The sequence below is a fragment of the Meles meles genome, chromosome 1 (assembly GCF_922984935.1).
Source record: "Meles meles chromosome 1, mMelMel3.1 paternal haplotype, whole genome shotgun sequence".
Classification (NCBI taxonomy): domain Eukaryota; kingdom Metazoa; phylum Chordata; class Mammalia; order Carnivora; family Mustelidae; genus Meles; species Meles meles.
The window spans coordinates 61,981,956-62,054,044 of NC_060066.1; the positions used below are offsets into that span (position 1 = coordinate 61,981,956).

Consider the following 72,089-nt stretch of genomic DNA (forward strand, 5'->3'; position numbering starts at 1 on the left):
TTGTTCTTGGCTCCTCCATACCGTAAAATGAAGGGACTGGGCAAGTAGCTTTTAATGTAACTTATTTAAACAATATCCTCAGACTTTTCAATAAGACAAACTCTATAATAGCAAACCCTAATCCATCTGCATATCTCACTGCCCTCTTTGGATGAGAGGAGGGGACTCTCTTTCTCCCTCATAAATCTATAGAATGGCAAACTTCCAGTCTCTTCCTCACTTTGGAGAGAGATGGTAACACTCCCAAACTCCTTCTCTCTTTTCTTGTCCCTCCCCTCAGGTGGGAGAGGTGCTAATCTGTTTGGTGGGAGCCTGTTTCCAAGCTTAATGAGATCACAGATCACTGCTCATCTGTGGCATGACATCTAGTTCTCCTTGACAGATCTGTACTCATGCAGTGAGAGCCCTCTCCTACTCTGATGCAAGGCATAGCACTTCCTGCCTCTGTACTAACCCACTTCCAGAGAGCCTGATCCATTCAGGAGGGATGCTTGCCATGCTCTCTGCATCCCAGTCCCTCCAGCCCTCCAGAAGCAGTCTTTGACCTTTCAGTAAGTGGACTGGAATACTCTGCAGCGGACTCAGCTCTCTTTGCAAATACAGGGTTTTTTTAATTTGGGTTAGGTAGGAGGGGACCTGACCTTGGCCTCAGGTCTGAGCCACATCCTGCAATCTAGATTTCCCAGAGCCATGACTTTTATTCACTACTTCTGTGCCTGAAATGATAATACTTTGGACTCTCATTTTGCTAGCGATTCTTCTCTCCACAGGTGATAACCTGACAGGGAGAAGTAATTTTTAGCTCTTGTCTCATGCATTCTTATCATTTCGTTCTCAAACTGCCTTGGGGTGCTACCAGGCAGGGGCTGTTCATTTCATTTTACAGCCAAGAAAACAGAGATTTAGAAAGTTAAGTGACTCATTCACGGTCTAGTGAGTTAGTGGCAGAATGGGACTAAATCGAAAAGAATCTCAGAGTCAGAGGCACTAACATTCTCCCAGAAGAATAACTCAATCAGCAGTTTCCACCTACCCCTTGTACCACTCTGGCAAGAAACTGTTATGAAAACTTAAGAATTCCAATCCGTATGTATTATACTAGGTATAGGCAAAAAGAAAATCATGGAGATCACTAAGTATCATAATGTCAGGTGCATGATTTAATTGTTAAGCTACTGTGACACTGTGACCATGCAGATCACAAAAATAACACATTGCAGATGTTTTATCCATGTAGATCTGAGCAAACATTATGGAACTCTATGCCATGGTGAATATGTGTAAGTGTATTGGTTCTGTTGTTTTTAAGGACCTTATTGGATAGGATATTGGATATCACTAGAGATTATGCAGGCCTGAAAGCCTGTCAAATTGAGGCAGTATATGCACCTGCATCCAGCCGTCCAGCACCACAGCCGTTCTGGCAGCTGTCTGTGTTCCCACCCTCCCCCACATAACTGGGAATATCAAGCCACATACAACTCTGTCTGCCGATGCACAAAGAAGAAACAAGGTGACAGAGAGTAAATGGGAAAACATTAGCGACCTCACCACTTCTCATACTTAACCAGGATATTCTGAATTCTACAAAGCGAAGTAATGAAATATTTTTGGAAATGATACTCTGAACATATTTCGTATAGGAGTGGACTCTTTCGAGAGGAAAGTTTTCCCACAATCTCATTATCTCAAATTAGTATCTAAATATATCTCTGAATGTTAAGCAAAAGAGGTGGAGAAAGAACTAACTGAAGACCATTCTCTAGTATTCCCTGTCCTGTACTAAGAAGTGGTATGAGGTTAAAAAACAAACAAACAAACAAACCTATTTCTACTATTTCTTGGTTTCATAGGTAGTTTTTCTATTTTACTTTATGTGGGGGGAGCAGAGAAAGAAAAATCTTGGATATTTTGTATGACCTCTGGGTCACTTTGTTCTGGGTTTACAATAAAGCAAGGGGCAATAAAAATAAAGTCAATTCCACAGTCCGTGGTTTGCAACCAGGTTATAGAAGGAATAAGATAATTCTGGAATTCTGGGAGAATGATGACCAAATGCAATCTCATGCCTAGTCCATGGTAGGTGCTCACCATGCTTTTGCTGAAAGAATGAACTTAAATTAACTGGGTTCATTACAGAATTTATAGACTGAATATATGCTGAATGACTAATGTTACTTGGTAGTAGTTGTAGACTTGTGCTTGTATGTGAAAGTATTTGGGAGACAAAATTCAAGAATTAAATATTTTCTGTTTGCTTTAATACACCTATGGATCGTTTTATAAAAGTATTAGAGAATATCAAGTTGTCATCATCGTAGATACAAATAGTTAAGCCCACCTCTTCCTCTAAGTAGCTTTCCCTCTTGGATTAGGAGGGAAAATCTTTCTTTTTTTTTTTTTTTTAAAGATTTTATTTATTTGTCAGAGAGAGACAAGCAGGCAGAGAGGCAGGCAGAGAGAGAGGAGGAAGCAGGCTCCCTGCCAAGCAAGGAGCCTGATGCGGGACTCGATCCCAGGACCCCAGGATCATGACCTGAGCCGAAGGCAGTGGCTTAACCCACTGAGCCACCCAGGCCTCCCCAGGAGGGAAATCTTTCAATCACAGTTGTTCCTACACCAGATCCTCTCAAGAGAATGATTCAGTTCTTGTCCCGGAAAGTCTCACCACAGAAAAGCGACTGAGGAAGATGGAGAGGCAAAAACGCAAATGCCCAGGAGTGTATTTACATATGAGGCTATGTTAAACAAGCAATGTGAAGAAAATATTTTGAATCCCAAAAGCTAGCTGTTCTTTGGGTTCCACTGCTCTGTCTGATTCTTGCACCAAGGGGAGCTGAAACCTTCAGAAAATACTGAATGTGAATTTTTCAACATATGTGGGACCTATTAACATTCTCCTCCTTACATATGAACAGGAGAACTGGTGCTTAATTCATTGAACTTGTAATTGGATCTAATGATATACATAATATATATCAAAATTCAGTGGGAAAGGGGATGATGTCAGCAAAAATGGCAGATTAAGGACCTTCAAAAATTCTCCCCTCCATAAAAGCAATGAGAAAACTTACCAAAATTGTCAGAGTCAATATTTTCAGAACACTAAAAATTAATCAAAGACTCCCAGCAAGCTTGGTAGTAGTTTTTAAAGAAAAACAGCTGAATCTTGGTAAGAATAGTGTGATTTGTGCCATGTTAATTTGTCCTATTCCCATACCTCCTAATTCCACAGTAGCCTTGAAAACGGACAGATCAATACCACAGTGAAATCCAGTAGCCTTATAAAAGCCACTGTGGGAAGAAAAATGGGGTGGGGCTTCTTTAAAGCTTCATTCCGAGAGAACTGTCATTATTTGACCTGTTAGCTCCTGGAAGACCCTAACTGAAAAGAAATCTTTATTTAACCTGACTCAGAGGTCACTTGGTGCAAAAAGTCTCTTCCCCAGGCACATTGTCAAAAATAATTATAGGTAATTGTTTAACTCTGAACCTAAGGTAGTAAATAAGAGTAGGGGGGAAATAATAGGCTAATCAAAAATTTAAAAGGGAAAATCTGGGGAATGAGAGTTTCACAGGGGCTTTGAAAAGCTCTGAGCTGTTTCTGGGAATTAAAAAACTCTCAAACACAGATAGGTCTGTGCACATTCCCAAACTGTGCACATGATTAGGGAAGATCTGAAAGGCCTAAACTCTCACCTCTAGCTGACCTAGAGCAAGCAGGTCTGTGCAAGCAGGAAGTGAAGACCAAGCAAAATTGTAAATTATCTGGCTAAACATTGAAATAGTTTCCCAACACACAGAGAAAGCCCCCCAGCAAAGACTGGGAGAGTTAATGGTACAGGCATTTAAGGAAATCTCTGTCCAACTATTAGTGGACCACTCTGCTAACCAAGTGGAAATTTAGGTGGTCACACATGAATTCACAGAACTGGTGCAGGAAAGTCATTAAATAAACAAAAAACGACATAACAACAGTGAACACTGGCAAGGAGGAAGAATTTGATTTCCAGAATTGCCACATTGTATTATTTTAAACTTTCACTTGCTTGCAAAAAATTATGAGGCAGCACCAGTTTGCATTCCCACCAACAGTATAAGAGGGTTCCCTTTTCTCCACATCCTTGTCAACATCTGTTGTTTCCTGAGTTGTTAATTTTAGCCATTCTAACTGGTGTGAGGTGGTATCTCATTGTGGTTTTAATTTGTATTTCCCTGATGATGAGTGATGAGCATTTTTTCATGTGTCTGTTAGCCAGTTGTATGTCCTCTCTGGAGAAATGTTTGTTCATGTCTTCTGCCCATTTCTTGACTGGACTTTCTGTTTTTCCGGTATTGAGTTTGATAAGTTCTTTACAGATTTTGAGTACTAGCTCTTTAACTGATATGTCCTTTACAATTATTTTCTCCCGTTCTGTAGGTTGCCTTTTAGTTTTATTGATCATTTCCTTTTCTGCACAGAAGCTTTTTATCTTGATGAAGTCCCAATAGTTAATTTTTGCTTTTGTTTCCCTTGCCTCTGGAGATGTGTCTAGTAAGAAGTTGCTCCAGCCGAGGCTGAAGAGGTTGCTGCTTATGTTCTCCTCTAGAATTTTGATGAATTCCTTTCTCAAATTTACATCTTGTACCCATTTTGAATTTATTTTTGTGGATGATGTAATAAAGTGGTCCAGTTTCATTCTTTGCATGTTGTTGTACAGTTTTCCCAACACCATTTGTTGAGGAGACTGTTTTTTTTACACTGGATATTCCTGATTTGTCAAAGATAAGTTGACCATAGAATTAAGAGTCCATTTCTGAGTTTTCTATTCTGTTCCATTGATCTATGTATCTGTTTTTGTGCCAGTAGCATACTGTCTTGACGATTACAGCTTTGTAATACAGCTTGAAGTCTGGAATTGTGATGCCTTCAGCTTTGGTTTTCTTTTTCAAGACTGCTTTTGCTGTTTGGGGTCTTTTCTGTTTTCATACAAATAAGGCTAAAACAGAACTACCCTATGACCAAGCAATGATACTAGTAGGCATTTATCCAAAAGATACAAAAACAGTGATTTGAGGGGTACATGAACACCAATGTTTATAGCAGCAATGTCCACAATAACCAAAACATAGAAAGAGCCCAAATGTCCATCAAGTGATGAATGGATAAAGAAGATGTGGTGTGTGTGTGTATATATATATATATATATATATATATATATATATACACACACACACACACACACACACACACACACACACAATGGAATATTACTCAGCCACCAAAAATAATGAAGTCTTGCCATTTGCAACAACATGGACAGAAGTAGAGTAAGTCAGTCAGAGAAAGAAAAATACTGTACGATTTCACTCATATGTGGAACTTAGAAATGAAACTGATGAACACAGGGGAAAGGAAGAAAAAAATAAGATAAAAACATGGAGTGAGACAAACCATAACAGACTCTTAACTAAAGGGAACAAACTGAGGGTTGCTGGAGGGGAATGGGGCAGGGATAGGGCAATGGGGTGATGAGCATTAAGGAGGGCACTTGATGTAATGAGCACTGAATGTTATATGCAACTGATGATCACTAAATACTACCCCTGAAACTAAAAATCATCATCACTGTCATCATGATTATGAGGCATGCAGAGAAACAATAAAGTATGGCCCATACAAGGAGAGGAAAAATCTACCAATAGGAAACTGTTTCTAAGGAAGCCCAGATATTGGATTTACTAGACATATTCCTTACATTAACTATTTTTTTAAAGATTTTATTTATTTATTTATTTGACACACAGAGGGAAAAATCACAAGTAGGCAGAGAGGCAGGCAGAGAGAGAGGGGAAAGCAGGCTCTCCACTGAGCAGAGAGCCCAATGTAGGACTCGATCTCAGGACCCTGAGATCATGACCTAAGCCGAAGGCAGAGGCTTAACCCATTGAGCCACCCAGGCATACACATTAATTATTTTAAATATGTGAAAAAAACTTTAGTCTAAAGGCCAAAGAAAATATGAGAATGATGTCTCACCAAATAAAGAATGTCAATAGGAACAGAAATTATAAAAAAAAGCAAAAGAAATTCTGGAATTGAAAAATACATGAATTAAAATGAAAAATTCACTACAGTAATTTCAACAGGAGATCTGAGCAACTGAAAGAAAAAATCTAAAACAGGGTCCCAAAATACATGAAGCAGAAACTCTAAGAATTAAAGCAGTAGTTAACATATTCAACAATAATAGTTGGAACTTCAATATCTCATTTCTAATAATAGGACTAGAAAGAAAATCAACCAAAAAAATAGAATACTTGAACAATACTATAAACCATGTAGACCTCACAGACATCTATAGAACTCTGAACACAACAATAGTAGAATACACAGTCTTCTCGAGTGCACACGGAACATTCTCCAGTATAGAAAATAGGTTACATCATAAAAGAAGTCTCAATAAACTTAAAAGGATTGAAATGATAGAAATTATCTCTCCAGGAATAGAAGGACATTTGAGAATTCAAAAATATTTAGAAATTAAGCAACACACACCTTTAAAAAGAGTAAAAGAAGGAGTGCCTGGGTGGCTCAGTGGGTTGAAGCCTCTGCCTTCAGCTCGGGTCATGATCTCAGGGTCCTGGGATCGAGCCCCACATTGGTCTCTCTGTTCAGTAGGGAGCCTGCTTCCTCCTCTCTCTCTCTCTCTCTCTGCCTACCTCTCTGCCTACTTGTAATGTCTGTCTGTCAAATAAATAGATAAAATCTTTAAAAAAAAAAAGTAAAAAAAGAATCACAAAGGAAATTAGAAAATGTTATACTTGCATATGATGTGATACACATAACACATAATAAATACCTATGGAAAAAAAAACTGAAGACACAACAAACCAAAACTTAAGGAATACAACTAACAACAGTGCTTGAAGGAAATTTATATCTGTTGTATTAATCAGGGTCCTCCAGAGGAACAAAGCCAATAGGATATATATAGGAGGATATTTATTACAGGAATTGGCTCACAGGATTACAGAGGTTAAAAAGTTCCTGGATCTGACATCTGCAAGATGGAGAATCAGAAAAGCTAGTATTGGGGCGCCTGGGTGGCTCAGTGGGTTAAAGCCTCTGCCTTCGGCTCGGGTCATGGTCCCAGGGTCCTGGGATTGAGCCCCACATCGGGCTCTCTGCCTGGCAGGGAGCCTGCTTCCTCCTCTCTCTCTGCCTGCCTCTCTGCCTACTTGTGATCTCTGTCAAATAAATAAATAAAATCTTTAAAAAAAAAAAAAAGAAAAGCTAGTATTATAATTCAGCCTGAGTCTGAAGGCCTAAGATAGAGGCCAGTTCATGTACAAAGGCAAGAGAAGACAGATACCTCAACTCAAGCAGAGAAAGTGAATTTGCCCCTACTCTACCTTTTCGTTCTCTGTTCACTCAAAGGATTGGGTAATGCCTGTCCATTTTGGTGAAGGCAATATTTTTTATGCAGTCTACTGATTCAAATATTAATCTGGAAATTCCTTCCCAGACATGACCAGAAAAAAATGTTTTCCCAGCTATTTGGGAATCCTTAAGTTCAAACTGATACATAAAATTATCTACCATGCCTGTAAATGCCTATATTAGAAAGAAAAAAAAAAACTTCAAACCAATAATATAATCTTCCACCTTAAGAAACTAGAAAAGAATAAACTATACTAAATACAAGCAGAAGGAAGAAAACAATGATTAATGTGGAAATAAATAAAACAATGAAAATAGTCAACAAAATCAAAACTTGGTGCTTTGTAAAGATCAACAAAATAAAACATTTACCTAGAATGACTGAAAAAAGGGACAACAATCAAGTTATTCAAATCAGGAATTAAAGAGGAAACAATACTACTAACTTTACAACATGATAAAAAAGGAATTAAAAGGGAATGCTATGGACAACTGTATGCCAACAAATTAGGTAATCTAGATAAACAAATTCAGATAAAGACACAGACTATCAAAACTGACTCAAGAAGAAATAAAATTTTAGGGGCGCCTGGGTGGCTCAGTCAGTTAAGCATCTGTTTTTCGCTTGGGTCATGATCTCAGAGTCCTGGGATCAAGCCCCATATCGGGCTCCCAGCTCAGCAGGGAATCTGCTTCTGCCTCTCCCCCTGCTTGTGCTCTCTCTGTCTCTCTCTCTCTGTCTCTCTTAAATGAATAAATTTAAAAAGTCTTTAAAATAAAAGAAGAAATAAAATTTCTGAATAGATCTTTAACAAGAGACTGAATTAGTAGTCAAAATATTTTCCAAAGAGAAAAGCCAATGAATTCACTGATGAATTCTATTAAGCTTCTAAAGAATAATTAACAATAATCCTAACAAACTCTCAAAACACAGAAGGGGAGAGAATACTTCCTAACTCATTCTGTGATGCCAGTATTATCGTGATACCCAAAACAGAAAGTATAATAAAGAAAAATATCTCTTATGAATACACAAATATCCTTAGTAAAATACAGCAAACCAAATCCAACAACATGTAAAAAGGATAATGCATCATGACCAATTGGGATTTATTCCAACAATGCAAGGTTGGCTTAATATCCCAAGGTCAGTTAATGTAATATATCAATTTTTATTGATGTAATATATCAATATGTATTGATATCAATGTAACATATCAATAATATAAAGTATAAAACCACCAATCATCTTGATAGCTGCAGAAAAAGCATTTTGCAAAATCCAACACCACTTCAGGATGAAACATTAAACAAACTAGGAATAGAAATGTACTTCTTTTTTTCCCCAAGTTTTTATTTAAACCTCAGTTAACATACAGTGTAATATTAGTTTCAGGTATAGAATTCAGTGATTCATCACTTACACACACCACCCAGTGCTCATCACAAGAGCTTACTCAATAACCATCACCCACTTAACCCATCCCTCTACCTACCTCCTTTCCAGCAACCCTCAGTTTGTTCTGTATAGTTGAGAGTCTGTTTTTGGGTTTTCCTCTCTCTCTTTTTATCCCCCCTATGTCCATCTGTTTCGCTTCTTAAATTTCACATATGAATTCAATAGGGGAAATAACTGTTTTTTCAACAAATGATGCTGGGATAAGTGGATATCCACAGAAGAAGAAGAAGTAGAAGAAAGAGGAGGAGGAGGAGGAAGGGGAGGGGGAGGGGGAGGAGAGGAGGGAAAGAAGGAGAAGTAGTTAAATCCTTACCTCACACCACACACAAAAATAACTGAAAATCAACCACATAAAAGCTAAAACTATAAAACTCTTAGAAGAAAATCCAGAGGTAAATCTTTGTAACCACAGATTAGACAAATATTTCTTGACATGATACTCAAAGCCTACACAAAGAAAAAAAGATAACTAGACTTTGTCAAAGTTAAAAACTCTTGTGCTTTAATGGACACTATCACATGAAAAAACAACCCACAGAATTGGAGAAAATATTTGCAAATCATATATTTATCCAAAATATATAAAGTAAACTTATAATTCAATAAGAAGACCAACAATCTTATTTAAAAATGGACAAAGAACTCAAATGGCTATTTCTCCAAAGAAGATACACAGATGGCCAACAAGTAAATAAGGAGATGTTCAACATCACTAGTCATTAGGGAAATGCAAATCAAAACCACAATGAGACATCAATTCACAACCACTAGGATGAATATAATCAAAACAAAAACCAGTAAAATGTATTGGTGAGGATGAGAAATTGGAAACTTTCTATATTGCTTCTGTAAATATAAAATGGTATAGTTGCTTTGGAATATAATATGATAGATTCTCAAAAAGATAAATATAGGCTTACTATATGACTCAGCATTTCCACTCTGCAATATATACCCAAGAAACTTGAAAACATGTTCATACAAAACCTTGTACACAAACATTCATAGATCATTATTCCTAATAACCAAAAATGTCCATCCATTGATGAATGGATAAGCAAAATTTGGTATATAAAAACAATGGAATACTATCTAGCCATATAAAAATGAAATACTATTATATGTTAAACATGGATAAACCTTGAAAAACATCATACTCAGTGAAATACACCAGGCCACAAATACGTGTGGTTCATAATTTGGATGACTTATAAATGCAATTAGATGATTCCATTTATGTAATAATGTCAGGAATAGGCAAATAAACAGAGACAGAAAGATTGGTGACTTCCAGGATGTAGGGAGTGACTTCTAATTGTTACAGGATTTCATTTTGGGATGATAAAAATGGCTGGTAAATACATAATGGTAATGTTTCCACAACTTTGTGAAGTACTAAATATCATGGAATTAGAGATTTGTAAAGACTGAATTTTGTGGTATGAGAATAATAATTCTATTAAAAGAAAATATTCAGTGGTTATAATCATCCATTTAATTGTAAATTTAATTTCCAATTAAAATTTATATTTTTCAACCAAGTTGCATAATATTAAAAGCAAATATCAAGTCAATGTGTTGATATTTTATAGTTACTTGGAACATTTTCCTCCCTGGCTAGACTAATTTTTCCATGACATCTAAAATAAGGACTAAATTTCAGGAACTATGAGATTCACTATCGCTTCATAATTTAAATATCCCAAATTTAAGCACAGAATGTCTAGCATATTATTCTGCTTACTAGATTTTCTAGGATTAGCATTCCTTATCCAAAAGCAGTATATGCAAAGTAGGCCAGCAGGCTAGAGATAGAGGGAAGAAGTGGAGTTCAAGTCTGAAGGCAGTCTCCTGGCAGAACTCACCATTCCTCTGGTGAGGTCAGTCTTCTTCTATTAAGGCAGTCATCTGATTGGATAAGTCCTACTCACATTACAGAGAATAATCTGTTTTAATCAAAATCTACTGATTTAAATGCTAAGCTCACCTAAAAAAAACCAAACCAACAAAACAAAACCTTCACAAAAACATCTAAAATAATGTTTGACCAAATATCTGCATATTGTGGCATAGTCAAGCTGACATATAAAATTTCACTGTCATGGGCATAATATGATAAGAGTGTTAGGCTCCTGTTCTGGAATTCTGAGTTCCCCTTCAACTATCTCTGTTATTCTCAGAAGGGACTTCACCTCTCTAAACCTCAATACCTTCATTGTAAAATGTGAGGAGATATTGAAATTATGTATACAGAATAAGAAAATAAGAGTTGTGGGGGGCCAATCTGCCCTACCCCATATTTTCCCCCTTAAACTATATATCACATGCCAGTGAGAGCCCTATGGCTAATATTGAGAAATCAGAGACTTGGTATTAATTTGAAATACCAAATATTTGCTGTGATCTGTGATTTGCTGTGGGATATATTGAAAGAAATCTACTAATACTTTCAGGTGGCCTAAATTTTGAAGAATAGTTTGTGTTTAGGTATGTATGTATATGTTCATTTATATATTTTTGCTTTTTACACAGACAAGGCACAATGGAAAAATATAAGAAATATATAGATTTTTTTCAGATTGTACTCTGTCAATGACACCCTCAAAACTTGTGCAACAGTGTTACTGCATTTTTGTAAATCCTTCCCTCTTCACTTAATCCCCAAGGAACAAAATTATAAGTATGCCTTCATTTTGTCTCTCTCTTGCATACCATGCATCTCCAACTATAGAACCTTTATCTAAATGTCTATAAGTATCTCCCGTAAACACCATGTTCCTAAATTGCCTCTCTACCTCATCAAAACCTAATGAACCTATTAATGGTTGATTCTTGCAAGTTCTTGTTACAAAGGATGTAAACAGGCAATCTTGTTATCAAGATTCAATTATTTCTACTGAAAACCACTATGTATCAACTACTATGTAGATTACTTCACAGTTGCTAATGGGTATAAATGCTTATCAGTCAACCTCATTAAGGCTCCTCACACTCCCTTGAAATAATTTTCTTTACACTTAGTCAGAGCTTTCTTATAGTCTCTAAAATGGTTACTTCTCACATTACTCACTTTCGTTCATCTGGATACCTCATGCCTACTCATCTGTTTGAAGTTAATAATATGAATTTATACTCTACTGAGAAGACGGAGACCATCAGGAAATAACCTCTTAAACTTTCCGTTACCAACTTCTACTGATCTACTGTCGCATCCCACATTAATTTTTTACAAAATTTTTATTTATTTATTAATGAGAGACAGAGAAAGAGAGAGAAGCAGAGGCAGAGGGAGAAGCAGGCTCCCCGCTGAGCAGGGAGACCAATGTAGGACTTGATCCCAAGACCCCGGGATCATGACCTGAGCTGAAAGCAGATGCTTAACCATCTGAGCCACCCAGGTACGCCCCATCAAATGATTTTTTAAAAGATTCATTTATCTGAGAGAGAGAGAGAGAGCATGTGCGTGGAGTAGTGGGGCAGAAGGAGAACGCGGGACAGTTCCAAGCTGACTCTGCATTGAGCATGGAGCCCCATGGAGTGTTTGATCCCATAACCCCAAGATCATGACCCAAGATGAAACCAAGAGTCTGAAGCCCAACTGACGGCACCACCCAGGTGCCCCATATCCCACATTATTCTCATCTCATTTTAGGCAGAGAGGCATATTTCTTGTTTTTCAAAGCCAACGCCTGCCCCCATTCTTTCCACCTCCTCTGGGAACTTGCCCCATCACCATTCCCTTCTGTTTCTCATATTTTTTTAGTATCTGTAATTTCTCCCTCAAAATACAACCATACTTAAGCAACTCTCATCCTTAAAAACAAAAGGAAAATAGTTTCCACCTAAGATGTAACTCCAAATGCTTCCACTTGTAGCCAAAATAGTTAAGACTCACCCTTCCACCTGAAACAACCACAAAACAAACAAAAGCACAAGAAATAGAGGTTCTCAAAACATTAGTACAAGGTGGTGAAGGTCAGTGGACCCCAAGAGATGGGAAACAAATAAACCAAGCTAAAATTGTGACGGTTGCCCCAGCTATCACCATGACAGAGGACTAGAGGCTGAGGAGCAGAAAGGGAGAACCCAGGTGGAGTCCCTGAATGAAGACAGAACTGGGACTGCAGAGAACAAGGCAGCTAGAATTTACAGAACAGAGTACCAGGAAGAAGGGGGCCACGTACCTGGGTGGCTCAGTAGGTTAAGCATCTGCCTTCGGCTAAGGTCATGATCCCTGGGTCCTGGGATCAGGTCCCACATCAGGCTCCCTGTTTATCAGGGAGTCTGCTTCTCCCTCTACCCTTGTCCCCTGCTTGTAATCTCTTTCTCCCTTACTCTCTCTCAAGTAAATAAATAAAATTTTGAAAGAAAGAAAAGAAAAGAAGGAAGGAAGGAAGGAAGGAAGGAAGGAAGGAAGGAAAGAAGGAAGGAAGGGGCCACCCAGGGAGAGAATTTCAAGACCTGCAGAGAGTCCCCCTGGAGGAGTCAGCTGAGCGGCAAGAGCATATGAAGAAACAACCAGAGGTTGAAGGAAGAACCACCAAAAAAGATTAAAGGGAGAAGTGCCAGGTACACACACAGGGCCAGGAACAATACCTGCTCCAGCTGGACTGGAAAATATCAAGGCTCACAGGGCATTGGGTTGAGTGCTCATAAAATTCCTGCCCCAGCAGGGGGAGTGATTAGCCCTAAGATGAGCACTGCTCTGCTTCCTTTTATCAGTCTCAAAAGGAAAACCAAAAAGAATTACACCATTTCCAAGTTAACTTAACTGAATTCCAGAACAAAGATGGACAGTCTTTATAGGAATACAAAGATATCCAGCACCCAACAGGGAAAATGGACAATGTCTGGCATCCAAACTAAAGTTACCAGGCATGTGAAGCAGAAAAGTGTGACCCATAATTAAGACACAAAAACAACTGAAAATTACCTAGTCAGAGAGCCAGTATGCTGGTTGGGCCTGCTTCCCTTTGCCTCCTTAGAGGTTGCACCCACCAAGATGGAACCCTGCTCCAGCAACCTAATTTAAGTAGAGACCCAGGATAGTCTCCCTCCTCACATGGGACAGTTATTTTCCTCTTATCTGCAGAGGTACTCAGCTCTGGGATGCTCCTGCCTGGAGGAGACTCCGAGAAAAACTGCTGGGAGCTTCAACTCTAATCAACATTCCAGTTTCTGTTCCAGTCCTGGCCCACACAGGTGTTGATTGGTCTTGCTTTTGAACATGGCTATGTCTTTCTAGTCTTCTACTTTTTGTATCTTTTTAAAAATATTTTATTTATAGCAGCAATGTCTACAATAGCCAAACTATGGAAAGAACCTAGATGTCCATCAACAGATGAATGGATAAAGAAGATGTGGTATATATACATAATGGAATACTATGCAGCCATCAAAAGAAATGAAATCTTGCCATTTGTGACAACGTGGATGGAACTACAGGGTATCATGCTTAGTGAAATAAGTCAATCGGAGAAAGACAACTATCATATGATCTCCCTGATATGAGGACATGGAGATGCAACATGGGGGGTTAGGGGGATAGGAGAAGAATAAATGAAACAAGATGGGATTGGAAGGGAGACAAACCATAAGTGACTCTTAATCTCACAAAACAAACTGGGGTTGCTGGGGGGAGGTGGAGTTGGGAGAGGGGGAGGGGGGTTATGGACACTGGGGAGGGTATGTGCTATGGGTGAGTGCTGTGAAGTGTGTAAATCTGGCGATTCACAGAGCTGTACCCCTGGGGATAAAAATACATTATATGTTTATAAAAAATAAGAAATTAAAAAAATATTTTATTTATTTATTTGTCAGATATAGGACAAGCAGGGGGAGCAGCAGACTCCTCATTGGGCAGAAAGTCCGATGTGGGACTCGATCCCAGGACTCTGGGATCATGACCTGAGCCGAGGGCAGACACCTAACTGACTGAACTACCCACACATCCCTATGTTTTATGTCTTAACTCTTATGACCACGAGTTTGGAGCACAAGGGAAACTTCAAAATGTGATCTTACTATACCATCTCAACTAGGAATCCCCACCCATTCTGTCCTGAAACTCCTCCCCTGCTTTTCAGCGATGTTATTTTCTTTTGCTTTTCTTCTCACTTCTCGGATTACCGTCTTTCTTTCTGTGAATCCTCCTTCTCTGATCACCCATTAAACTTTAAAGGGCTCCATTCTCTCCTTAGTCTATGACAAAAAGTTTAACCTTAGGTTTCAAAGGTCTGTGATCCCCTGAAAGTTTATAAAAATTCTGATTTTTTTTAAAATCGGGAATAAAAGTTACAAATGATATTTAAAGCTAGATGGCATTTTTATAAGAAGAAATCTTGTGGCTAGGATGTTTCTAACAAATGTAATTCTTCAGTCATTTATAATTAACCCTGGTGTTGTTCCAAGTATAATAAATGAAAAGTAGATAGATACATAAGGAAAACAGGAAATATTCCTTAGAAGTTCACTCAGTTAATGAGAAATGCAATTGGCTCTCTGTAAGTGTTGATAGTAGGGTAGAGTACATAGGAATAAACTGAGTTGGTTAGATGAAGGGCAAATTATGGGTTGAGTGTGCACCTCCCATTAATTATGGGTGAAAGGTAAACTGTGTTCATATGTTTCTGAAGGTTTTCAACCATCACATGTTTAGGTAGTGCCCTTCGGAAGCTGCTTGACATTGGGGATGTCCAGATGAACAAGACGGTCTCTTCCTCCACTGGGTTTACAGTTTAGCCTTTCATTCTCCTTTTAATTCTGTATTCCCTAAAGGAAGCTGTCTGAATGTAGCAATCTAGGAAGGAATGGGGGCAGGGTGATGAAACAAGGCAGGAGGGTAGCTTACTTGGTTCTCTTTTCAACTCCCTATCTTTAGGGAGTGCTGCTTGAGAATCAAACCTAAAGAAGAATGTAGCAGGGTGGGTTTTTCCCCTGCAAGCTAATTGGCTCATTATCCTTGCTAATTGGGCAGAGCAGCACAAATAAGTCAACGTTGGTGGGGGGGGGGAGAGATTAAGAAAAAGTGGGCACATTTCCTAAAACACCTCTCTGTTCTCTGATCATCTATGAGAGCCCATTTTAGAATTGGAGGTCAGAGGGGTTTGGGGCTTAGGGAAACAGAGTTTGTATGTAAATAAGCGAGTCCCCTCTTTTACAGAAGAGTTGATTAAGGGACTGGTTGACAAAGTGTACAGAATCCCTGCTCTCTGACACCACAAGTATCTATTACATGAGAATTTCCTTCTGGCGCCAGGAGGCATTTAGTTTTCACTTGGGTGTTCTATAGGGGATGAGGCACTAGGAGTGCGGACGGGAGTGGAAGCTTGAGGGGGGGGGGGGAGGTCACTAAAATGAAAGCAACTCTGGGTAGGGCAATGACTCTATTGGGAGAGGAGGTACCAAAAAACAACAACAAAAAAGGGAGGCTAGGAGAGAGTATGGGGACAATATATGTGCTGCCAGAGAGAATGAGGGGGAAATAACCTAACAACTAACCTTGAATAATATTCTGACGTTTCTGGGGGCGCCTGAACACTGGGCAGTCTCTGCGAGGTGGGCTATACATGGAGAAACAGCTCCAAGAAGGTGAGCAAGCAGCAAGGCCACTCCGCTGATGGATGCAGAACCCTCTAATGTCCACAGCAAAGCGGGGCTCCTTCCAGTCCGAGTCACATGGCAGGATGTTATTCTCTCCTAGGCGAACTCCACAATTAACAAGGCTTGGGACCACATACTGGAGACCAGAGCTGTGCACTACACTTCAAGGGATGTTTTGGTAATAGAATATTTTCACACTTCCAACGTAGCGCCAATAAACACTGAAAGAAAAATCTGGCACAGACGTTTCTTAGCTTCTGCTTAAAAGTGAATGGCTATCTCAAGGGATTTTTTTTTTTTTTAAACTAGTTTGCCCTTCAGAATGTTCCAAATCAGTGTGGCCCAGGGATTCAGCAAACAGGCCTCCTCCTTTGGAGGCCTTCATCACAGGGCTTTTTCTCCGGGAGCTGGTGTGCTTTAACTCTGCCAATGGAGTAGTCAAAGTCCTTTGCAGGAGATACACAGCGTTCCATTGGCGGAAGAGTTTACACTTTGGTATGGGCTACCTAGAAACCACAGATAACTGCTTTAAAAACAAAACAAAACAAAACAAAACTTTCCCCAAAACCGCTTGCATTTTTACTTATTAAAGCAATCCATGAGGATTTTTTTTCTTTCCTCCTGATGGGCAGAGAAAATCAGGCCTCTGAATCTTATCACTTCCCCCGTCCCCTTTTTTCATTCCTAACCCAGACTTTTCTACCGTGAGCGTCCACAAACCGGATGTGTCCAGGCCGTGGCCTCTCTACACGCTAAGGTCTCCTGGGGCTCCAAGGAGGCAAAACTCTTGCCGAAACTTTTGGATAAATAAACCAGCAGTGGAGGACTGGTCGTGTGGAGGATAACAGAGAACAACTGCCATCCATTCCGAGTGTTCCCACAGGCACCGACCACGGAGCCGGCGGCATCCAAGTGCCAGGAGCTCCTTTCCTTCCAGGGTTGGGCATGTGGGGACATCCTGGACGAGCCGGGACAGAGGCTGCGGAGGACCTAGAACTGGTCCCTGGCTTCGTGCAAGAGAAGGAAGGCAGGCCAGGGCCTGGCGTAAGGGTGACCTCCCCTGCCTCCAAGTGACCCCCCCCCACGTGACCCGCATGCCACGTGGTCTGCCCAGCACGTGACTCGTGCACGCTATTACCTGATCTTTCGCCTCCCGGTCTAGGCGTCCTTCTCCTTAAGTTCTGCTGGTTCGAGGGACTAATAAACCAGGCCATGCAGCTCAGGGTGACGTCCCCAGGGTGAGGAATCAAGATAACACTTCTCCAGGGCTAAGGCTTCCATTACAAAGGGGGGCAGAAATCCCAAAGGAAGTGTTTCTCAGCGTGTTCTAGGGTTGGGTGGGTGAGATGAGGTTGAGTACGAGTGGTGAGGTGCCGGGAAAATGAGAGGAGTAAGGGATAGGGCACCTACCGTCACCTGCGCTCCCCACATTACCATGCTTTTTCCCTCAGAGTGTGTCTTCTGAGGGGAGTTGGTCTCACCAACACCTGCCATGGCAAACAGTAGACAACGTATAGTTGCAAAATTAATCCCTACAGTTTCCAAAAGAAAATAATGTGAGCTACATATGTAATTCCGAATTTTTTAGTAGCTGCATTATAAAAACAGAAAGAAATGTCTGAAATTAATTTTAATAACATTTCTTTTAACCCAGTATATCTGAAATGTTATCATTTTTGATATGATTTTTTAAACCTATCTCATTTTACTAATGAGTTATTTGACATTCTCTTATTCACACTGTCTCCAGTATCTGGTGCATATTATACACTGCTGTCCACGACTAGCCACATTTCAAGTTCTTGTAGCTTTATTTGGCTAGTGGCTCCCACAGTGGCCAGCTGGACACTATTTATTATTTTTCTAGATCAAAGGTATGGACAGTTTCTTTCCTTCTTTCTTTTTTAAAGATGTTATGCATTTATTTGACAGAGAGAGAGATCACAAGCAGGCAGAGAGTCAGGCAGAGAGAGAGAGGAGGAAGCAGGCCCCCTGCGGAACAGAGAGCCCCACACGGGGCTCGATCCCAAAACCCTGAGATCATGACCTGAGCGGAAGGCAGCGGCTTAATCCACTGAGCCACCCAGGCGCCCCTGGACAGTTTCTTCAGCCAACCAGATAGTTCAGAGTATCAGGAAACTTTAGGAAGATACCACCAGGAAAGTCACATGGGGAGGGCTCTATCTGTTCAAATGCATTCCCACAATAACCATATCTTAAGCATTTACTTAGTAATGTTTTGGCTTAGTGTTCACAGAAGGTGGATGAAACCCTTGCTCTTCCTAAACCCTAAATCCACCTGACCTGCCCAGCTTCGGACTTCCTCACTTAGTACTTACAGCAGAGTCTGAAGGGGCAGTAGCCAGAAATGGCTTACTTTCCATGGTCTGTATTTATTAGCCCACTTCATCCTTCCTTTTTAGAAAACCTAAATTTTAGGTATTTTTAATATTATAAAATATTTCAAATATTTAAATATTGCATTTTAAAATCTTTTAACATATTAAGTGCTTTTCTGTGTTACATCTGAGTGTGCTTTCACAGATGCTGCGATCTCATTTAATCTTTTCATTAACTCTAATTTTGGAATTTTATCCCATTTTTTGAATAGGGGAAGTGAGGATTGGAGAAGTGCTCTGACTTTATGGTAAGAGAACTTGGAGAAAGAAAAGGTTTCTAATGCAGGCCTATCCATTTTCCCTCAGTGAGGTCTCTTATAAGATCTTTGGGAAATGTCAGGCGATGGGATCATGTCCTTCAAACTGTAGCCATGTGCAGTTAAAGCAAATGAAACATCCTGGTTGCCATCCAAAATCCAGAACAAGTCCTGCGGCACAAATCTGGGTCAGTTTCCAACCTTATACTTAGCTGTGTGATGTTGGACGCAACAATTCACAGTAATAAAAATAACTGGCATTTATCGATCTTCTTCTACATATGGGGCTCTGGCCCAAGCAATTGCTCATATACATACATCCTCCTCCTTATGAGGCAGATAACTCATTTTATAGATCAGGAATCTGGGCCACAGAAAAAGTAAATTGCCAAAGGTCATACAGTCAATAAGCAGGAAGACCAGGATTGCAAGACATTATTAAATGTATTAATGTTTATTTTGCAGTGTAACTTTAAGCCCACACACTCCCTACTGCACACTTAAAAAGCACATCTTAAAGAACTTCAAGGCCATTAATGGATACCTTAAACAACTGTATATTCAGGCTACAAATCTAAAAGCTTGCAACGTGTGGACAGATAGGAATTGTTTTCAATATGCTTTTAAAAAATACAAAACTAAAGCCTTTATTATTCATTTGCAAAGTATGGTACTTGCCAAAACAATTCAAACAGCCAAGCTCCCAGAAGAGATAAGTATACGTGTACAGTTCAGCTCATGGGGCTGTTGCATTGAGAGAGAAGGAAAAGTAAAAGTATGTTCAAAGTGTAAAGAGGTGACAAATGTCAGATATTGCAAACATGTTTAAAGCAAACTACAGTTATATACTAATATGAAATGTATTGATGATACACTAATCTTCATTGTGAGTCTGCACCTTGAAAAAAAGAGTAAAAGAATGAAAATATAACTAGAAAGACATGGAAGGAAAGGAAAGATGAAATAAAGATAAAAGAAAATAGTGAAGAGACCTGTCTTTCCTGAAAGAGAACAGAGAGCGGGAGGGGAGAAAGAAGAGAGATACAGAGGAGGGGAAAAGAATGGAAAGTAGGAAAAATAGAGCATCAAAAGAAAAGAACATAAAAGAAAAAGGGAAGGAAAAAGCTATGAAAAAAATAAGCATGAACTGTTGGGGTCAGTCAGTTCCTTCAAGAAAAAGAAACTGGCCATGACCTGATTAGCGTTGAGGCTGGGTACAGTTTTTTTTGTGACTGTTTAGAGAAAATCTAGCACTTTCCCCACCATTAATCTTTTCTAAAGAAAGACTTTGTTCTGCACCTGTATAAACAATCCAGATTTTTAAGACCTATATGCCTGCCTCTAATGTGTGAGACTATGTATTTATACTGATAGATTCAAGTCATCAATAGGTGATGCAGAAAGCTAGCCTGAGCTCTCCTTTTTACATCTTTCTGCTCCCTTCTCATTTTTTTCTTCCCTCCTTCTCCTGGTGCACCTAAAGTCAAGTTCAAGTTCAAGCGCTCCTATAAAGAACTCCATACTCAGTCCTATACTCCCTGCCTTTTCCCATCCCAGAGAGAACCGAAAATGAGGGGTATTTTTACTCAAATGATCCCAAAAGGAGCCCCTCCCGCATCCCTCAACAAAATGACAAAATACACAGGGAGAAAACCTCTGCAAATGAGGGTAACCGGGAGGGGGTATGTGAAACATCCCCCATGAGGGCGGGCTGGCCTGGGAGACTAAGGTGGAACGCTGCCTGAGTGATGAAGTCAGCCGGGGCCAGCCACCTGTTGTGGCACTTCAAGCAGGAAGCTGGGAGCATTTGTTCTGCTGAGGAGCTAGTGGAGGGAAGCTGGCCCCATGGCTTCTGCTCACTCTGTCCTGGGCTGACTGCACATTTGTTTCCTTGCACTTTGCTGGGTTTGGGAACCTATGAGATTTTAGGGGAAGGACGAGTAAACACATTAGCCGGGTGTGAAGATTCAGTTTCCTCATTGTAAAACAGAGGGATCATACCCCAACCTCATAGCAGTTGATTATTTTGTTGTTGTCTTTTCATTCCTCACTGGGCAGTCATGAGGTGCCTAGCCCAGTGCCTGGCACATAGCAGGCACTCAGTAGCTGGCCAATGGTGTCTGTCTCCAACATGAAGTACCCATCCCTAGACCAGGTACTGCAAAGATCCTTTGAGTTAGAAAATGAGACTGCAGTTTCCTTTTGTTTCCTTTGGGGCTGAGGGGAGAGGGCTTATTTTTGGTTGACATAGGACACCTTAGTTCTAGATGCTGTTTTGTCATTTTATTTTAGAAGATTGTGCTGAGTTGGCATTCTGCATCCTGGAGTGTGCTCTTCAACACACAATCTAAAATAAAATGATTCCCTAGACTATACTCAAAGAATTGGGGCAAGATCCTCCATCTAATGCATTGTGGTATTAAAAACAAAATCAAGCATGAAATTCCCAAGACAATGGTAAACAGCAAATATAACAGCTTGGGTGTGTGTTGGGGGAGGCGTGTCACGACTGAAATATGGAGGAGCCAGGGATGCTAAACATGGAGTTCAAGTCTATATTCTACTTACCAGACTGAAGATTTGGGGTCCTTTACTTAAATACCTATCTCTGCGTTTTAGCTTGAAGTTCTGCAAAGTAGAGGTAACATTTAAGTCACAGATGTTGTTTGAAAATGGAACGAACCAATGTAGTAAAACGTTTTGTAAATCATAAAGCCATATTATAGGGAAAAGAGGAAGAGGAAAATGGGAGGTCCGTTAATTGTGGCGGATTGCTCGGTGTCATTTGCTTGTTTTGCTTTTACGCTTTTGTTGGGCAAGCCTTGGGTACGCCGTCATACATTACACGTTTTGAACTTGGGAAACAGAGTTCCGCTGAAAAGATGGGGAGAGAGCAGAGGTCGCGATCCTGGGGTTTCTAAGTGTCTGGCAATCTTCGCCCTGGCTAAGACTAGTTGGGGGTGGAAGTAGGGTGGGTACGAACAAGTCCCCTCCTTCACTCTCCCGACGCACGCTCATCTCTCACTGACAATCTGAGGGTCCGACGGACCTGGGGCCCCAAACTTCAGTGGGTAGAGACTTCCCCTTCCCCGCCCCCAGCAACAGATCCCGAGCGCAGAAAAGCGGTCCCCACCCCTTCCACGCCCCCGCCCCACCTCTTGCCCCCCTTTCCAACTCCCTCTGCTTGGCCCCGGTGGTTTGTTCCGAGGAGTACAAATAAATAGTCCTGTCAAAAGGCGCAGCTCGCGGCAGTGCGCGCGGAGCCTGGGCGGTGGCGCCCACTTCTCGGCCGCGCTCTCCCAGGTCAGCGGCAGGGCTCGCTCCCGCGGCCCCGCGCTTCCTACCCAGGTCTCGAGTCTTCCTCGGAGTTCTGCCTGGCCCCGGCCTCCGCCAGAGGGAGCGGAAGGCCGAGACCATTAGATCGGCCTGGGGGCGGAAGGCGGGCGTGCGTGGGCGTGGGGGACGCAGTGATGTCCACCGGCTCGGTGAGCGACCCCGAGGAGATGGAGCTGCGGGGGCTGCAGCGGGGGTACCCGGTCACCGCCTCCAAGAGGCCGTCCCTTCGCGGCGCCGAGGGCAGCTACATCTCTCCCAGTGACAACTCGTCGGCGGAGGAGGAAGATCCCGATGGCGAGGAAGAGCGATGTGCGCTGGGCGCGGCCGGCGGCGCGGAAGGCTGCAAGAGGAAGCGGCCGCGAGTGGCTGGGGGCGGCGGCGGCAAGAAGCCCCTCCCGCCCAAGGGCTCGGCGGCCGACTGCAAGCAGTCACAGCGGAACGCAGCCAACGCCCGCGAGCGCGCCCGGATGCGCGTGCTGAGCAAAGCCTTCTCCAGGCTCAAGACCAGCCTGCCTTGGGTGCCCCCCGACACTAAGCTTTCGAAGCTGGATACGCTCCGGCTGGCTTCCAGTTACATCGCGCACCTGCGGCAGCTGCTTCAGGAAGACCGCTACGAGAACGGCTACGTGCACCCGGTGAACCTGGTAGGGGCACTCGCTCGAGGCCCGGGGAGAGCGGCCGGGATGTGCTCGGGGAGCTGCAGGGCGCCAGGCACAGTCAGCCGGCGGGGGAGGAACCTGAAAGGAGGGTTCTGGAATGGGTGGTGAGGAGTCCAGTTTAATTTCTTAAAACCAGGGGAAGGGTCAAACCACTTTCTTGAAGAACCTTCCACCCTTCGGTGTTTTCTTCATTCTGATCATTGTACCTGGTACTTTGCCCCGTGGCATCTCTTGGCTAATATCCTACGTCCGGGGTGAGTCTGGGTTCCATCTGCATCCACTGCCGGGTTGCAGATCAAATGGCAAATCTCTCTCGTCCAATATTTTCCAGTTAAGAGTCTGACCGGTTCGATTTAACAAGCCCTGTTTTCTGGAGGGAAGGAGGGAAGGCCCGAGCTCTATTTAAAAGCCTTTGGATTTTTTTTAAAAGGTTCTTGCAGAATATGAAAGGTTTCCCCAAAAGGGATTTGTCTGGAAAGTCCCTCTCCGACCTGCCAACTTTCCCGGCTTGAGAAAGAACCTATCCAGTTCCTACTCCGAATGGAGGGCTGTGCTGTGTGTGTGTGTGTGTGTGTGTGTGTGTGTGTGTGTGTGTGTGTGTGTTGGGGGGAAGGGAATTAAACAGACAAAATCCCAAACTCATGCAAGTTTCACCGAATCATCCTGAGGGCAAAGACCAGAAGGAAGCATGGACAGACGTCTCATGTCTCACACAATCAAAATTCAAAAAAATTTAAATCCTAGTTTAGAGGGAAGACACCCAAATTCCCTGAAGACTGATAAAATCTGAGCTAGGAATATTCCAGGGTTCACTTAGGAGAACGGTTTTGGTTTGAGACAGTACTTTCTACTTCAGTATCTGACGCTCTTTTTTGATTTTACAGACATGGCCATTCGTGGTGTCAGGACGACCCGACTCGGACACCAAAGAAGTTTCGGCAGCCAACAGATTATGTGGGACCACCGCTTAGATCGAACACAGTTGCTGGGATTATTGTTGAAGCGTCTGTGTTTGGGGGCGGAGAGAAAGGAGCCTGAGAACTACCCCTCCTCCCGCCAGGGAATGAGGGAAAGTTCCATCGGATTCTCCTAAATTCTCCTAGACAGCTCCCCACCCGAACTGTGAACACGACACATGGCGGATGTCGGGATCAGAGCCCGAAGGGTTGGCCGCGCGACTGTCCTCACAGGACGCTGAGGGCTGCGGCTGCTGTGGATCCCGGGGAGGACAGTTTGCTTCTCCAAAAAGAGCTTCCTTCTGTGTGTACAGCGCGGAACCAGATCCAACTTCGGACTTTAGCAGTGTAGACTAACCCGGCGCCAAACCTCCTAGGAGTTAGTTCCCCGACTGAGCCAGATCTCTGTATATGACGGCACGGCTCTGCACAGCACAGGCGTGTGCTAGGTTAGGCAATGCTTACTTAGAACGTGCTCAGGATGATTGGCTTTAAAGGCAGAAGTGCTCGCGGGAGACCAACATCGGGGCGTGTTTTTAAATTGCAAGGACGGGAGAGTGGCGTTCTGGGGCCAGGTTTGTACCCCACAGGGCAGCAGCCTCCTAGATGAAGGGGCTGCCCTCTGCACGGGATGAGATGGAGGCAACGCTTTCAGGGACCACCCGGCCCGGGTTTGCCGGGAGCGCTCTGGGCGGTTCTGTCTCCTCGTGGCAGTCAAGCCCTTCTCTCGCCCCAGGCTCCCGCCCCTTCCTAGCCGGGCTTCTGTCTGTGCTCCTACCCACCTCCCCGTCTAGATTTGAGCCTCCCACCCCCGCGCCCCCCACTCAACCAGGCTCGGGTCTTCGGTCCACTTCTTCCTCCACACCTCTTTGCAGCACCCCTCCTCCGGCTCCCGGCCATCCCCAGCAGGCCTCCCCTACCCAAGCTCTGGTGGCCTCCTCCTGCAGCATAGCCTCCCCGTGCCCAGGTTCTTCCGTGCTGGGGGAGTGCGCTGGGTGGCCCGCTGAGCCGGTTGGGTACCTAAGGACCGGGCTCAGGGGACACGCGCCGCTGTCCCGAGGCGTCTCTATCACAATACTAGCAAATGTAAATAAATTTATTTTTGTATGAATAAAAAAAAAGGCATTGTGAAATCTGAGTGGCCCTGGGCGCTGTCCGAATGTGGTCTTTGTTGCCCTTTACCTAGTTTGGTACGGAAGTTCATTTAGAGGCGCCTTCTTGGCCCCAGACTGGGACTGGTTCTTTCTCGGCCGAATGGAGCTGATCCCATTGGGATCACTGCATTTCCAAATGTAACTCACATTACTTTCTATTCTTCTGATTCTTCTGGAGACCAGGGTTCCTGGAAGGCAAGAACCCAAGGCTTAGTGTGCCTGAAGAGTCTTTTGGGGCCGAGGCCACGTTGAAATTTATATGCTCTACAAAGTAATATAGGTGTGTGTCTTACATTTACACACACACACACACACACACACACACACACACACACACACACACACGATGCTTTCTCTCACATAAAGCACACTCCAGACCTTACAATTGCAAGTCCCTCCAGAACCTCTACAGCACACACCGTTTTGGGGGTGACTCTCAGGTCTAACTGGCAGAATAAAATCATAATACAAGCGGCAAGTTGTGTTTCAGTTGAGCTTTTTTTTTTCTTTCAAATAATGTTTATATAGCGTTTTTAACTTATACCACCTCATTTTCCTTGTTGTTTTCTTCCATTTTCACTCCAATTTTCTTGGGAAGTAATAACCCGGGAAATCATCATATGGTTTTTTAAAATGCCTGTCTTTTTTTTAAAAGCTGCATTCCCTGTATAGAACATTTAGAAAATTTGTGAAAGTGTGAACGATAAAACTACCTAAACATCTGCCCAATTTGGGGTGTGTTCGTTATTTTATAAAATCAAAAGGCGTTTTCTTGACCAGAAAGAGAAAATACAGCTGGAGTTTAGGAGGTGAGAGGGAGGTGGGGGGTGGGGGGAGCGTGATTTCCTGTTTTGAACTAAACTAAACCAAAACTCTGGAGAACTGCTTTCTGAGACCATTTTCTTAGGCTTTCTACATAGGAGGAGGGATCTGGCCCTCAGGATCTAATCTTCATGAGCAGAAGTGGGCTCAGGGCTAAGCTTGGTTTTCGTGGCATCAGAGTCTCCCTGGTAAAAACAAACTGGGGGGGTAACTAAGGACAGGAAACCCTAGTGTGTTGGTTTAAAGGCACTTAGCCCCCCTAGTAAGTTCTGGGTGGCCGGCTTCTTGGGGGTGGGTTGTCTCCTGGAGGTCAGCTCTCAGACGATGTCTTTCCCAAAGCTTCCATCAAATGCGATATTTTTCAAGGGAAGGATGCAGTGTAGTATGTTACTAAGATGAACCCGAATGTCTACAGAATCCCACCTGAAAGTGAATCTCTGCTGCCCACAGGCTAGTGGCCATGTGCCGCTACAAAATGGGAGTAGTAATAGTGCCTCCCCGGGAAAATTGCCATCAGGTTAAATGTGATAATATTTAAGCAATCCTTCTAGTAGGCAGTAAGCAGCACCCTAAATGTTGACTCCTATAAAAGGGGAGAGATATGCTTTGACGAAGGGGGCACTTTATACAAGTGAGGTGTTTCAGGAATACAGTCTTTAAGATTGGGGTGGCCCAGGTTTAAAATGCCTGGGTTAGAATGTAAAATAGAAGTATCCCACAAAAGCAGACTAGAAAAAGGAGAGGGAGATGACTATATTTGTACTAAGTACTAAGCCCAGGTTTAAAACGCCTGGGTTAGAATGTAAAATAGAAGTATCCCACAAAAGCAGACTAGAAAAAGGAGAGGGAGATGACTATATTTGTACTAAGTACAGATAAGAAGAAGCATTTGATGAAACAAGAAAATAATTGGGCAAATTTTCATAAATAAAAAATATTTAAATAGTTCTTTTAGGGCACTGCAGGGGTCGATGTTCCTGCCCCTGCTTTGTCCCCACTCCCCAAACTGAAGTGGTCCTCTTCAGAGGCTTGCAGAGGCTTGTATCCTGAAAACTCATTTTTATTGCTACTTTATAATCCTATAATTTGTAAAGAAGAAAAAAATGTTCTTACAAGTTATTTTCGCTCCCCAGTTTTTGTAAAGAGTCCAATGTCAAGAATTATGAGATTAAAAAAGAAGAAGAAAAAAAAAGGCCAATTTCTAGTAAGTTTCAGTGAATCCAGGTAAATTGCTCAAGCTTCTGGGCAAAGGTAGCTCTTGGGAAAGTCTGGAAGCACCTTGACGCAGCCTTTTCTTGATTTAATCATGACCATCATGCATGCTGAGAGGTAGAAAGGCATCCCATTCCTTATTTTCTTTTTCCTCCATTTTCTTGTAGGAATTTGGGTTGAAGAAATAGGAGTTGGGGTTGGGAACAGAGGAGGTTAAGAAAAAAAGAAAGTCTCTCTTTTAGTTATTTCAATTTGATTACACTGCTGTATGAGAGAAGTGGAGGGGGGAAAAGTCTAAGAAATATAATGTAAAAGGTACTGATAAAATATTAACAAATAAAAATGAGTAAATTGAAAAAGACTCTTCAGGGGGCTTTTTGAGAGACCAAAGCATTATTATTAGTGATACTGACTCAATCAAAGAGAACAAAAAATCCCCTTTCACAGGCTCTTCCTAAGATGAATGTTTTCAAAGAAATGCTTTCAGCACTGTAATCTTGAAACACTTGGGCGTTTCTCTTGGCTGTGGATGTTGAATTGATTTTGTGCACCTTCTTTTGCACTGGGCTTCAAGTTACAACTTCACTTGAGCCTGATGGCTCCTTCAACAGATAGTGACATTTACCATTACAATTTACAAAGGAGATTTTTTAATAGGTACAGTGTTTCCCCTGATGACAAATGTTTCATAAGTTAAAAAAAAAAAAGACACTCCCCTCCATAAAAAGAACTGAATGTTACACATCCTATTTTAATAGGTGATAGGTAAATAGCTTGGCTACCAATTTTGAAAAAAAATTAAATTAACAACTGAGAAAGTCAGTTTAACAATGTTTGGAAGAGGAAAAACATAATTTTTAAAATATTTTATTTATTTATTTGACACAAAGAGAGAGAGCACAAACAGGGGAAGCAGCAGGCTGAGGGAGAGGGAGAAGCAGGCTCCCCACTGAGTAAGGAGCCTCATGTGGGCTTGATCCCAGGGGCCTGGGATCATGACCTGAGCTGAAGGCAGATGCTTATCCACCTGAGCCACCCAGGCCCTGGAAAAACATATAAATTAATAAGTGGCTTCTTACTGCTAAGCATCTGACTTCTGGAAAAAGTCTCTAGAAGTTACAGGCTAGCTCTTTCTGAGAACCTGGCCACTTTCCTTGACACTTCTGCTTACCCGCTGAGGGCACCCCATGCTTACCTTGTTGCCCTCACCACCCACATTCATTTCCTCTTCTCTTCTGTTCTGACCTTTGCATTATTTTCCCTTTCTCTCCCACTACAGTGATAGGTGAATCTATGATGCTAAAAAGGTCTAGAAAGTCGCCAAAACCTGAGATCCACCCGTAATCGTGGAAACACTGGTACCAAGGTAGGAGTTATAGCTAGTGATCTCAGCCCTTGCTAGTTCCATTACCCCCAAGACAGGTCATGGACCAACATCGGGATCCTTCACTGCTTGTGTTGAAGAGCATCATGGAGCAGTTATGAGCAGTGTCTTTCTGTTTGGTGAAAATATGGTATCTGTATTTACTATTACTTTTAGCAGTAGAAATGGAGAGGGTTGGGGGGCAAGGAGCAAGAGGTTTCTGTCTTTTACTTTTCCTTGTGTGTTAGAGTTTATACATTATTTTTGGAATTAAAAAAAAACTTGTATTTTAAAGATTGCAAAACACTGAGTCAGATGTAGCTGGTTGCAGTCTAGTCCCACAATTCTGCAGCTCGGGCACTTTACCACTCTCTTGTGAGACAAGAATAATATATCTTACCCCATAGAAAATGGATTAAATGAGATGGTTCTATTGGGCACTTGAGAAATGCTCCATAAATGCTAATTTTTAAAAATTGCAGTCCCAATTTTCCTTCTTCCCTCTAACAGTAGTTCAGGTGTCCTTATTCCTCAGCTGCAAATTTGTCTCATCATTCCCCTTTGCCACTGTTGTCACCTTTCTTTTCTATGCCACATGTAATTTTCCTAAAAAAATGTTTTTTTTGTCACTAAGGAGACATTTTCATTGAATTTCCTCTTGGAAAATAGAGATCATAACACTCAGCATCAAAAATCATCTATGATGCCCTTCAACGGACGGATGGATAAGGAAGATGTGGTCTATATACACGATGGAGTATTATGCCTCCATCAGAAAGGGTGAATACCCAACTTTTGTAGCAACATGGACGGGACTGGAAGAGATTATGCTGAGTGAAATAAGTCAAGCAGAGAGAGTCAAGTATCATATGGTTTCACTTATTTGTGGAGCATAACAAATGACATGGAGAATATTGGAGATGGAGAGGAGAAGGGAGTTGAGGGAAATTGGAAGGGGAGGTGAGCCATGAGAGACTATGGACTCTGAAAAACAACCTGAGGGTCTAGAAGGGGTGGGGGGTGGGAGGTTGGGGAACAAGGTGGTGGGTAATAGGGAGGGCACGTACTGCATGGAGCACTGGGTGTGGTACAAAAACAATGAACACTGTTATGCTGAAAAGAAATTTAAAAAAATCATCTATGGGATAAAAAAATAAACTAGGTAGTGCAAGATAGACCAATGGATTTTGATGTAATGGAATACAAAAATTTCATTGATAATGATTTCAGATTCTACTTACAGCCCACCTTTCAGAAACTGCACTTGTAGAGTCTTAGCATAATATCAATGAATATCCACATGAACTGAAGTGGCCATTAATAAGCTTCTTCTCTTCACAACTCCCCGTCAGTGTGAATCTGGATTTTCTTCATATTCTTTAACCAAAATAACATACCACAACAGATTCATGCAGAAGGCAGGAGTGAGAATACAGCTGTCTTCTATTTAAGTCAGACATTGAAGACATTTGCAAACATATAAAATATTGCCACTCTTCTCATTAAAATGTGTTGGAGGTCATAGCTATTTTTCATTAGAAATATGTTTGGTACATTCTCATGTAATTAGATTATTGTTTTTTAAATGAATTAAAAATGTTTTCTCTTGGTTTTGATTTCAAATTCAGTAAACACCAGCAGATATAAACTGTTTAAACAAAAGCTTTTCGGGTCTTTAGTAACTTTTTAAAGTGTAAAGAGACCAAAGATGAGAAAAAAATCAGGAACCACTGGCCTGGGTAATTCCTTCAGTTCCTTTTCCTTGATAGGATTCCATGTGTTCTTGATCATGTGGCAATCTTAGCAGGACCGCAGCAAGTAGGTCATGTCAATTTTGGATACAGGAGCCAACATTGGATCAGAAAGATTTGTTAGACGGGTTAGGATGGCGATGACCTAGACGGGGCAAGCCATGCCACTGGAGCCTAACCAGGCAAATCAGCAGGGCCAGCGCTAGAACTGGTGTCATATAGGCTGCTCCCAGGATTTCTGAACACTTTCCTACTCTTTCTGCCCCATACTCAACTCTTTTAGGCCCCGGTGTTTTAAATCTTTGTAGCCTCAGGGCTGGACCTGGCTTTCAAATGAATGGGAAAATGATGCCCCAAATTTGTGACTGTAAAATCCCATTTCTTTGGTCCACATATTCATATTCTCTGGGGGCTAGGTTAGAATCTTGGCTGGATCCTTGGCTAGATTAGAATCATTGTTCTAGTGTAGACATTTATTTAAGGGAACCTGGGAATCATTTCCACGGATCATCAATAAAGAGTCTTTTATCTCTAAGTTTGCCAAGTGGCAGACAAATATATTTATTCATGATAATATTGGTTAACTCACACAGGCAGAGCACTGAAGTAGTTGAATGCCTTCATGCGCAAAATCTGAGTACGAAAGAAACAAAAACAAAAAAACAATAACAAAAACTCTGGGAATCCTCAAATTCTTTGGAAGCAGACATCTTCAAATGCAAAGAAAGGATCCCATAAAATAAATAGTTCGGTCACATGAGGTACAAGGGATTTGGATGATCTTTAAGGAAACTGTTCCAAGAGCTAGGGAGTAGGGAGTATCCTTGTGCACAAAAGAGCCAAACTTCTCCAGCTAAATTCAGTTAAGGAACATCTAAATCACAAAGGGCGGTGCTCTAAGAGGTGGAAGCCAAGGCTTCCGGTGCCTGAGGGGACAAGGTGGCTAAACCACGGATACAGAGAAAAGGAGAGAGCTGAACAGGGAGGAAAGACCATCCTTAAACATTTATGAAAGCTGCACGCTGCTAGATGCGGGCTATATGTTTTATCCTAAACAGAACAATTTAGGTGTTTCTTACCTGGCACTATCCCACTGGCTGTTTCTGTGCACAAAACTCTCTGGAAATCTCTAACTTTTACGTGCTTTCATTATAGGTTTTCTCTCAACTTGTGGTGAAGAAACAGGCTGAGCTATTATTCTGTTTCCCTGGCTCGGTCATCTTTGAGTAATACCAATACTTTGGAGACTTGGGCAGGGATGGATTTGACTCTATGAGAATAGAGGGACCCAGGCACCAAAGATGGTTCCCCGTGAACGAGGCCTCCGTTATCCATGTTTTTGTGTAGTGCTGGTCCTGTGATTTGCTCTAAACAGTGGTAGGTGGCAGAAGTGACTGGCAGATCCAGGTCTAAGCCTTAAGGACTAGAAACTTCTGTTTTTCCTTATTTGGGATTCTGACCTTCCATGTAAGAAGTCCAACAATCCAGAAGAGACCACATGAAAGAAAAGCCCTGAGACTACACACTGGAGAACTAGGGAGCCCAGCTGACAGAGGACTGAGGCCCCAGATGGATGATCCCGGTGGAGCCATTATGGCCAGCTGTGGACGTGTCTTAGTGGAGAGTGAAGAAATGATTGAGAACAGCTGGCAAGGGTGAGCCATCCCCTCTAGTCCTGTCCGAAATTCTGACCCTCAGACTCTTAACAGATGATAATAATTTTTTTTGCCGCTTTTTAGAAAGATTTTATTTATTTATTTGACAGACAGAGACCACAAGTAGGCAGAGAGGCAGGCAGAGAGAGAGGAGGAAGCAGGCTTCCCGCCGAGCAGAAAGCCCGATGCGGGGCTCCATCTCAGGACCCTGGGATCATGACCTGAGCCGAAGGCAGAGGCTTTAACCCACTGAGCCACCCAGATGCCCCTATTTTTGTCATTTTTTAAGCCACTAAATTTGGGATAGTTTTTTCCTCAGCAGTAGATAACCAAAACATCTTGTCAAGTAAATTTTCACCTCAGATATTTATCAAAGGAACTCGGTGATCATCTTCTACGAGCCAGGGCAGTGCTGGATGAAACGAAGTTGCCTTGCCTCAAGGCACTCTAAAGGAAGACATGGACAGATGCACCACAAATTGAACTATAGTCTGCCAAGCACTGTGAGAGAAGGTGGCGCTCTGGGAGGAGGGGCAGAAAACACACACCCTTGGAGAGCCGCAGAAGGCTTCCCAGAGAGCTGACAGAGGAGGTGGTCCTGGAAGAGCACTGGGCAAACCAAGAGGAGGGCTTACCAGAAAAAACGATAAACAATATTAGCCTGGTGACTTGGGTTAACGCCTAGTATGGCGGCGAGGAGCATGGGATTCTACCATGAGTTCTGGACTAGTTTGGGGGAAGAAGAGCATGGACTTTCATGAGTGACTTAAAATCACCGAGCCTCCATCTGCTCATTTATAGGATGAGGATATAACAGAATGTCCGTGATGGGGTTGTGGTGACAGAAGGCGATGGCGGATGTCTGTCCTTTAGCCCAGTGCCTGGCATGGTACGTAGTCAACAAATGTTGGTCGATTAGTATTTGTGTCCACATCAGCATCGCCTTGAGATGATCGCTTGTTCCCTGGCATGCTTTGAGAAAGCGCTAAAGAACACATCCGTGATGATTTAGAGTCCCTCCCTTTTCCTTACATCTGAGCCTTGAACTGGGACTCTTTCTCCGCTCTCCTCTCAAGTGTCTGGCATGTTCAGAATTTTTCATTCTTCAAGGTACTGATGTAAATGACAAGCCACACATCAAGCTCGTACTGGAGTGTGAGAAGAGATTGTTGCCGTCTATTTGCATGGTCAGGACAGCTGGATAGAAAATGCGCAGATTGATTCTGTGGCCACAGGAAGATGGCCAGGTTGAAAACAGCCCCGAGGAGATGCCCTGATTCAGATGAGCCCACAGAACGCCCTCATGCTTTTCATTCCCCCGTGATCGGTCCCAGAACTCCTGCTCTGCAGGGAAATTTAAGACCCTGTGACCAGGACTGTCCAGGATTAGAATTCATAGACTCTGAGTTTCCCCTTGGCATCCAGCCCACCCAATCTGAAGGACACCAGCAGATAAGAATTTGGCACCATGACAGGGACTTCATGCAGCTGCTTTCCATGGGTACCAGCCAAGCGCTTGGGAGCCTGTGGGGGGTGACAAGCAGACCCTTCCGAGGACCTGACTTGTTGGGTGGCCCTGGGTATTCACTTGCTCTTCCAACTTTGGTTTCTCACCTAAAATGAGCCACCCAAGCTAGATGAAGCCTTAAGACCTTCCATTTCTAAAATGCTCCTTTTATTAGGGGTCTTCCCAAGCAGCAGTGATGACTCCTGCTATTGTTGTAAGTTACAGATAGGGAGGCTTAAAGCCTGAGCAGAAGGACAAAGTCAGCCTGCTGTTGAATGTCTTAGATGAGCTCAAGCCGCTCAGGTGTCCCCGGACTTATTACACAGAATGGTGCTATTTCCATGTGATTTTGGTATTGACCATACACTTCACTTCTATTATAAGTCCTCTGTTCACGATGGTACAAAAAACCCCTTCTCTCCCTCTCTCTCTTTTTAAAAAATATTTTATATATTTATTTGACAGAGAGAGAGGGAACACAAGCAGGGGGAGTGGGAGAGGGAGAAGATGGTTTCCCACTGAGCAGGGAGCCCAATGCGGGGCTCCATCCCAGAACCCTTCCTGAGCTGCAGGCAGACGCTTAACGAGTGAGCCACCCAGGTACTCCTCATAAAAGTCTTCTTTAGGACACTAGAGAAATCAAATAAGCACAGCGATTGTGGTATTTAAGTTCTTTCCTTCTAAAGGCAGACATTCACTAGCATTAAAAAATGGTGAAACAAGATTTGTCAGAACCTTTTTAAAAAAAATTTTATTTATTTATTTGTCAGAAAGAGAGAGAGAGCACAAGCAGAGTGAACGGCAGACAGAAGGAGAAGCAGGCTTCCCGCTGAGCAGGGAGCCCAATGTGGGGCTCCATCCCAGGATCCTGAGATCAGGACCTGAGTCAAAGGCAGAGGCTTAACACCTGAGCCACCCAGGTACCCTCCTATCAGAACTTTTAATAAACATTCTATGATTGTGTTTAATTTGACCCAGAATAAAAATTAAGGCTGGAAAACATCATATCCAAATAAAAGAATCCCTCAGCAAAATACTAAACAAACGAACAATCAAAGAAGATGGCTTTTTTTTTTTTTTTTTTTGGTGGGGGGTAACTCTTAAAAGCCTCGGTGGGAAGTAACAAAATTTGGGAGGGAAATTTTGGTCTATTGTTTCAAGAACCTAGCAGTTTTCTCCTCCTTTTTCCTTTTTCCATGATTTCTCAAAATGTACTGTTGGTGCTTTAGAATCATCTCCTTTAAACCTTTGGCATATCTTGAGACTTGATTCATCTGAGCTTAGGTTTTTAGAAGCCTCCTTGGCTGGTGGTGGGCAGGATGGGTTGAAGGCAGCAGGAGGACCTGGGCTGGCCAGACAAGACCGACAGAGAGCCCAGGTTGAGAGTAGTGGTGGGGTTACAGGGATGCATTCAAGAGACACATTACTGCTAGCATCAGATGGACTGGAAGTGGGTGATGAAAGACGGAAAGAAATTCACATTGACTACAGGGTTTCTAACTTGGGCCAGACAGTGAACGGCAAAGTCATCATGAGTCATCATTTATCACTAAAGTTGAAAAGGGCAAGTTTAAAAGAGTACAAAATTTAGAAACTTTGCCATTCATTCAGGAACTCCACTGTCCTTTGGCTTAAGGGGATTCTTACCAAATTTTGTCTCATTGCAGGGGTTCAGATTCAAAGGGGATATACTAATAACTAAAAGCTCAGAGACGAGGACTATTTGACTCAGAAAGCAAAGCGTGGAAACATTGTCCTCACTGGGTCTTGTATGAGCATGCTTTTTTTTCCTTTTTTCTGTCACTGGAGTACAAATGTCTTCAGACTGGGAATTGTGGATTTTCATTTTTTATCTTTATGAAATTATCACCTCCATATGTCTGGTACAAAGGAAGTAAGTACTCAGTAAATATTTAACAAATTATTCTTAACAGAAAATAATCATCACTCCACTTTGGCTTCAGTTCTGTTTCTGTTGTGAAATGATGATGATTTTGGAAAGTCCATTCTCTGGAGCCACCTGAGATAGTCATCACAGACAAGAAGGACACTGGTATAATTAGTCACTGCTGTTTTACCAACTATGCTAATTCCTGCTACACATGAGGCACGTCAGCTCTGCTCAGAATCTGGGGTTTCTCAGGATCTCTCAGACTGAAAACGTGAATGAGTACAGTTAAGGACAAAACTTTCAAATTGCAAGAGACAAGTTAATACTGTAGCATGCTAAGTCTCATGCTGTATACTTTACAGGTCATGGTCTTTGAAATCTCCCATTAGGCCATTAGTAGGTCTGTTACTCTTTTAATTTACAGATAGAAACACAGGCTCATAAAGCTTTTGGGGCTTGCCGAGGGCCACACAGGGTCCTAGCTCATAGAGTCAGAGTTTAAACCTGGTTCTCTCAAAGACAAATACCATATCATTTCACTCATGTGGAATTTAAGAAACAAAGCAGATGAACATAAGGGAAGGGAAGGAAAAATAAAGATGAAGACAGAGAGGGAGGCAAACCATAAGAGACTCTTACCTACAAGAAACTGAGGGTTGCTGGAGGGGAGTTGGGTGGGGGAATGGGGTAATGGGTGTTGGGCATTAAGGAGGGCACTTGAATGAACACCAAGTGTTACAGGCAACTGATGAATCGCTAAATTCTACTTCTGAAACTGGTAATACATTCTATGTTAATTCAGTTGAATTTAAATAAAAAATTAAACACATACACAAACCTGATTCTCTCTAATTGGTAGAGTTAGGGTTTAAACCTTGTTCTCTCTAGTTCAGAATCTTAACCCTTAACCAATCCTAATCTAGCATCTCTCCAAAGACTTTTTCCAGGTAGAAAGGAGGCCGGTGGGAAAATGGTGCCCCCCAACAAGGATACTCTAGCTTGGGGTGTTAACTTGGGATAATAGATGAGACACAGAGTTACATCTGGTTCTGAGTGCTCAAAATGGTATGGAAGTCAAGAAGGAAGCCATGGTCTGTCTGCTTGGCTGGCAGTACCAGCCAAAACAACCCAGAGAAAGTCACTTGTCCTCTATAAAGAGCTCTTTTCTTTTTGGTCTTGTTTTCCTCTTCAGCTCCTAATGAAGATGATTGGAAAAATGCGAAATGTATATAGGCTGAGCTAAAAAGAGAGAACTAGCCTCACCTGGGATTTTTATCTCACAGGATTACATACCCCAGAGAGCCCTGCAGTGGAGGCAGGAAGTGGCCAAGAGAAACAAGCTGGAGGGGGAAAAAAGGAGAAGGGGAGAGGCAGAAAAAGCCAGGACTGTGGGCTGTTCTCACCACAAGGGTCATCCCATGATTCCCCTACTCTGAGTAGACCAGCCGATCAGTTTTAGATGTGTGTAAGGATACTTGCTTAACTGAGTTGAGAAAGAGACAACTTTCCACTAGAACAGGTAATTTGCTATTTTCCATCTTCACAAGAACAGGGCAAGAGACAGTATGTCTGAATTCAGACATGGGAGAATTAAGGTAGACTTAATGAAATTGCCTGATAGAGAGTTTTTCTGATGACCTGGGGTTAGGGGGTAGGACTTTGTGGAATTAGGGAGGAACCTGTGGTATAGATTTCATAGACCCAGAAAGCCCTAACATTTTGGATCCAAAAGGTGTCTTATTAGTAATCGACTTTGTGTTCGTCCTAGTACTCAAGTAATAATGAAAAGGATAGATGAATCTAAATGCCTATTGCGATTGCCTGTCTATGGGTTGCTATGCAACAATTCAAACTGTGGTCTACAAACTGCATAACTTCATTGGAAAGGTTTATGATATGATCATGAGAACAAATTACAATTATAATAATGATAGTCAAAACCAAAATAATCTATTTATTTTACAGATAAGGAAAGTGAAGCTGGATCTTCAGAAACTGGATATGGCTTTTCATCTACCTGGGATTAGAAAGAGACTCTGCTTGAAAATTGGGCTTTCATCTTTATCATTCAAGGTCATTTCCTATCTGTCTTTTACCAGCTGGTTTGTCTTCCCTTCCCTTTCATCCTTCCTATGGCTTCTTCCCTGACCCACAGAATCAATTCTACTTCATTTATGTTCCTACAACATTTCATATATGTCTTCATTTTAAAAAAACCTTTTAAAAATAGATGCCCAGGAATGCAAAGTGGTTTTAACAGAAACAAATAACAAATCAATCCATGTAATATGTTACATTATAACAATGAAGGAAAAAATCCACATGATCACCTCAGCTGACACACAAAAAGCCCCTGACAAAATCCAACCTTTCATGACAAAAAGATTCAGAAAACTAGAAAAAGAAGGGAACTCCCTCAACATCATAAAGTGTGTTTATGGAGAACCCTCAGCTAACATTAAACCCAACGGTGAAAGACCGATCTTTCCCCTGAGATCAGGAACAAAACCAAGATGGTGCTTTTACCTTTGCTATCCATCATTGTACTGAAAGTTCTAGCCAGAGAAATTAGATAATAAAAACAAATAAAAGGCATTTAAATTAGCATGGAAGACTTAAAGCTCTCTCCACTTGAACATGACATGATTCTATATATCTGTGAAAGAATCTACAAGAATCCACAAAAAACTACAAGAGCGAAGAAGATAATTCAGCAAAGTTGCAAGGTACAAGAGGAACACATAAAAACACTTGTGTTTCTAGATACCAGAAATGAATGATCTGAAAAAAACCTATTTTTTCTGTTTTCTGTTTACAATATCATCCAAAAGTATAAAGCACCCAGGAATAAAGTCAACCAAAAGGGAGAAAGACTTGTAAGCTGAAAACTATAAAACACTGCATAAGGTAATTAAAGAACAACTAAATAAATGGGAAGACATCCTGTGTTCATGTGTTCATGAATTGGAAAACTTAAAACTGTTAAGATGTCAGTACAACATAAAGTAATTTACACATTCAATCCATCTCTATAAAAATTCCAATGGACTTCTGTGCAGAAATAGAAAAGTCAATCCTTAAATTCACACAAATTTGCAAGGGACCTGGACCGGCCAAACAATCTTCAAAAGAAGAACAAAGTGGAAGGACTTACATTTTCCAATATCAAAACTTACCACAAAGTTATAGCAATGAAGGCAGTGTAGTGCTAGCATGAGGCTATACTTATAGACCAAGGGATTGGAATTGAAAATCCAGAAATAAACCTATACATCTATGGCCAATTGATTTTGACAAGGATGCCAAGACCATTCAATGGAGAAGAGTGATATTGGAACAACTGGATAACCACATGCAAAAGAATGAAGTTGGGTCCCTACCCCACACCATATACAAAATACATGAATGATTTAAACATACTTGCAAAAAGCATTAAACTTTTAGAAGAAAACATAAGAGTAAATCTTCATGGCATTGGATTTGACAGTGGATGTAACATCTAAAGCAAGGGTAACAAAAAAATAGTTACATTTGGCTTCATCAGAATTATAAACTTTTGTACATCAAATAATACTATTAAGAAAGTGGAAAGATAACCTAAAGAAGACATTTTAAGAATGAGCAAAGGACTTGAACAGATATGTCTACAAAGAAAGTATACAAACTGATCATTGAACATATGAACAGATGCTGAACATCATTAGTTATTGGGGAAATCCAAATCAAAACCACAATGAGGTACCACTTCAAACCCACTAGAATGGTAATAATAATAATAATAAGGACAATGACAACAACAAGCGTTGGTGAGAATGTGAAGAAATTGTAACCCTCCTACACTGCTGGTGGAACTGTAAAATTGTTCAGCTCATGTGGAAAGTTTTACAGTTTCTTAAAAAAAGACAAAATAAGACAGAATTATCACACAGCCCACCAATTCCATTTTATGATAGAAAATAGGCACAAACAAGTCCCTGCACACAAATGTTTATAGCAGCACTAGTCACCATAGCCCAAAGCTGGAAACAACCCAGACACCCTCAGTGGATCAACTAATGGTGGTATATTCATCCAGTGGAATATTGTTCAACCATAAAAAGGAATGAATGCCACGGTGTGGATGAACCTTGAAAACATTCTGCTAAGTGCAAGAAACCAGACACAGAAGACTCACATATTATATGATTCAATTTATATGAAATATCCAGGAGAAATCAGTCCATCACGACAAAATGTAGGTTGGTTGGTTGCCAGGGGCTGGGGAGAGGAGAAATGGGAGAAATGGCTTGAAACGGGTTTTCCTTTAGAATGATAGAAATGTTTTGGAACTAGGTAGAGATGGCGGTTACAAAACATTGTCAATGTACCAAATGCCACTAAATTATTCACTTTAAAATGGTTCATTTTATGTTGTGTGAATTTCACCTCAAAACAATGATTTACAACAGAAAGTAATATATGTTACCCAGTATAAGAAAGTAAGAGTGATTTTAAACCCAGCTTCAAGGGCAGTAAATACATTTGTCAATGGACGTTTCCGCACTATATTATTTACTTACATATCCACTCTTTCTGCTATTTGGGGAACTCTCTGCCGCTCCAGTTCTTACCACAGGATTCCATCGTAAAAATAATTGATTGGAAGGAAGCCAAAAGGCTGAACTCCGGGCAACAGAGTCCAGTCCTGAAAGGACGAGCTTGGCGCGCCATCTGGTGGTCAGTATCTGAGTAGCAGCCGGTACATATTAACCCCTGAGGTTAATTTCTGCCTTTAAGCTCCTGTGCTTTTGGTCACTGGCCTTGAATACAAGGATCAGGGTTAAGGCCTTTTTAAATTCCTCGAGTTCTAAAATAACAAATACTCTGTCGTATCCTGGGTGCCCTAGGAAAAGCAGAAAGCTTGCGGACTAACATCTTACTAGGACAGCATCCCTGGAAGGAAAGGAGGAGTGAGTCTGAGAAGGAGGTAGAGCAAACCCGAGCAGGTGTGTTTCCACGCTGGCCACAGTTTTAAGACCACCAGGACGTCCTCAGAAAGGCCGCAGGAATTACACTGTTCCCACGTGGTGGTGGTGCCCGTGGGAGTCCCGTGCAGGGCTGGAAGGAATTTCCTGCTTCCTGCCACCGTCTCCCTTTCCTCGTCGTCGGGGCCTCCCACAGAGGGTCTCCTCCGTGCTTGCGCTGGGTGCCAAGTGCGCGCAACCCCGCCCTCTTCCGACGTCCGTGTCTTCCATGACGACATCTTCCACTCCCAAACGCTGTGATGCCCTCCTGGCTTCATGGTCCCGTCCATGAAGGCAGCCACAGAGCGCGGTAGGTTTCCTTCCTTGGAGATGGAACCTTTTCCTCTGCAGCCTTCAAGAAAGCAGCTGGTGAAAGGGGTCGTTCTAAAGACATAACCTTGCTGGAAGGAATCCCAAGCTTGCCGGTGCATGTGTCTGCATCAGGCACCTTTCCCCCCTCGCCCACCAGGGCCGCCATTTCTTCTGTCTGGGAGCCATCTGCGGATTCTCAGATCCTTGTAGCAATTCTGCAATACTATCATCACTGCAGCTCTTCTAGAAGGGAGCTCGAGGAAGTTACCTACAGCTGTTCTATTTATTAATGAGACACAGATGTGTAGCTAGCCCTGGTGCCTTGCCATTGTCTCATATTTGCAAGCGATGTTATAATTCTTGGAGGACTTTTGGGGGAGAAGTGGTCATTTCCAGGAAGGGCCAAAGATGATCCATTTACTTTGAACCTCCAAGTGTCCTGTGTGAGGTAAGTGGGAAAAATTATAATTATTAACACATTTTCCTGTGTTTTAAGAGAACACACATTCTAGGACACTTCGGTGTTCTGTTCGCTTTCTCCAACTTGGCTCTTCACTCCAGCCAAATAATAATATTGTGGATGAAAAAAAAACACAGAAAAAAAATTCTTTTAAACTGTTTTAATTAATATGGGGATAGGTGAAATTGTGGTCACCCATTCAAGTCTGAGTCTATGTTTCCTCCTTGTGGTCAATGGTAGTATCGCAGGAATGGGGACAGCCAGTGAGAAGGAAATGCAGTTTTTTGGGGAATCTCCTTGTAGGTCCTATGGTTGTTGTTGGCACATATTTTAATTCTTTCATTATGGCTTCACATCTCTAAACTTTCAGATTCCATGCCAGTAAAATGGAGTGAATGTGAGAGTCTCCTTGAGAGAGTTGCTGTGAACAGTTAAAGCATGAAGAGAGCTCCGTGAGGGGCTAGAAGTAAGCACAAAGGGTTAATGCCCTCAGAGGCTAAACTAGAAGAACCACGACTAACACGCGAAACCTAAAAGGTTGTAACTGAATTCGTCCAAATCTTATTCTAATTTATTTGACTGTGTTAAAAAGGCACACATCCTATGGATTTTAAAACCTTTTCAAACTAGAAGGAACACATCTAAACATTGTGGTTTTTATTGCTAATTTCTTAGGAAAAAGAGCCCTTCAGTAATCATTTTGAGGTTCCTGTCTTTGAATTTAAACAATTTTTTATTTTTTCTTCTGTTGTAATCTGGAGTCCTGCCTCCCAGATTTTTTGGACTTCCCAGAAGAAGAAATTAACAAAACAAAACCCAAATGGGGTTGTCTGTTCTAATTTCACTAGATCAGACATTTTAAAAATTCAGTTTCTAATTAGCCTCCTGATTTAAAAAGAGCAAGAGCATTTTAACACTCAGAAAAAAAAAAAGTAGGAAGGATGTTATTTCAAAAGGAAAGGTAGTGCTTTCAGTTGGGGAACTTACTGCCCTGTCTTTTTTTCCTCTCGCTCTGATGGCCATCAGGAAATTTCCCCACAGGTGGTCAGCAGACGTGGGTGACCATTTAGAAACCACTGAGTGAAGGCAGAAGCCAGGTGAATTGGGTTATTTTCCACGTTCACCAAAACTAAGGCCGCATGGATATGTGACAGTGTACAGAGTGTAAATGTGGGAGTAGTCAAAGTTTTCTCCCTCTTCGTACCTCAGTTTGCACTGCTGTGGTGACGAGCAGTCCACAGGGCTCTGGGTATCTTTCTATATAACTCTGCTGGGCCAGAGCTCTCCTTAGACTTCAAAAACACAAAACCCTCCTGGTATTTCTCCCTCCTCCTTGGCCACTTTCTGTTAGTTTGTTTTGCAGGCTCAGCCTCTTCTACCTTCTATCTGTGTCTGCCCACTGGTACCCAGAGCCCAATTTAACTCCTAGGATGATCCTTGGAAGGCAGGAGGAGTTCATCACATTCATACTGAAGATTTTTCTCTAAGCTAAGAATCAACTAGCCTGCATTTGCCCTCATTTGTCATCACACCCACCCTCGGGGTGTCGTAATTGCCCTCCCTTGGATGGGCTCGAGCTGGCAGATGTCAATCTCAGCGTACGGTGGGGTCCTAGGAATGCTATCAGGCAGAGCAGACCCAAGCCTGCCGCCTTCTTGACTCTGTCATGAAATCACCTCAGGTTTGTTTCTGTGGACAAGCACACCGTTTTCGATTCTTACTGTTTTAGCTTCATTGTTTCTCACATGTTCCACTGTACATAACCTGTTTAGTCTCTGCTTGTACAGTTTTATCTTCTTATCCCTGATTTGTAACTTTGCATGTGTATCCATTTAGGATTAAACTGGCAAAATTAAAATTAGCTTGTAAGTTTTTCAGTTGTGGGCCCTAACTCGATTAATGTTGGAGTATCCAACTATCGGGTATGAGATTTTATTGGTTTCTTGAATTTGTTTCCCTGTTTGGGAGACCAAAAGAGAATGTTCCCATGGAAGACTCAGATAGCTCAGCAGCTCCAAAGAGTAACAGAAAACAGAAGGGGCCAAATATATAGCACTTTCAATATTTGAAATGACCTGCTCAAAAAAAAAAAAAAAGTCCTAGGCAATGAGAGTATAGTTGGCTTTTTGATAGAATATATGTGTTTCCTAGGAATGTTACAGATTATTGCAAACGTAGTGGCTTCAAAAACCAGAAATTCTTTTATCTCTTACAGTTCTACAGGCTAGAATTCCAATTCAAGGTGTCAAGCCTTTGTGCTTTTCCTCCAAAAGCTTTATTTTTTAAAAAATACTTTATTTATTTATTTGACAGAGAGAGAGAACAAGTAGGCAGAGAGGCAGGCAGAGAGGAGGGGGAAGCAGGTTCCCTGGAGCAGAGAGCCCACGCAGCCTTGATCCCAAGACCAAGCCAAAGATCATGACCCAAGCCAAAGGCAGGGGGTTAACCCACTGAGCCACCAGGCTCCCCTCCAAAAGCTTTCTGAGAGGACACTTCCTTGCCTCTTTGAATTTCTGATGGCTTATAGCGTTCCAGGCTCTGCCTCCATGGACACACACATGCCTCTCCCCTTCTGTGCCTTCTCTTTTGTCTCTTCTAGGGCACTAAGAATTGGATTTAGGGCCCACCTGGATAACTCAGAATGATCTCATTTTGAGATCTTTAACTACATCTGCAAAGATCCTTCTCTCAAATAAGGTCACATTTGCAGGTTTCAGGGAGCAGAATATGGGTATATCTTTTGGGGGCACACCATTTAACCTATTGCACTGGGCCATTTTCTGGCCTCAAGTTCCATGATACCAAGCAGTGTGGTTGTTGCTTCAGTTGCCTTTTTAGTCTTACTTTGAAGCTTCCTTTTTAAGCCGTTCCGTCATCAGAAATTACCCCACAGTTTCTTTTACTGTTGCACCCTCCAGCTTGCCTGATTTGGCTGGGGTTAGAGATGTCGGATTTCTTGGCATAGACAATACATTTTCTGGGTGGTCTCCAAACAAGCTGTCTGAACTTGATCTTAATGTCTGATCTGTTTCCATTACTGAGCAACTGTATTGTGACAGGCAGGCAGCGCAGGTCCCGTGTTCATGACATCATTGTTTGGAACGTCAGAAGCTGCATTTATGCAGAGACCTGAAAAGTGAATGCTGCGGATTCAAGTTTTAATCTGACATAAATCGTGAGCTTAGTTTCCAGAGGATCTTTTATTAGTTATGAGTTTTACAAATATCTCTGCCTCATCTGAGGATTGCTCCTTCCGCTTTAAGGATTGATGTCTTCTGATGATCAGAAGTTAGAATTTTAACATAAGTGAAATTGTGCAGCATGCAGTGATTTCTAGAAGGCACGAAAGCGAAATTGGAGCTGATTTTTTTCTTTTTTCTTTTTAAAATATTTTATTTATTTGACAGAGAGAGACACAACGAGAGAGGGAACACAAATAGAGGGAGTGTGAGAGGAAGAAGCAGGCTTGCCGCAGAGCGGGGAGCCTGTTGCAGGGCTCGATCCCAGGACCCTGGGATCAGGACTTGAGCTGAAGGCAGACACTCAATGACTGAGCCACCCAGACCCCCTTATTCTTGTTTTTTAAATGCCTTTTCTCCCTGCCTAAGATTATAACTGAGTGGCCAGTACCAACTCTTCTACTAGGGTAGTTGCCGAATTGTCAAGGGCAGTCAGGTGTTTGCCCGATGGCTAGTGAGTAACCTGCAGTGTTTCCACTTCGAGGAGGGTGGGAATCCAGAGTACGGCATGATCTCTAGAAATTCTACACCATAGTCTTTTCTCTTCAGATGTGGCTTGAATTGCTCATTGAGCAAATCATACTCAGCTTTAACTTGATCAAGAGGCTTCAACCTGGGAATAATGAGGTGGATTTTCCCATTGGTTATAACCAAACTGGAAGATGCCTTAAGACGAGAGGGATGCCATGACCTGACACATCAGTACAGCTTTTCTGATTCCTTTGGACGGCAAAATGACTTTGGGAATGGATGGACAATGAGTGTACTTTCTCCATTCTGGAAAATGTCCAGATAGACATTCTGCTGAACAATCTTTATTTATTTATTTATTTATTTTTAAAGTAAACTCCATGCCCAAATTGACCCTGAGATCGATACCTGAGCTGAGTTCAAGGGTCGAATGCTTTACTGACTGAGCTACCCAGGCACCCCTGTGCGCATTTTATTTTATTTTTTAAAAAATTTTATTTATTTATTTGACAGAAAGAGAGCACAAGCAGGAAGAGTGGCAGGTAGAGGGAGAAGCAGACTGCCCACTGATGAGGGAGCCTGATGCAGGGCTTAATTCCAGGACCCTGGGATCATGACCTGAGCAGAAGGCAGACGCTTAATCAACTGAGCCACCCATGTGCCCCTGTGCGCATTTTAAATAGATATATTATTATAGGGCAATGACAATATATCACAAACATAATTTTGGTTAAATATAAATACATACACATACATAAATATATGTATGTATATGTACATATATACACATATATATATTTAAGATTTTATTTATTTATTTGAGAAAGAGAGAGAGAGTACACACCGGAGACAGAGAGAAGAGAGCACAAGTTGGGGGGAGGGAGGGAGGAGGGAGAGAGATATGCAGATTCTCTTCTGAGCAGGGAGTCCCACACAGGGCTCGATCCCAGGATCATGACCTGAGCCCAAGGCAGATGCTTAACTGACTGAGCCACCCAGGTGCCCCTTTTTGTTAAACATATACATGCATATATAATGATTAAAATTATGATGATTATCAAATATTGTGTGTTAACTCCATGCTAAGGGTGTTTCACAAGTATTTTCATTGAATCTTGGCAATAATTTTCTGAAGTAGAATTAGTTATCCATGGTATTAAAGTAAAAAAACCCCAAGACTCAGAGAAGTTAGAGAAAGTGCCCAAGGTCACTATCAAGTGACCCAGTTGAGATTTAAACCCAGAGCTCCCTGACTTTCTAGCTCATGCTTTGACTACCACATTCTATTAATATCTCCAAAGATTTTCTCCCAAAAGAAGCTTTGTTTTTGTGTGTAAACTTTAGTTCAAAGGAACACTAGGGAAGAGAAAATGTTACTTGTCAAAGAAGTTGTTGGGATACCTGTGGACGAAGGGGTAGAGGAAGTCCGTGACTTACTCGGAAAAGAAGCAAGTCTGCCGGCAATGTTATCTTCCCACTTGTCTCTTCGTGGGACAAGAGACTTGCTGCTCCTTGCTGGAGCCTGCTGCCTCCCCACCTCCACTTTGCTGCCTCTTTGCATCGCTGAAGAAACCATCACCAATTTTCTTTGAGAGTCCACGCTTGTTAAGTGTCCCTCCCTTGCAATTATTAATTTCTATGAACATTGGTCACTGGAGTCCTGACATGCTTCAGTTTGAAGACTACATCCCAAGTGTTTATGAGCTATTTCCAAAAAACAGGGAATGGCTTGTTTTCTCTGAGCAGTCGCCCTTGAACCTATCTCCTTGCCAAAAATCACAGTGTGTATAGTTGATATGGGTTTAATAGATAGAGGACTATAGTTTTTGCTTCTGGATCCCAAATTTCAATGTGTTTTCACAGGACGACTCACCGACAATGGCTACGGCCATGTGTGTAGTCAGGCATTCTGTTTTTTCATAAGATCACTGAGAGTTGGATTTGAAATCTGGAGAGAGGTTAGAAGTCCTTCCTCCCTTCTCATTCTGCTTGATGGTTCATCTACAAAAGCTTACATTTTCTTTTAATCTCCTTTTGCATTAACCATATTAGCTAATATTCCTTGACAGTTTGTACTATACCAAATCCTGAGCTTTGGAGGCATGGGTTCTCAGCAGATGGGCACACTTGAAAAGATGGCCATGTAGAGAGTTTAGTCACTTCCCCAGAATGATACAGTAAGTGGCATTACCACGGAATGAACTCGCGTGTTTGAGTCCAGAGCCCTCCTGTATAACCACTCCACACAGCTGCCCCTTGTGGGTTGGCATTCCACAGCATTTATTTTCCTTATATTTTTAATTTTAATTTTAATTTTTTTAAATTTAATTTTATTTTTTCAGTGTTCCAAGATTCATTATTTATGCACCACACCCAATGCTCCATGCAATTGTGCCCTCCCTAATACCCACCACCAGGCTCATGCAACCCCCCCTCCCCACCTGCATCCCCTCCAAAACCCTCGGTTTGTTTCTCAGAGTCCACAATCTCTCATGGTTGTGTCCCTCTCTGATTCCTCCCAATTCACTTTTCCTTTCCTTCTCCTAATGTCCTCCATGTTATTCCTTATGCTCCACAAGTAAGTGAAACCATATGACAATTGACTTTCTCTGCTTGACTTATTTCATTCAGCATAATCTCCTCCAGTCCCGTCCATGTTGCTACAAAAGTTGGGTATTCATCCTTTCTGATGGAGGCATAATACTCCATAGTGATATGGACCACATCTTCCTTCTCCATTCGTCCATTGAAGGAAATCGTGGTTCTTTCCACAGTTCAGCAATTGTGGCCATTGTCCACAGCATTTCTTATTTGTAGTTAGGTAACCCTCTCTCTGATTAGCCCAAGGAAGTAATGTCAAGGAATTTGGATTTCTCAAGCTGCATGGATGAAAAAGGGAAAGGGCTTGGCAAGTAAGGGGCAAGAAGTGAAAATGTTTGCTGCCCTTTGAGCAGCTGTGCTCGTGATTTTGAGGAAGTGGCCATTAAATGGCTCTGTTAGACCAAAGTACAGGGGATGGGGAAATAAATCAGGGAAGTAAATGGGAGGGGAGACTATGGGGCTGGGCCCAGAGTAGTCCTGTTGACTCTTTCCGAGGACCACCTTTCTCAGACTTTGAAAACAGATTTCTTACCATTTGATTTTTATTTCCAATAAGATTCGTAGTGAGTCAATTAGTTTCATTTATTCATTCATCATGCATTTTGACACACTAGTTAGATACAGGGTACCATGCTTGACATTAGGAATACCAAAGAAACTGATCGTGTCCCTGGCTTAAAGGAACTCATCATCTAGGGGAGACGTTGGTTGGAATGATAGTGTGAGGCGGTGGCTCACTATGGCATGGACTGAAAAGAAAGGGAGTTGTATCGGAGGCTCCACACTCAAGCTGTGTCATCGCAGGCAAACCACTTATTTCCTCTAACCCTCACCTCCCACATCTCTGTGATTTCATGGTTAGTAGGAGGAGTAGAAACGACATGTGTAAAATAGGCAACAGAATTCCTACCATGTTATACGTACTTAAAAAACGTCAGCTATTATTATTCCATAAAGAACCAGTCACCTTTCATTATAAGAAGTGTTATAATAGAGGTATGTTTTAGGAAAGTGAATACTTTCATGATCGTGAACACTTTCTGTGTTAGATGATTTGATCGAAAACATAAACGATTCCAAGTTTGACAGGCAAGCAAGGTGGGGTTGGAGATGCATTCTGGGAAGAAGCAACAGCTTATCCAGAGGCATGGAAACTGAAGAGAATGATTAAAGTGTGTTTAGGGACCCGTGAGAAGCATGGTTGGAAGGAGCAGAAAGTGAGGAAAAAGTGTCTGGAAAGGGAGCCTGAGGTTGGATCGATCCTTAAAGGTCTTTTGGGGCCTTGCTAGGAAGTCTTGTCCCTTGAGATCACAGAGTGAATGAAGTTACAAATGTATCTGGTACATGTCAGAACGCTGATGGGAATAATTTGGGGTTGATAGAGATTTTTAAAACCACAAAGATTATTATTTTCCAAGAGGAAAGTGCTCTCTGGCAACAAGTTTTGACTACTTGTCAAAGGATGGAATATTTTCCGTCATAAGGGAAGGAGGAGGTGGAAGTCCAGACTCTCACTCTTCCAAATCTGTAGATTCATTGTGTTATTCTCTTGACGAAATTGTTCTCTTTCCGTATTTGACTTCTTACCCCCCAAACACAAGAAAAATTAAATGTACAGCCAACAAAGTAGGAATGATATTGATGTGGTGTCCTGTTTTCCTGAATTATTTCCTGAAAAGAGATTTGGTGGACAGCTTGGTGAAAGTTGATGTTCTAGCCAAAGCACTCATGATTTTAAATTTCTTTTTAATTATTATTATTATTATTATTTTGCTAAACCCATGAACATTTTAGCACTTGCAGTGTTTCTACTGTAGTTATTAGCGTATATCAAACAGTATCTTGGATCTTAAATGACTTGCAAATGAAATAGCAATTTAGGAGGTGAAAAAAATAGTCCTGTGAGTACAACATAACATTGATTTTCTGTACGAAGTGACCTCCCACTAAGGACTAAGAGTCACTGATTCTCCTGGAGTATTGGCATCAACAAGGACAGACCAACTTCTCTTCTTGTTTATCAGCACTAGAGTCTGTTCTGGTTTTAAGATGTGAGAGGCAGGGGCGCCTGGGTGGCTCGGTGGATTAAGCCGCTGCCTTCTGCTCAGGTCATGATCTCAGGGTCCTGGGATCGAGCCCCGCATCAGGCTCTCTGCTCCGCGGGGAGCCTGCTTCCTCCTCTCTCTCTCTGCCTGCCTCTCTGCCTACTTGTGATCTCTCTCTCTGTCAAATAAATAAATAAAAAAATCTTTAAAAAAAAAAAAAGATGTGAGAGGCAATCATTGAAAAATAAGGGTGAAGCTTCTTTTAATGAGATGGCTTTGAGGACAGGGTTTTTTTGTTGTTGTTGTTAAATTTTCAGCTTAAATTAAGGTTTATGGAACTCCATTTTTGTTGTTTTGTTACTTTTTGTAGAGAGCGAGAGTGCCAGCAGGGATAGGGGTAGGGGCAGAGAATGAGGGAGAGAGAGAAAATCTCAAGCAGACTTCCTACTGAGCATAGAGCTCTATGCAGGGCTCCATCTCATGACCCTGAGATCATGACCTGAGCTGAAATCAAGAGTTGGCCACTTAACATACTACGTCACCCAGGGGCCCCAGTGTAACTCCTTTTTTGCATTAAATATAAATTGTTTTAGACCTCATTGAAAAAAACTTCCTGAAATGTGTGAGGCCAGCTTGTGAATTGCATGTTTGGAGGTACAGGCGAATTGTGCAGAGTGTTTGAGAGTCACTTTATTGTATCTGGAAGCTCATTTTATTGAGTTACAGACCCAAATGATGGAAGGGCAGGCAGTCGGCTTGGCTGTGCATTTCACAATGTGCCAAGAAATGTTTCTTCTCCTTGTTATTGACTGAACTTGCCCCCACAAAGTTCACATGCTGAAGCGCTAACCCTCAATGTGACTATACTTGGAGATCAGGACTTTATGGAAGTAATTAAGGTTACATGAGGTCATAGGGCGGGATCTCCTCCAGGAGGACTCATGTCTTTATGAGAAGAAGAGACACCAGTATGCCCTCTCTTCAGGCACACATGGAAGAAAGGCCATGTGAGAACACAGCCAGGAAGAGAGGCCTTTCCAGAAACCAGCCCTGCAGGCACCTTGTTCGTGGACTTCCAGCTTCTAGAACTGTGAGAAAATAGATGCCTATTGGTGAAGCTGCCCAGTCTGTGGGATTTGCTGTAGCAGTACCACCGGACTACTACAGTTCCTCTTAACATGGTTATGATAAAGAAAACGATGCTAAGGAAAACTATTTGCTAAGCAATTACTATGTGCCAGCCTTTGTGCTTTTGGTGCTTGGCAGATGTTATTTAATCTGGATCATGGTTTTGTGGTGGACACTTCTCTCATCTATTGGCTCTTTCTTCTGACAGAAAAGTAAGAAAAATTCTCTGGCTGGAGCCTCTGACCTCCCATTACACAAGATTTTGTCATTCAATGGATCATGATCAAATAAAAATGGTTAAATCATCTCACTGACTTAACCCACTAGTATGACTCTCCAGATTCTGCCCTTTAACGTAATAAGCTTATCATGTAGAGAGCATGAATCCTGCCCCTTACTGTCCTTTTGTATTAAATACATCTGACGCAAGGGTTGTGCTGCTCAATCAGACCTGCAGCTGTAGAAGCTTATTTTTTACAGCAGAGGGCAGCCCAAGCCTATGAAAGGACGAGATTTCCCTATATGATTCCCATCTACCTCCCTACACCCTTCTCAGTTCAAAAATATTCTGATCATTTTCTCACTTCTTTCTGAGACAGTTTGTCTGAAAATGCATTGCCAAAATGCAAAATTGTGTTATTAGAGGAGTCTCAGTAGAAAATCATCTTGAAAACAAGTATTTTTGATAAAACGAAACCTGCCAGGGAGCTCAGGACATGGCCGTTCCCTGGAGAATCATTCTCTATTATTACAGAATGATAAATCCTATTTGGTTCTGTTTCATTTATTTTTTTGCCACAGGCTTTTTTTTTTAATTATGAAAAATTTCAAACATATACAAAAGCCCAGGAGACCTGAGAGCAGATAAAGAACAGTACCCACCTAATTCTATTAGGCTTTAATTTGCATTTTCTAGGCGCTTGCCAACTTGTCCTATTTACTAATGAGATCTGAACGAACATGGTGAATGAAGGAGACATGGAACGGATGCCAGAAATTTGAAATTTTCACCTCATACTTATCTCGAACTTACTGAATGCTCACGAAAACATTTACTTACATAGATAATAAAGATCATTGCTGGGTCATAAACATGGAGACTGGTAACCCTGATTCTGCATCAAAGCCTCAGACTCCCCACCTATGACATGTGGACTAATAAAGGTGCCCACCCCATAGGGTGATAGGGGTTCAAGGTGAATTGCATATGAAGCATCTGGCACATAATAAATGTACAAGGTCATTTGGACTTGGACAAGCTCCTTGGACTTTGTTCAACTTTTTCGTGTTTGAAATGAGGGGTTTAGAGGCGATCACTAAGTCCACTCTCAATCGAAAAGGCTAAATTGTATGTGTGCCTAACTTTTTATTGCTCATCTCCTGATTGGGCTGGAGGTATTAGAGTGGAAAGAATTCTATTTGTTGTGTCAGGCACCAAAGAAAACAGTGATAGCACATGGTATAAATCTACTTTATCTGCCTGGTAGTGAACTATCTCCAGGGCAAAAAAACTGGTGACTCTCTTTATCGTGTTTTTTTCATGTATTTTTTCCCTCCATGAGTTTTTCAAGAGTAAGGAGTATATTGTATTTTTGTCTTCAATTCAATTCAGTTAGAGTCATTTATTGGGTGCCTAAAATGTATAAGGCACTTGTTAGCCACTGTGGGGAAAGATAAATGAGACACAAATTCTCCCAGTAGCAGAAGATAAGATACAGTTACAAATACCCACAATGTAAGAAAGAGTGTTGATGAATGCTCCAAGCAAAATGTATCCTGAAGGGGTAGAGAAAAGTACTAATTGAGACCGTGTAAAAATGAGCCTTCAAAGTGCATAGAATCTGAGTAAGATGAGAAGTAGTGGCATGGCATATAGTCAGGAACATTCTAGATGGAGAGAAGTGTTCAGAATTTGGCAAGGCCATATTTGTGGTCTGGACTGGTTAAAGCAGGGATTTCAGGATGGGATGCAGCATGAGACAGATGTGAAAGAAGTTGGAGCTGGACTGTGGACGGCTTTGAATGCCAAGTTAAGGACGTGAAGCTTTCTGAGGAATTCTGAGATCAGAACTTGCTTGAAGAGGCAGTTCAGGAAATGGAGGTGGAGAGAAAATAGGAATGGGAGACTACATCAGCTAGTGACTTCAGTGGTTTATTCAGAGGGGTTATAGACCTAAATTATAACAAGGGTGGCAGAAACAGGATATGGATGTCAGAGAAACTCTAGGATGAATCACTTATTCATTCATTCATTCCACTTTCATAAAACACCTGCTCTGACCAGTTATCTGCTTCATATGGGGAACTCAAATCAGCGGATCCCTTATAGGTGAGGGGGAAGAAAATGTACTCACTGCTTCAGTTTTGAAAGTTGCTTGTATGGTGATGAGAACAGTGTGGCAAGTGAGGAAACCAGAGAAGTGAAGGATAATAATGCCATTAACAGAGACAGTCAACATTGGGGAAGAGGCCAGTTTAAGGGAGGAAGATGAGATCATGTTGGAATGGAATTCAGCTTGTAAATCTCAGTTAGTAAGTGAATGAATACATGCCCAAGAATGGAAGAACGCATTAATGCATGAAGGAATGGATGGAGGCGTGGGAACTTTGCCACCCTCCGTGAGCTGGGTACCTACATATTCTCTCATCAGTTGTGCTTTATGATTAAATCTCTGAGCACAGCAGTCTCTCAGCATTCTAAAACATTTTTATAATGAAGGGCAAAGAAGAAGGAAAGCAAGATTAGGAGTGCAGTGTTAATGAACTCTATAGACCTATATGTCAAAGTTCAGAATGATAGGATTGGCTGCCAAAATGTCACATTTGCAAACAGAAATATTCACTTTGTGTTTTTATAATCTCTTCCAACATTTTTCCCATGTTCACATCACAGTTCAGTGGCTCTGGACTGACTTGTTCTTTTTTCCAGTATTTTGACTTTTCTCAAAAGTCTGATGTTCTAATGTTATGACAATTCTCTGTATATTTTTGTATGTGTGTATGTGTGTGTGCGAGAGAGAGAGACAGACTTCATGTGGACTGCTTCTTTTAACTGCCTGATTCATTCTCAAAGAAAGTTTCTCTATAAAATATTTGTCAAATCATATTCGTCTTATTATGCTAACCTCTAATTTGTATAATCATCAATGTGGGCTTTCCATCAAGAGTCCTAGAGGTGAAGAATGAAGCTTCCAGCCATGTCATACCCCCCTGACCTTTACTGAGTCAAATCTAAGGATTCAAGGATTGAAAGGATTGAGCTGAGCAATGACCACAGACACAGGATGGCATTCACTTTTGGGAGCTCAAGGTCCCAGAACAGCACAGGTTGTTCAACTATAGTTTCAGAAGACTTCTTAGTCAAGGAGCAAGCCTGAGCCCTCCACCATCGGTCTTGGAGCATCACATCCTGCCCTCATGGTGGATTTTGAGGCCCTTTCCTATGGAATAATTCAGGCCTAGAAGCTGCTGTATGTCATTGGTGGAACCTGGGTCAGTACACTGACCAACCTGATGGGAAGTCAAGCTGAGAAGCTTTAGAGAGTGGCAGAGAATCTGAGAGCATTAAACTCATGTCCAGATAGCCTCATCCAAAGACTATGGTGTTTCCCATAATTAAGCTTTAGATAGAGGAGCTATCTAAAGCTATTTAAAGCTAAAAACATCTATCCCAGAGAGAAGCTGAAGATAAGGTCTCTGCACTGGATGATAGGGGGCTCTGAGGAGTGATCTTGTCATGGTTTGTTCCCGGGGAACAGGATTCCCTGGCCACTTGCATGGCAAAAAATGTGCTTATCCCAGGAGAAAAGGACAACAGGGCAAGAGACCTCTGTGGACCCTTGCTCTCATGGTCGTGAAATTGGAGAGTCATTACCCTGCTCCTATGGGGTTCTGGCTTGAGTCTGCGAGACTGAGTTCCAGACCATTAAGGATCTGGGCTTTCTCTTTAGGTGGCATTGATTGTGCAGGATTGATGCTGGGGAATCTATAACCCCACAGTCTATAGCTATGTGGCCAACTGGTGTCCAGTGTTCTTTGAATCTCAGTTCTGACATATTTTGTTGGACGCAAAATTTTCACCTACTGTTAACATACAAGAGATTCCCAGAGAACATTCTAGTAGATGGAGACCATTACTTTTATAGAGGGGCAGCCTGGCATGAAAATAGAAATTAGAAAAATCTCTGGCACACAGTAGGTTTGAGTAAGCAATACCTAAATTCCAGCTCCGTTTCCCACCGAATTATCAATGTGTTACAGAGTAATTCATGTGACCTCTCTGGGTTTCCATCTCTACATGCATAAAATGAAATCGTTAGAAAAGTTTTTCAAAGTATACTTCACAGATAACCTATATCAAAAGTTTCACAATGCTTGTTATAATGCAGATTTCTGGCCTTTCCTCTGATACGTAGATCAGAGCCTCCAAAAGTAGGCTGGGAGACTGAAATTTTGCTAGCTCCCCAGGCCTTTCATTTTTTAAAAATTTTATTTATTTATTTGAGAGAGACAATGAGAGAGGGAGAGAGAGCATGAAAGGGAGGAGGGTTAGAGGTAGAAGCAGACTCCCCATTGAGCAGGGAGCCCGATGCAGAACTTGATCCCGGGACTCCAGGATCATGACCTGAGCCGAAGGCAGTCACTTAACCAACTGAGCCACCCAGGAGCCCTCCCCAGGCCTTCCTTGATGCACACAATACATCAAGAACCACTGGACAGGGTGATCTCTAAGGTTTCCTCTGCTAACATAATTACAGGGCAGAATCGACCTGAGACAAAAATAGGAAAGACACTTTGGACAGATTTTGGTTCTCTCCATCTCCTTTGGGGTGCTACCCTTAATGACAATTCTGACCTACTTTATCCTCTACTCCTCCCCTACAACTGTTCACTCCCATTTGCAATCCTAACCCACTGCCATCGAAATGCCAGTTTTCTAGCACCAGTGGCTATCCAGGCAAATGAATCCTCAGGGAAATTTTCAAAACCATTTAGAAGTGGGGAGGGCAACCTTATGGAAGATGTGTAGGGTAACTACTTTTTGGGAGACATGACTTTCTGAGGTTTTTAGGATATGAGTAGGTAGCTGCTCCTGTCCGAGGTAAATTCTTATAAAACGTGTGCATATTTTCTTCCACATGACTTTATAGAAAGGAGATTCAGGTAAAATATCTTAAACCTGCCGAGAAACTCAAAATGCCTGGGGACCGATCCACATTTTCAACCACCCCTCCCAAATGTCTCAACTTTGGTGCATGTGAAAACGTAAGGATTCAGCATCATAACCAAACGTCATTTCCACGTACCCAGTTCTTATGTGTCGTCTAATTCTTTTCAAGGTCTTTGAGCCTACGAGTACCATGCACTAGAGAATTTTTCTCCTTGTTTTGTAAAGACAAGAGACTCGATCATAAGAGAGGTGTTCACTCTGGAATTCTCTCGTGAGACTCTCAATTAAGTTGCCTGTGACATTCAGCACAACCCTAATGGTTTAAGAGAACTCAAAAGATCCCGGTGAAAAGCCACAGTCTAAATGTTTTTTTCCTTTTTAATTAATATACAAACATGAGCATATGATTTTCTTAAAGTATGAACCAAGGCAGTTTGGTGAGTGGTGAGGTTGGGCTTGGAACTCACCGGTTGCACCTTTCCTTGGAAAGGCCTACTGGGACAACCACACCAGTACGGTCTAGAGCAACAGGCATGTGAGCAGGTGATCACAGGTCTGGAAATGCTTCTGTTAGCTTCACCAAATAAATATATTTTGTTGGTAACAATTACAGCACAACATAATAGTACTGTATGAGCAATAGGTAACATTTATCAAGTGCTTCCTGTGAACCAGGATGTGAACTAGGCTTTTTCATGTATCTAACCTCATTTAATTTTATTTAATAGTGGACGCTATTATTATTTTCATTTGTAAAGATGGAGAAGCTGAAGCTTAGAAAAGCTAATAGCATCTAACATCACCCAGCTATTGAGTGGTGGGGGCAGAACACAAGTCTAGAATCTGCTCTCTTAAAATAGTAGGAATTATAGGCAAAGAACACGTGAAAGTCTAACCCAAATCCCACTACTCAGAAGGAACTGTTTGTAACATCACTCTTCCTAGCTCTCCAAGTTTTCCCCTGTGAATGTTACATATAAAATTTATTATATATACAGATCTCTCGCTCTTCTGTAACCTGTTTTCTTTCTTTCTTTTTTTTTTTTTCCATTTCCCAAACCATGGCCTAGAAATATTGCTCTGCAATCAGAGTTTTCATGACAAGCAGTGTAATAGTCTGCTTGCCCCAGGTCCTCCAAGTGTTGGCAGCAGAAAAGTGCTTATCCAGCACGATGCCCACAGAGCACACAAGGCAATGGTTTTATAAAATGCAAAGCTGGGCACCCAAGAAGATATCAAGACCGCAAAGTCCGACAGCTTTGAAACCTAGTCCAGCACATTCTCACATTCCTATATTTTACAGACAAGGGTAATGAGCCCAAGAATTACCGCCCTCCAGCTTCAGGGGAGTGAAAAATGAAGGGTTGTTTTCCAAGTAATGTGATGCCAGACGGCTGGTTCAACAGTCAACAGTGCCAGGCCTTCTCTGAAGGCCAGTGTGGGCCCCCGCCTCCTTCTCACCACTGAATGTCACAGCGCACCCCAAGCCAGGGAAATCTGTCCTTCTACAGGATGTATAACTGTGAGAGGAAAGCAGGTTTTACTGGCTTGTGGTTTCCGAGGCTCTTAGAATGTTGAATACAGCTTGTGCATTGGCCGCTGAAGAACCCAGGAGAAACCACGAGGTTGGAATTGATTAGTTCCTGTTGGTCCCCATCATCCGCCAATATCAGTACCTGTGTCTTGATAAATAGACACATGAACACACTCCAAATACAACGTCCTTGACAGCAAGCAATAAAAATGTGCCTTGACCCACTGAAATAAATTGCACCAAACGGAGTTATTGTTTCCACTTATTATTTATTAGTCAGGTCCCATGGAGTGACGGGTGAAATAAATATTTTTTTTTCCATTGGAAAATGAATGTATGATCTGTGAAGAATAAGTTCACAATCAGATGTAATAACAATCATGGAACAACTGTTCTCCCTGACTTGGACCAAATCTAATGCTCTCTGTCCTGAGCAAAATTTCCTTTGCAGATTAATGTATCTCGTTGGCCACCTGATCCTTTCTCAATTCATACCTCAAGTTGTCTCTCCTTCCTGTTCCTTCCTTTTCTGGCCACCATACCAAATTCTCCAACAGTCCCTTCCAGGTGCCACAGTTAAAGAAATATTACTGAGACTGAGCGGTTTGAAAGGAGCCCAGTGGACCAGGAATGGATCTTGAATTAATTTAAAAGAATGGTTACTTCAATACAATATTTTATTTGCAAGAGTAGGAAATGTCACTTCCTGACATTAGCAGTTTATTCAGTCATTGTCACACTTAGATGTCTGAAGATCATATTCAGAATTTGATGAATTTGTCTCACTCCCAAAGATGACCTAGAAGAAGTTGGAATCATTGACATTTATTGTCACTAGCATATACTTGATAATTTGATAGATATAAGTAGCAGTATTAAAGATTAACCAAGTGGCCTGGAAAACAGCATAGAAGTTCCTCAAAAAGTTGAAAATAGAGCTGCCCTATGACCCAGCAATTGCACTGCTGGGTATTTACCCTAAAGATACAAATGTAGTGATCCAAAGGGGCATGTGCACCTGAATGTTTAGAGCAGCAATGTCCACAATAGCCAAACTATGGAAAGAACCTAGATGTCCATCAACAGATGAATGGATAAAGAAGAAGTCGTATATATACACAATGGAATACTATGCAGCCATCAAAAGAAAGTCTTCCCTTTTGCAATGACGTGGATGGAACTAGAGGGCGTCATGCTTAGTGAAATAAGTCAATCAGAGAAAGACAATTATCATATGATCTCCCTGATAAGAAGAATTTGAGAGGCAACATGGGGGGCTTGGGGGGTAGGGAAGGAAAAAATGAAACAAGATGGATCAGGAGGGAGAAACCATAAGAGACTCTTAATCTCACAAAACAAACTGAGGGTTGCTGGGGGTAGGGGGGTAGGGAGAGGGTGGTGGGGTTATGGATATTGGGGAAGGTATGTGCTATGGTGAGTGCTGTGAAGTGTGTAAACCTGGCCATTCACAGACCTGTACCCCGGGGCTATAATACATTATATGTTAATAAAAAATAAAAAATTAAGAAAAAGATTAATCAAGTGGCAAACATTGTTACTGGACTATTCTTTTTGTCATAGAAGGAAGTACACTTGGGAAGTACTTGTAAGGTTTTCAAGCTTTTTTGCCATCTGCCTTATTGTGTTTTATAATTATCAGAATCAAGAGTACCTTAGAATTGCACGTGTTGGTTAAATGGTGGCCTTCTCCATGAGTGTGGTAGAGTAATGCTGAGTTGCCTTCTAAGGTACACAGTGCTTCTGTTGACCTCAGACCTCAACAATACACTGTGTTTAGCTAGAGTGAACTTTCTAAATGATTGTCAACCCCCTGCTTAATCATGTCAGTGGTTTCCTTTGACCATGATGATAAAGTATAAATTCGAGCATGGTTGAAGAATTCATCTCAATCTGGCCAGGGTCATCTCTCCTGCTACTTCCCCTCACTCTCTACTCCTCAGCCATACTGTGAAGTACCATGGGTCCTCCTATATCAGTGTCTGTGATCATGTCTAGGTCTGAGTGCGGACTAGCCCCTTCACCGGAACCCTCCCCCAATCTACCTTTCCTTATATCTTCACTTAGAAGTCACTTCTTATCAGATGCTTTTCCAGACTATACCAGTAAGCAGCCATCTTGCGGGGCTGCCTTGGCACCCTGGGACTCTGTCAGTTGTAGTCACTATAGTACTTGTCAATGGGCCACCTCCCTTCCTTCTCAGACTACTTCCCTCTATAGCTGTTTCTCTGTTCCATGCTTAGCTCCACTGCTGTTTGTCTCCTCCAACTTCCCTATGACAGGGTGCTTGTCCCTTGCATTGGCACTAGAAGGAAGGAACCATTAGGTAAGTCTAGTTCTTCATTCCCCACTAAACCACCATATGAAGGTGAGTGAGTACCTGAATTTACTGAGTATTTGCAGGGGTGTTAGAAATTTACATCATGACCACAGAAACCACCTCTGGAACCAAACATGAAACATCCCTGGCACCCATACCCCCCAGGGAGCTCTTCACTTCTCTTGACAATTCCAGCCTCCTTCCATGGAGATGTCTGGCTCATTCCTTCCTTTCTTCCTTTTCCTTCTCTCTCTCTCTCTTTCTCTCTAGATTTATTTATTTATTTGTCAGAGAAAGAGAGAATGAGGGAGAGAGCACACTAGCACGGGCAGTGGCAGGCAGAGGGAAAGGGAGAAGCAGGCTCCCCGCTGAGCAGGGAGCCTGATGCTGGGACTTGATCCCAGGATCCTGGAATCATGATCTGAGCAGAAGGCAGATACTTAACCATCTGAGTCACCCAGGCATCCTGGAGTTGCCTGCGTTCTTTCACCCTACCCTCTCCACATTGTCCTTCTTTCCCCTTTGAAATCCCTCCTCCCTTCTTTTCTTGCCCTCCATTTCCACTCCCCCCTTTTCTTTTCTTCTCTTTCCCTTTTCTCCTCTCCTCTCCCCTCTTCTCTCCTCTCCTCTTTTTTCTTTTCTTTCTAACTTCCTTCCTCCTTCTATCTTTCCTTTCCTCTTCCTCCTCTTCTTCTCTTTTCTCTTTTTCTCTTTTCCTTTCTTCTTTTCTCTTCTTTTCTTTTCTTATGACTTGCTAGCCAGTGTGATCCTTTCTATACACAAGTCATGGTTCCATCTACTCAAAACTCAACATCTCAGCCGTCAAGTCTTTATTGGTCCCTGATAGGCCTGTAAAAACCTTTAAGGTCATTTCTCAACCTCGTCTTCCACCACTCTGAGACATTCCCTCCACTCTGCTCATCTGGGCCTCCTTGCTGCTCTCAGGAGATATAGGCATACTCCCATCTTGGGTCTTTGTACTGGCTGCTGTCTCCACCCTGAACACTGTTTCCCAAATGGTCACATAGCCAATTTCCTCACTCTCTTCCTGAATTTCATCCTCTAAATAATTGTCTATGGTTGTCTGTCTCCTCTCACCAGACTGTAAGCTTCACTGGAGAGAGTCTCTGGGGTTTTGTTTACGGATGGATACCAAGAGTCAAGAGAGTCTTGCACATAGTAGGATCTCAGTAAATATTTGTTAAATGAAAATTCTCCTCCTAATTCATACCCCTTTCTTCTTCTCACCTTCAAGGTATTTTTCCTAAACAAAGATAATTCCCACCCTAAATGACTTAGGTAATAACTTTTGTATTTTTTATATTCCATTCTATTGAATTTGCATCTTTTCTTTTTTATAATTCCACTAGACTGTCCTTACATTGTTGGAGGGTGGGGAGCTACACCTCTTACTATTGCTGAGACCATCTTAATAATGCTTGGTTGCTTTTATAACAGATTCTCCTTAAATAATTATAGAATAAATAAATGACAGTAATGCCTGGCTTTATTTATAAATGGAGTACGTTAGTTCTTCCACAGGGTGGTATTATTACTCCCATTTGAGAACAAAGGGAGCTCAGTGAATTTCAAAAACTAGTCCAAGGTCAAGCAGTAAGGAGCAAACTGAAGTTGAGCTTACTATCTCTGACTTCCTTTTTTTTTTTTTCCACATTATACTGCATTGCTTCCCCATTCCCAGATCCCTTAATTTCCTGGGCCTCTAACTCTATTTTTTACTATATTCAAATAATGTCAGGAGGAGTGGTTTGTTACGTCCATTAGAGTGAACATCAGAGACCTTTTCTTTCCCCTAGGAACCATAAATGGGCATATCAGACAACTTATGTAACCATGTCTCCTACAGCAGGTGCGCATGAGGCAGCCACTCAGCTGGGGTGATATGAATTATCCTAGAGCACTCACCTCCCCAAGGGTGAGGTTGTGATCCCTAAACTTCCTATCTCATGAACTTTTACTTTTGGTTACTATCCAGCAACTCCTCATCAGAAGTTCACTATATGTGGGAGTGGTGTACATCAGCAGGAACTAGTTCATCAGAAAAAATTAATTTTATCTAAGCAAAAGTCACATTACCTTATCTTTTCTTGGTATGTATGTGATTTTTCACTTTTCGTATTTTTAAACCATATCCTCTAGTTCTGCAAATGTCTCTTTCTGTAAACATATCCATTTTATTTAAATATTTCTTCGGCTTTCACATTCCTACAGATACATGTTAAAAGAAATTTTTAGATTTTCTCATTTATTTACATTGTGCAGATCAACATATTACTTTTTCATGATATTTTGGTATCCAAATGACATGCCCTAGACTGTCTACCAACTCACTGGCAGAACCAGGATTCCTGAACATAAATCCTCTGAACATTTGACTGTGAGTCCTTAAGAAACAAGCTTTTGGAATGTCAGCTCTAAAGGAGTTGGCTTCTGCTTGGAGACTTTCCCCATACTGTCCAATACTGCCAAACGTATGTTCTATTTCCCTGGCTTGAAGGAGGAATGAGAGCAGAAACGTTCACTTCTAAGATAAGAACAGAGGTTTAAAATATGGATTTCATTATAGAATTGGCAATTACTGGTCCTACTCATATTAGCAGTTGTTTCTTTGGCATGTGCCAGTCACATTTAAGCACTGTGGCTACTAAAGGAGTTCACAGAATCTTTTGTGTGTGTCTCCTTGAAAGACCCTACCCAGAGGGGCGCCTGGGTGGCTCAGTGGGTTAAAGCCTCTGCTTTCGGCTCAGGTCATGATTCCAGGGTCCTGGGATTGAGCCCCGTGTCAGGCTCCCTGCTCATTGGGGAGCCTGCTTCCTCCTCTCTCTCTCTGCCTACGTCTCTGCCTATAGTGATCTCTATCTGTCAAATAAATAAATAAAATCTTAAAAAAAAAAAAGACCCTACCCAGAGAGGTAAATTACACCCTACAGATGAGCACTGAGCAGTTGAGTCTCCAAAGCATACTTAGGTATGCAAGGCATTCTGATCCTAGGATTTTATTGATCACTGAAAGTTTCCTATGTTCTCCAACTTGGATCAGTTGTGGAAAATTGTAGCAAAAACCTTCTCAGTTGCTGTGAGGGTTTCAAAAAATATTATCTCGTTTACCTCTGTGTGAGCATAAGGTTATATGCCAAGCTAATGTCTCTGTAGATGTCAGTGGGAGCTAGGCAAGGGGATGGGATGTCTTAAATGGGGTAGGGTGAAAAGTGGCCCTGGAAGTAGCGAAAAAGAAGAGAAAGGAGAGTCCTGAGATGCTGTCTGTAAGGGTGTGGGCTGATGACATGGCTCCTGGGGTGGGACCAGCAAATCTTTAAGCTGCAAAAAGGAGGCCTCCCACACCAGCCATTTTACGCTCATGCCATTCATTCTGCATCAACATGAATTGCTGCAGACTCACATATTGTAAAATTAGTGAGTTTATCATGTAGACAGAGTTTGAACTCTTTTACTGTACCTTCTAATAACCTCTGATATACCTGCTAATCAAAATAAACCTCATGGATATATTTGGATGCATGTAGGTGCTTTTTAAATGAAAAGTGAAGTTTAAAATCTCGAGTTAAATAACTTAGTGGACAACTATCATATGATCTCCCTGATATGAGGACATGGAGAAGCAACATGGGGGGGTAGGGGGATAGGAGAAGAATAAATGAAACAAGATGGGATTGGGAGGGAGACAAACCATAAATGACTCTTAATCTCACAAAACAAACTGGGGGTTGCTGGGGGGAGGTGGGATTGGGAGAGGGGGAGCGGGCTATGGACATTGGGGAGGGGAGGCGAACCATAAGAGACTATGGATCTGAAAAACAACCTGAGGGTTTTGAAGGGTCAGGGGTGGGAGGTTGGGGGAACAGGTGGTGGGTAATGGGGAGGGCACGTTTTGCATGGAGCACTGGGTGTTGTGCAAAAAGAATGAATACTGTTACGCTGAAAAAATAAATAAAATGGAAAAAAAAAAAAGAAAATAAAAGAAGTAAATAGCGAAAAAAAAAAAAAGAAAAAAAAATAACTTAGTGGAGCTTGGATATTGTTGCTACGTGTTAATTATCCCTTATGCTGAATGGGCATTGGATGATAGCTTGCCAGATCACATACAGATGCTTGAAATATCTCATGGGGCCAACAGTAATTATTCTTCTGAAGACTCTTGGTTTCTATTTTATTTCTCAAGATGGATCTATAAATCTGATAGCAATTGTATTACATCAAGTGTATGAAGCTATTAAATAAATGTAAGGAAAAGACAGGATGTTTAAAATGTCATGTCAAAATAAATAACTGGGTGCTTCTCAGCAAAGACAACGTTACATCAGTGTGGATACCGACACATGGAAGCAATTAATAGAAATATTTTCAGGGAGAAATAGAAACATATCTATGGCCATTACTGAAATGCATTAAACAAGATGAACTTTTTGGAGAAAGTGAAAAAATAATATTTGCTAAAAAAATAAAAGCTTTTGGCTGTCATACAGTAATGTGTAATACTAGTGTTTCTGAGGTTCCCACTCCTTCCATCCTCTTTATTCACCAATGCTCTGGAAACAGCAGATTTTGATTCAAATCAACTTAAATTCAAGGACTGTGTTAGTGTCTATCAGCCTCCTTGGAGGATTTTCCTAGAATGATTGTATCATCTGGAATTTTATTTATTTGTTTTCAAAATGAAGAAAAAATAACTCAGAGCTGGATATGGATCACATTGTGTATATGCGTGTTAAGAAATTATTTGCTGAAAAATTATTCACGCTTCAAAAAAAAAGCAAAATTGCCCCCCCAACTCCATTTTTCTTACTCCTTAAGCCCCAAATGACCTAAGCTTAAAGATACTTGAAAAATAAAAGTCTCCAGAGGATATTCAACGTGTGGAATGAATTAACAGGAACCACAATGGCACTAAAGTTAATAATTATATAGTAAAAGAATGAAAAATTGGCATGCTTCTGAAGTTAACATAACAAATAGGGAATATGTAAGGAGCACGCTTTGCCAAGTTTAAGATGAGCTCAAAAACAGGAACTTTGAACTAGAATTGTACCTATTTTTTATATTAGTTTACTCAAAGCTGATTTTTTTATTTTTAAGGGACAAAAGTCTAAAAATATATATTTTGCAAGTGACAAAAGCTGTTGGATATTAAATGGCTCTTAGAAAATATATTTATGATTCAAGTGTAAATGAGTCAGAAACATATGGATTAGATTTCCCTTAAATCTGTTCAAATATTAAAAGTGAGGGGGAAGGCACTTGGCAAATGTATTGGAAGTTTTTCAAAACTGTGATGTCTAAATGTATACTTCGAAAGTGCTATGAAGTCTGGAGTCTCCCTAGACTCAGTGATTAGCTTAAGCGAGTAGATCCTATAGTCACAGAAGGTTAATTTAAATAATTTCTTTGACAGTGGAAGCTATTGCCTTCATGTAAGAATCATTTATCAACACTCAACTGGAAACTCTGGAAAGAGATTCATCGGCAAAGCAAAATATTAAAAATCTCATATCTACGTGGACTGAGCAAGGCCAGTTTTAGACATTACGTTCTGAATGTCTGATTTTGCACTGATCTTTTTAAAATCGGATATCCTTTCCGACTTTTGATAGGTCTGTTCTACTAACAGGTTCTGTTGGACTCTGCAATCACGCAGGGGTATAGTCAAATATTTACTAACGTGTTACTCATGGACACAATGTTCAGAGGAGGTGATGATGTCCCAGTTCATACCTCCTGTTATCAGCTCCAATAAGAACTACATTTTTAGAAGTGTGAGTTCAATAAAGGTAAATGGAGTATCCTTTGAAACTCTGGAAATAAAGTTGTGAGGAAGCTGTCAGTTTCCTGTGGTTAGAGCCTCCTATCAGCATGGCCAGGAAGGGATTTGGACCAGCAAGCTGAGCCCCTGATTCATGTTCTGGATTGCACTCAAACCCCACCCATTGTCCATAAATTCCTGCCCCTCATCACAAGGTGGTCCAGACAAGACTGTGTGAAGGGGTCAGCGCACATTCATCCCCCTTGCCAGAAAAATGAATCAAGATTTATGGGCCACAACCACAATATGAAGGACAGATTATTATTTATATAATAAGTCCATGATTATCTGTTTTGGCCTTCATTTCACTGTAAGATCTTTTAACCTGTTTCTTGATGACGTTGGCATTATTAGGAATTCTTTCCCAATCAACTCACTTTTATTTTATCTGGCATGAAACAATAAAGCTTATGAGAGTTTTCACTATATCATGGTTACATATGCATTTTTTTTTTCCTCATCATTGCAGAAACTGTCAAGGGTTGGGCTCTTGTCCAACTTTTAAGAAAATATGTACATCTCTGTATGTGTATAAATATGAGGATCCCAGTATTTTCTTTTAAAGCACTTATGGATATTTGGATTCCTCTGATTTATTTTTAGGCTTTTTCTTTTCACTGGAAGAATTTTGCCCTAAAGAAATTTTGCTCTGTACTTTTCCCATGATAGGTGAGAAAGCAAGTCTTTAAAAACCAGTGGTGACATGCCCTCTTAAAAACACAGAAAAAAATGTGTAAAAATATGGAAGTGAAGTGACCAATTTTTGAGTAGCACAAAAGTAACTTTTTTTTTTAAAGATTTTTTATTTATTTACTTGACAGAGATCACAAGTAAGCAGAGAGGGAGGCAGAGAGAGGGGAAGGGAAGCAGGCTCCCTGCTGAGCAGAGAGCCCAATGACGCCAGGCTCCATCCCAGGACCCTGGGATCATGACCTGAGCGGAAGGCAGAGGCTTTAAACCATTGAGCCTCCCAGGTGCCCCTAAAAATAGCTTTTAAAAGTAAAACTTCCCCTTGACATTTTTTGTCTTTGAAGATTTTATTTATTTACTTGAGAGAGAGAAAGAGAAAGAGGGAGAGCATGAGAGGGGAGAGGGTCAGAGGGAGAAGCAGACTCCCTGCTGAGCAGGGAGTCCGATGCAGGACCCCATCCTGGGGCTCCAGGATCATGACCTGAGCTTAAGGCAGTCGCTTAACCAACTGAGCCACCCAGGTGCCTCTGCCCCTTGACATTTAATGGTGACTCCAAGTAGAGAAAAAAGTAGCATAAGAAAACATTCCTTCGAGAATCTATTGCCTATTTTTTTGTAAGGGAGGATGACTAATTTCCAGGATTTAAAATTTGACTTTAGAAAATGGGTATTAAAATTACAGTTATACAAGAAGAATAAGTTCCTGAGGTCTGCTGTGCAGCATAGTACCTATAGTTGATATATTATAATATAATAATTATAATAATGAGGTATTGTGTACTTAAGAATTTAAGAGAGGTAGACCTAACATTAAGTGTTCTTACTACCAAACACCAGTCCCATCATAGGCGTTGTCCACTAGTTTTAAAATATATCAGACACTGTAGTAACTGCTTACTTCACAGATTATTTCCGTGAAGTAGGTGGGCAATTCACTTAAATTATGTCTACTTCAGTTTCTTGATTTGTAACTGGACAGTAAGAGTACTTATAGTACCTATCTTTTAAAGCTGTTTTGAGGATTACATGATTAAGAGAAAGGATTAAATGATAAAACTGTGACACAGTGTCCATCACCCAGTAAACAGTCAACAAATAGGAAGAATTGCTATCACTATAATTTCCCACTTAAGGGAAGGCGGGCCATTAAGACTTGGAGATGTTATGGTCACAGATAGACTGAGATCTGCTCACTCCAGAGTCTAGGCTCTTCACTGCTAAGCTATGCTGTCTCCCCGTTGTGCATGCAAATGCATCAGTTCAGAAATTTCTCTCTCTCTCTCTCTTTTTTTTTTTTTTTTTGCCTCCTAATTAATGTCTTCTGGGTATCATTTATACAGAATCAAGAGAATCATTTTTGGTCACGTTTCTAAGAACATGTGTTTCTTCTGTTCCCTTGTTCCAAAGGTAAATACTCTAAAACTGGTGAGTCCTTATAATTATTTTCCCCAAATATGATTCTGTGTACGTTGAAAATATTTCCAGATAAATGCTCTGCTCAATGATTTAAGGTTGGACCATGGAGATCATGTTCTGCACCCGTGCAGATTTCAGTGAAGTGGAGCATGCAGTTTTATAATCATGCATAGATCTGATTTACCTGAAACCTCATTTAGTCTCTGTGGAAGCAGCAAACAACATCTGGCTTTACTTTGAAAGTCCACAAAAGGGTCTTGTTTGTGAGTCCACCATACAAAGTCATCCTAGCCATAGCCACGCATCCAAGAGGAAGCTTAAGGGCGTCCTTCCATGGAAAGTTTGAGGGGCTCTAATATTCACTTTGTGAAGATGCCTTCAGAGAAGGAGGTATAACTCTTCCAGTTTGTGAAAGAAATGGCAACTTCAGAAAGGCACGGCATTTTGACTACATCCTTGATTTGCTCTAGTGATCGTAGTTCTCCACTGGGTTTGAGAACAGTGTTGGTATTTTATTGTTTGCTTCCATGTGGTTCTGGCTGCTATGGGAACCACCACTTTGGTGTTCTAATGGTCAGCACGTCTGACTCACTTTGGGGAAAGGTACAGTAACGCGATGGCACACTTTCAGGAAAAAGCGTGGAAAGCAAAACAGAATCCACGACCCCCTTAAAATAAAGGGACACTGTCTGACATCCAAATCAAGTTAAACCTAGAGGCTTGGCTTGGCAGTGTGTAAAAGGAGCTCAAAGGTGGTGTGTCTGGGAGTCCACACTCTTTTCTGAGTGATGTTTTCTCTATTCACACCCCCAACCTCTTAACTCCATTTTTAAACTCATAATAAAACAGGCCATGACCCTAGACCAGAGTTCTCAGCGCTTACTTATGTCACTTAGCACCGCATCTTGAAAATAACTGAGAAAAGAGTGAAGATTATTCCACAATTGGTTCAATTAAATTCCTTCCAGGGAGTTCAGTAGTGGCTCTTTTGTGACCTGGCACACCCCAGCTCGTCTCCAGTGTTGGCTCCTGCCCTAGCTCAACCTTGCATCTCTGTGGGAACAGCACACAAGCCATTACATTGGCTTTTCCCAAAAACCTTGGGAGAAGATCTGTTCCTTTTCATCCCTTTTTTCATAACATCACTGCTTCCTCGAGTCACTAGAAACACGGTTCTTTATTTCAAGATTTTATTTATTTATTTGAGAGAGAGTGAGAGTGCGAGAGAGCACATGAGTGGCAGGGAGGGGCAGAGGGAGAGGTAGAAGCAGGCTGCCTGCTGAGCAGGGAGTCTGAGCCCCAGCACAGGGCTTGATACAAGGACCCTGAGATCACAACCTGAGCTGAAGGCAGATGCTCAACCAACTGAGCCACCTAGGCTCCCTGGAAATAATTCTTCGATATGAGTTCTCCCATTTTTAGATAACAGGGAAAAGAAATGATAGCTGAGATACCATTAAAATTTCCTGGTCTCATGAGTAATAGTATTCCATAGCAAGAAAGAATGTAGAGGAAAGATCTTCAAAGACTTCATAGTAGAAGGGCAAAATGGAAAAGTAGACAACATAAAATAAGTCAGTAAAAACAAAGATGGAGCACTTTTTCATGTGTCTGTTGGCCATCTGGATGCTCCACATCACTCGGCATCAGGGAAATACAAATCAAAACCACAATGAGATATCACCTCACACCAGTCAGAATGGCTAAAATTAACAAGTCAGGAAATGACAGATGCTGGCGAGGATGCGGAGAAAGGGGAACCCTCCTCCACTGTTGGTGGGAATGCAAGCTGGTGCAACCACTCTGGAAAACAGCATGGAGGTTCCTCAAAATGTTGAAAATAGAACTACCCTATGACCCAGCAATTGCACTACTGGGTATTTACCCTAAAGATACAAACATAGTGATCCGAAGGGGCACGTGTACCCGAATGTTTATAGCAGCAATGTCTACAATAGCCAAACTATGGAAAGAACCTAGATGTCCATCAACAGATGAATGGATCAAGAAGATGTGGTATATATACACAATGGAATACTATGCAGCCATCAAAAGAAATGAAATCTTGCCATTTGCGATGATGTGGATGGAACTAGAGCATATCATGCTTAGTGAAATAAGTCAATCGGAGAAAGACAACTATCATATGATCTCCCTGATATGAGGACATGGAGAAGCAACATGGGGGGTTAGGGGGATAGGAGAAGAATAAATGAAACAAGATGGGATTGGGAGGGAGACAAACCATAAATGACTCTGAATCTCACAAAACAAACTGGGGGTTGCTGGGGGGAGGTGGGATTGGGAGAGGGGGAGGGGGCTATGGACATTGGGGAGGGGAGGCGAACCATAAGAGACTATGGACTCTGAAAAACAACCTGAGGGTTTTGAAGGGTCAGGGGTGGGAAGTTGGGGGAACCAGGTGGTGGGTAATAGGGAGGGCACGTTTTGCATGGAGCACTGGGTGTTGTGCAAAAACAATGAATACTGTTACACTGAAAAAAATAAATAAAATGGGAAAAAAAAACAAAAAACAAAGATGGTCTATCAATAAAGAGGAAAAAAAAAGAAATGTCTTTTAAATATATCAGTAAAAAAGGAAAAGATCCAGACTGATCTGCCACTGCACTGTGTTCAAGTAAGCTTGGGGTCATAAATTAACTACTCTTAGTTAGTATCAACCAAGTTAGTTAGTGTCAAACAAGACTTTTTTCATCACCAGGGAGCACAAGGCAGTAAACCAGGCCCTTTGTGAAGCCATCTGGTAGCAAGAGTCTAACTCACTCAGTGACATTTCAAAAGCCAAGAAAGTAGTTCCAAGAGGAAGTTGTCTTCCCAATAAATGAGCAAAGATGGAGAAGTCATTATGACTTGAAGACAGAGAGAATGAACTCCTTTTCAAATCCGTGTTTAACGAGAAACTGTAGCCCCGTTGAACACTCAGGGAGCAGGGAATGTTTGTATCAACACTGGTATCTGTGAACAGAAAAGGGATGTTGGGAGACTACCAGAGTGGAAATGTCTTTCTAACATAAGCAATTCTCAGGAATGGCTAAATGACTTCTATTTATTTATTTATTTTGGAGAACTTGGAAGCCCCTAGGAAAGACAGTAAAAACAAGTATGGTCTCAAAATTTAAACAATGATTTGAATGATTCCCAAAATGTCAAAATCTCATCTTTCTATGTATCCATGGTGAATTGGACTGTGCATAGGGCTGAGAGGTGTCTGTGGGTTTTTTTTTTAAAGAGCACATGAGCTTTCTAACTTTGGATGAAAATTAAAAAATAAAATCTGATAAATTTTAAAAGAGGCAATTCCTGTCTTATAGGGGATTCCTTATTTCCTCTCAACAGGTTTTGATTTGCTTGTTCCACTTCCCTCAGAGAAGTTGAAAATGCTCCATACTCTTCTTAAGAGATCTTCCCTCCATGCACCCTTGACAAATGTCTGTTTCCACAGAGCATTTTCTCTACTTGAAGCTTCTTTTCTCTGTAGGCTACCTGCCAGATTCCCTCCATCTCTCTCAAGACTCAGGGGCCTTGTCCCTGGATCTGTGAAGTAGTGGGATGAGAAGAAGAGGCAGTGTGATTAGGGAGAAGTAACAAGAACACAGTGAACACAGTGATCTCAGAGACTTCAAAGATGTCAGGGGTTTGGTTCTTTTGATATTTGTGTGGAATTTGAGAAATAAAATATATGAACATAGGGGAAGGGAAGGAAAAATAAAATAAGATGAAAACTGAGGGGGAAGCAAACCAAAAGCAACGCTAAACTCTATGAAACAAACTGAGGGTTGCTGGAGAGGAGTGGGGTGAGGGGCTGGGGTAACTGGGTGATGGGCATTAACGAGAACACTTGAGGTAATGAGCACTGGGTGTTAAATGCAACGGATGAATCACTAGATCCTACCTCTGAAACTATGAAAAAATAATTAATAAAATAAATAAAATAAAAATCTCCCTGCTGCTCTATACAAATGTGAGGAAAGGAGGGAGAATTTCCAACTTCAGATGCAGACCTTAAAAGCCTGCATCATAATAACTGTTAACAGTATTTAATATGTCCCAAATATGATGACTATCCCCCTGTATGGAGACAGATTTGGAGCTTGGGGTGATTCTCAAAGCGGATTGAGCAAATTCTCATATTATCAGCCCCCCAGAAAGATTTCCCAGACGGCATAATTAACCACTACAGTTTCCATTCCACACTAAAAAGATTCAAGAAGACCAGATCTCCTAAAAATTTATCTATTTCACTTGAGTCCTATTCAAAAAGGTGGTAAAAGAGGAGAGAGAGGCTCTCTCTCTCTGCCTGCCTCTCTCCCTACTTGTGATCTCTATCTGTCAAATAAATAAATAAAATCTTTAAAAAAAAAAGAGAGAGAGGGATT

General features: G+C 41.5%; 1 protein-coding gene across 1 annotated transcript; it reads left to right on the forward strand.

Moving 5' to 3' along the window:
- The first annotated feature begins 22,401 nt into the window (after positions 1-22,401).
- MSC (musculin) lies at positions 22,402-25,212 on the forward strand. The gene is made up of 2 exons (XM_045997216.1): positions 22,402-23,120; positions 24,020-25,212. The coding sequence occupies exons 1-2, from the start codon at positions 22,611-22,613 to the stop codon at positions 24,104-24,106; spliced, it is 597 nt and encodes a 198-aa protein (XP_045853172.1). The 5' UTR covers positions 22,402-22,610; the 3' UTR covers positions 24,107-25,212.
- Positions 25,213-72,089: the final 46,877 nt, after the last annotated feature.

Bases quoted from the DNA above. Each gene is read 5' to 3' on its own strand.
- MSC (XM_045997216.1), top strand. From the start codon at position 22,611: ATGTCCACCGGCTCGGTGAGCGACCCCGAGGAGATGGAGCTGCGGGGG. The intron at 23,121-24,019 runs GTAGGGGCACTC...TTGATTTTACAG, and splicing joins ACGTGCACCCGGTGAACCTG to ACATGGCCATTCGTGGTGTC.